We start from the raw sequence: 72,089 nt of genomic DNA, 5'->3' as shown, positions 1-72,089 counted from the left end.
ACAGATTACAAAGCCTAAGGAACAAAATGCAAAAGTCAGGGCAGAAGACAGAGAAAACATGTTATCTCAGACACTTAAAATTGCACATGCCAGCTTTGCAGGTGTGCAAGCAAACATGCATGACTTGAGAGAGGCAGGCTCAGAAAAGAAAATGAATATGTAAGTTTGGTTACAAATGTAATATTGAGAGGTAGAAGAATTAGACATGCAGCTGGAAAAGTAGGTAGTCATCATACTGTGAGGGACTTTTGATTCTCCAGTGAGAATATTTTATTTGGTAAAAAGTGAAAATCTTTGAAAATTTGTGAGCGGGAAACTTAATATGATCAGAATTGCACTTAGAAGATTCTAGTAATGGCGTGTGAAACAGATTGAAGCTGGAGGAAATGGAGGTTAAAAACTCATAAGCACACAGTTATGTTTAAGTGACAAATAATGGGAAACATACTTATAGTGATGAGAAAAAAAAGATAAAAGGGAAAATGCAGGATAGATTTGAATTTCTGGGTTTAGTGTACTTTCCCTGTTATCTAGTCTCCCTCCCTTCCTTCCTTCCTTCCTTTCTTCCTTCCTTCCTTCTTTCCTTCCTTCCTTCCTTCTTGTGTCCTTTTTTCTACTCTGTATTTTAATTCTTTTAACTGAATTTAATTGATGAAAATTTCATTTTTTTTAATGGTTATTTATTTTGAGGGAGAGAGCACAAACGGGGGTGAGGCAGAAAGAGAGAGGAGAGAGAGAATCCCAAGCAGACTCTGTGTTGTCAGCACGGAGTCTGACATGGGGCTCAATCTCATGAACTGTGAGACGATGAACTGAGCTGAAATCAAGAGTTTAATGTTTAACCAACTGCGCCACCCAGGCACCCCCAAATGTCACGTTAATCAAAGTAAATGAGGTTGGTGGGATTTGTTCAAAAGGTCTCCCAATTCTCAGAAACATTATTAAAGAATTCTCTAGGGCCACACCGAGTATTCAATATTGAGCAGGTGAGTTTAGTTCTTTCTTTGCCATAAAAAAAGGAAGCTGATATATGGGATCATCCTTCAACATTTTAGAACTTGAAAATGCTTTATGTACCTGAATAGCTTTTAGTATACAATAAGACTCTGGATCACTGGACAAAATACATCAAATTTATGTCTGCTGTCAGATATGTGCTCTTTAGGTTTACCTTTTATTTTGAATATTAATCATTTTATATGTTCCAGGAACTGTGTTAACTACTTAATTTCAATAATTTTTATGTAGAATTTAAAATATATGCAGTAGTAGACACAATGACAAAAAAGGAACCCCTATATACCCATCACCTGGCTTTAACAATATTATAGCAAATATATCTTTCTTTTCAAACAGAGCTAAATTCCTACCTTTTTTCACTTCCCTGATTTTTAAAAGATCAGATTTTTTTTGGTTTTTCCTTAAAGAAGATAAATAAAAATACATGTAACTTTCTCCTCTAGGTTATATTTGAAAACTTCCTCCAAGAGGGAACATTAAGATAGTAGTCTATCTTATTTAGTGGTGAAAACAAACTATTAGTTTCTTCTAAATATTTATATATATTTTTTATAGTTTTACTAGTGTAAAAGCAGACTGGAATTTCTCCTGGTATCACCCGCTGTGATGTTAACTATTATAGTACTTATGTGAATCAGGCAGTTTTGTCTTTTTAGAGAGTGGATAATTGTGTCATGAGCAAATTATTTGGACAAATGCCAAATGGAATTATCCAGTAAATTATAATCAATAGGTGCTTATTTAATAAATTATTTGTCCAGAGAGTAGAGCCCCATGTGAACCAATAGTCAAGGATTCTGTGTGACCTCCCTTTATGCCGTGACTTGCTTTGTGAATTGGAAAAATCAGTTAACCTCTCAGTGCTTCAGTTCACTCATCTATGAACTGAGAAGAGTAACACTTGCCATCTAACTCACCAGTATTTTGTGAAGGTTAATGAGCTTCAGAGTTTATAAAGTGCCTTTTCTTCTTGGCTCGAAAGCCTCTTGAAGAGTACTAAATATCACTGCTATTTTTTTTCTTATAGATCCAGTAAATTATCCTTTGAAAGACCCATTATATTATAAAATATGTGATAAGATACTTCTAGTAGCATTATCCCACATCTATCATGAGAGGTAAGAATAGTTTCAGCATCACTGCTGTTGAACTGGATTCACATAATTCATATTATTAGGGTCTGAAACATTTGTGGACCAATAACACATACCTGTTAGGCAGAGTTTTTCTAACTTCAACTTAAAATATTTTAGTTCTTAACAATTTTGTCAAAGGGTTATTATATCTTGATATAATTTTATGAATTGAATATCAAAAAGAAAAAAATTTATCCAGTGAACACATGTACCCGTTGTTCATTGCCACAATGAACAAATAATATTAAGGTCATGACTGAAATCCACAAAAGTGAGATAATTTCCTATAAGTGGAAAATCTGTACTGTCACTGTGCATTTTATGAAACAGTTTTGCCAAAGCTCTGTTTGAGATAAATAAGAATAACACAAATTTGTAGGATCCTGGACTCCAGATGCAATGCTGCAAATCCTATGTTCAGTGGATTTTAGTTAATTTTGTACTATTTTATGTATTAAACATTTTAGTGAGAAAAAAACATAATTTTCATACTGTTAAAGCATTTATCTTGGAATTTTAGAAAAGATGGCAATGCTAAACTATCTTTTAACATTTCTTAAATTATAGGTCATCATTTGACTTGAAATGTTAACTCCTATTGCACTTTATATTAGGGTAATATGTGTATGAAAAAAAATCTCATACATTTTTCTTACTTTATTTAAGAAGGATAATAAAGGAAAACTAAAAGGGAAAATACAAAATACATACATTTTGCTCTTTGTATTTCTCTTTCAGTAGGGGAAAGGAACCATACAAAAAGCCTAGAGGAATTCTTCAATTATAACTGTATTTTTTCTTGAATAAGGAAATCAGAGAAACTACATATTACATTTTAAGTTCTAGATAAACATAAGTATAAATCAACATCATTTGAGAGTTTACAGAAAAAAAATCCAAAATAATGTTAGAAGTTTCGGGACCTCACCCATCTCAAGACTGTTGCTAGTGGGGAATTCATTTTTTTGGCCTCCGAAAATGATGTGATATATGAAGATAAAATTGAGAAATTTTAAAGATTATCATCAATATATTCAAAATGTAATTCTTTCCTCTTTCCCAGAAATACAAGCCATTTTCCTAGCTGGCAGTCAGCCTACAGACCCAAGTCTGCATGGACATATATACACTTAACCTGAGCAGCTATATACATTGTCTTGCTCCTGCAAGAAAAGGTGTGAGCAGTTGGTCCCCTAAAACATATTCAGAGGATGCCTGTGTGGCTCTGTTAAACATCTAACTTTGGCTCAAGTCATGATCTCACAGTTCATGATCTCAAGCTCCACATAGGGCTCTGCACTGACAGCTCAGAGCCTGGAGCCTGCTTCGGATTCTGTCTCTCTCTCTCTCTGTCTCTACCCCTCCCCTGTTTGTACTCCCTCTCTTAAAAACAAATACATAAACTTAAAAAAACATATTCAGGTATTATAACTGTGACCAGATTGCCTGACAGCCAAATAGTTTATATAGTCATCCTTAATTTAGAGTAGTCCTTTTCAGAAATGCAGAATTAATGTTTAATATTCTTTCTCTTTTTAGAGAAATTTAATACAGTGCTTCCCATGTGCCAGTTCTCAGACAACCAGGGCTGGTTTTGAGCAAGTCCGTATAGTTCAGGACAAAATGAGAAACTGAAGGCAAGGTTTTTATGTATGTGAAGACAAAGTTATCAACAGTCCTATATTGTAAACATAAAACTTTTAGTCTAAGAATCCGCCCTTCTTAATTTTTTGTCATAAAGTGGCTCTCTTCTATCAAATAGTGGTAATGTAGGATAGGCTTTTTAAAAATAAGGTACTTACGGGGTGCCTGGTTGGCTCAGTCAGTTAAACATCCGGCTTCAGCTCAGGTCATGATCTTGCAGTTTGTGAGATCGAACCCCATGTCAGACTGTGTTGACAGCTCAGAGCCTGGAGCTTGCTTCGGATTCTGTGTCTCCCTCTCTTTCTCTGCCCCATCCCCTTCCTCTCTCTCTCTCTCTCCCTCTCTCACAAATAAACATTAAAATAAAGAAAAATGTCCTTGGTAAAATAACAAGTTAGAAACATTGTTCTGGTCCCCCCTTAGTCTCACTTTTTAGAAAACGTACTGACTTCTGGAATCAAAAGTCTAAGACTTTTTAGTCTTATTTTTATTGTTTATTTATTATTTTGAGAGAGAGAGAGAGAGAGAGTGAGCAGGAGAGGCAGAGAGAGAGAGAATTCCAAGCAGGCTCCACACTGAACCCAATGCAGGTCTCAAACTCACGAACCATGAGATCATGACCTGAGCCAAAATCAAGAGTCAGATGCTTAACCAACTGAGCTACCCAGGCACCCTTAAGACTTTTGTCTTCTTTTGTGTTTTTTGTTTTTAAGTTTATTTATTTATTTTAAGAGAGATAGAGATCGTGCAAGTGGGGGAGGGGCAGAGAGAGAGAGAGAGAGGAGAGAGAATCCCACGCAGGCTCCACACTGTCAGCACAGAGCCAGAAGCACGGCTCAAACTCCTGAAAAGGTGAGATCATGACCTGAGGGGAAACCAAGAGTGGGACCCTTAACTGACTCAGCAACCCTGGCACCCCAAGACATTTTTGGTTTTAAATGTCACTATAATTCTTTCAGACAACCAAAGAAAGCAATAACTTAGAAAAATGGTATCATTATCTAGAACATATTAATATCAAAAATATTAAAATTATATATATGTACATATACATATGTAAATAATCTGTAATATTCCTAAGAAGATTTTAAAATGTGCAGATTTGTTAGGTGATATGTAAACTCGGTGCCTCTTTTGTTTTTAAATAAATTACAATTGTTTTTAATCATATGTAATCTATGATTGCTAAGACAAGATTTCTTTGAAAATATGTCATATAAAAAAGATTCTTTGAAGAAAAATATGAATGCTATATTGTAAATTGATCAGAAATTACTTCCAAGAAGGCAGACCAACTCAGACAGTCCATTCATGTCATCTGACCACTGTCACTGAGGAACCCAAATCAAAGACCCTGGAATAGTCGACAAGAGTATTTGACAAATATCTAGATGCTCAATTTGGAATGAGTCATTTCAGAATGAAGCTTACCAGTTTTTATGACAACTCTATTTTGGTAAAGGAAGAGAAATTCTGGATTCTGGATACTTTCTACATGCTTAACAAAGACGTGCTGGAATTTGGACAACTCTAATTTTGTTGTGCATCCTGAATACAAGGTTGTTTTTTCTTTTTTTCCCCAGATTTCTTTTAGTTAGGAAGTGCCCATGTATCACATGAAATGTGGTATAGCATTCTGGCTATTTTCCTATGAAAAATAACCCACTGCAAAGTCATCACAACTTTCTGGCTAGTTACTGTGTTGACCAACATCTGCCCAGAGGAATTGCTAATGTCCACCACAAAGTAAACAAAGCAGAATCCTTGCTGATCACTGATTGACAGTTCTATGAGGCCATATGTTTTGAAATTTGCATTAAGTTTATGGGCTTGTTTTCTCCCTATACATGAAAAAACTTTGTTACATTGTGGAATCTTTGCTGGGACTAACTTTATCTGCATATTTTTGGTCTTTAGAGACCAAAAGTTAGCGCTGGAAAATTCCTGGACAGTGGTTTTAGAGGTACATGGCTATAAAAGAGAAGTATTTCCTTCTTTTTACTGCTTGACTTAGCAAAATAAACTGCTTTTAGTTTTAGAAAATGCAGGCAAGAATTCAATTCAATTATTTTTACTTTAAACAATTTAATCTTTTGCCTTTTCATAACCTTTTACTATTATCTTTTAATAAAGAGAATAGGCTACATAATGGTACTTTTGGCATTGCAAAGAGGTTTTGAAAATATCATTTTCAACCCAATATATATTGCACGCTAAGCACATGGACAGGAAGTTTGGTTTGGAGAATAATTATATCAGGCTACCAATCAGAATATTTGGTCTTCATTCTTTTGCTGACTTCATTGTTTTTCCAAGTTTATTGTGCTACCCATGGTTTCTCACCTATGAAAAAGGGGATCTTAGAAATAAAACAGGGAGAGAGAGAAATGGAGACACTTTAGAATTTTATTTACGTAACAGTAGACTTCCCATTTTCCCTAGAATTTAATGATGTACAAATTCATTGGGAGGTCTGATCTCAAAATAATAATCAAATATGAGAGAAATCGCCATATTAAATAAATCTGTGCTTATGTAATATTTTTATGATAAAATTGAAAAAACATTAACCTATGAGAAAATATTTCTTTCATCTAGAGAGTTCACTGTATATTTTTCTTTTTGTCAGTTTAATTTTAACTTGCATATTTAGTATTGGAGGAAAAATATTTTTTGGTGAGAAATAAATCAATTCCATCAAGGCATTGGCATTACATACTTAACAGTCAAATGGTCTGATTTTCATAGGCAAAAGTACCGTCATGTAGCTATCTTGTCTTCTAAAGTAATTCTGACTCAGATGACTCAGTTTCCTTGAAGGAGGGACTAATGCGGCCATATCTACCTCCTGTAGCCTATTTGACTCATTTAGCTTTGCCACTGCATTTTCGTGGGTATCTTTTTCTAGTTTGACTCTATTGACAAGGCAGCAAAGAAACATATTTCCAATGTTAAGTCTCAAGGAAGAGACTTTCTCTCTCTCTTCCCCCAAAAATACCAGTACGAAAAAAAAAATCCCAATAGTATGATATTGCCCAAGGATATGTAAAATTCTATTCAGTGCAAGACCTAGAATGTTCTGGAAGTTCCAGGAGTCATACTTTGTATGTCAGAGTCTCAAGTACACCTGAGGATACTCCATCACCCAGACACATGTTCAAGGAAAAGAAGCAATTTACAGGAGACTGGAAGGTCCTCAGAACATTTCATTCTTTGTTTTCTTTTGGAAATCTAAGGCTACAAAGTTGAAGTTTGATGATATGTATTGGTCTGTTCTTCCTAGTATATTACTTTGCTAGGGCTGCCACAACAAAGTACCCCAAACTGGGGGGCTTAAACAACAGAAATGTATCATCCCACACTTCTGGGGGAAGAAGTCTGAGCTCAAGGTGTCAGCAAGGTTGTTCGTTCTGGGGCTGTGAGGAAGGACCTGTTCCAGGCCTCTCTTCTAGCTTCTGGTGGTTGGCTGACAATCTCTGGTGCTCCTTGGGTTGTAGAGGCATCACCCTGACCTCTGCTTTTGTGCCTACATGGTATTCTCCTTGTGTGCATATCTGTGTCCAAATTTCTCCTTTCTATAAGGACACAGTCATATTGGATTAGACCGCACCCTAATGACTCATTTTAACTCGGTCAGTTGCAAAAACCCTATTTTGAAGATGATATTCACAAGAAGTAGGGGTTATGACTTTAACATCCTTTGAGGGGATCACAATTCAACTCATAATGTCGTGTCTCTCCAATTTGGCCTTTGCATTTCAATCCTATTAACTCTAAGAAGATGACACAGAATACAGTATTGGAAGTTTTCTATAAGGATTACATCATATAACAAAATAACAGAAGAGATAAAGGCTAGAGAAAGCATTGAAATAGAATCAACTTACCTGATTTTAAATATTTGGATATTTACCTTCTTTTATTTACTTATTTTTTTAATGTTTGTTTATTTTTGAGAGAAGGAGAGAGAGAGAGAGAGAGAGACAGAGTGTGAGCAGGGGAGGGGCAGGGAGAGAGGGAGACAAAGAACAGCCTCCAGGCTCTGAGCTGTCAGCACAGAGCCTGATGCAGGACTTTAGCCCACGAACCAGGAGATCATGACCTGAGCTGAAGTCGGATGCTTAACCAACTGAGCCACCCAGACACCCCATACGTTCTTTTAGATTAAATAAATACCTTTGGAATATGTCTCTACTATTATTATTCATTTATTACCCTTCTCACCTAACGAATCTTTCTATTAATGCACAATTCAAATTTTAAAAAGCTAAATTTTTGCAAAATTTTGGTGTTTTCTCAATCTGATCCGTATTAATAATCAAAGACAGCTTATTCAACAGGTATTTTTTTTCTCTACTAATCTTATGTGTACATTCACAACGACAAATGCAGAGTAGAGAAATATCTCAATTAAATAACACATCGGATATTTATTTCATAGATAAACAGGCCATGACTATACTGAATCCACTGGTTTTCTTTCCAATCACTCTTTGCCATATTAACCGATTTCTCCACTATTGATTGAATCAGCTGTGCAGACAATCCGATTTTGTTGTTAAGACAGCTGAAAACAGCAGATTGACTCCTTTTGATCTGTTTCATATAAACACAATTATTGTCAAAGTGTTCTCAAATCCTCCATCTGACTGCAGAACAGATGGATTTTTTTTTCAAATTTTACTAACAGCAAAAAATAAACTGGACTCTAGAATTGATTTGCCTAATAATAAAATTTTGACTTGGCAGTTTTAGGAATTAAATCTAAGAGCCAGAAAAACCTCAAGATAGTCTAACTTGACTGTGTCTGGAACTAAATTGATCTAGGATTAATGAGATAAAGTTTAGGAGATAGTTTTTGTTTTTGTTTTAAGAAGCAGCAACATTGGCCTTGGCATAAAGCAATATTAGGGAAATTTAAATCTCTGACATTCCAATGAGCCATGTGTTCCTTCCAATTTTTAGTATACCAAAGTGGTGAACAGGGTGTTCTTGTTCTATTGTGTTTACATTTATTCGGTTAAAGTATATCTCTGAGTGAAGACCAATGATAGTACTGGGTACTTAGCACCTTTCTTTGCTCTCCAAGTGCCCTGCAAATATCATCTCATTACTCTTCAAAACTATCCAGGCAAGAAATCATACACCTTGTCTCAAAGACAACTCTTGAAAACAAGACTTTATATCCTCCAATAAGACTGTTCACTATATATGTACTTAAAATTCTTCCTCCAGTTTTTATTTTGGAAATTTAGTCAGTGAGTGGGCAATTAAAAAACAAAAAAAAAAAAAACAAAAACAAAAAAAAAAAAAAAAAAAACATCTGAACAAGCCAGAAAGCAACGGAATGCCAAGAAGGTATTTGTGGACTACTCTCCAACATGTTTGTTTTAGAAATTAACACTAAACCTTCAAATAGCAATGGCTCGGTGTGATTTTCCATGAAGCAACATAAAGCTTTAAGTGTTTAACCATACTAAGGATTCCTTTTCTATTTACATAATGATATATCATGTTTATCTTACTAGCCCTGTAAAAATTTTAGTAGCCATCCATAGAGCTCAGATAAAAGGATACTTCATCTCAGAATCACTAATCTATGTTAATACCTTTTTGGTCAAGTTCCTATAACAGCTCTTAGGATTTCAACCCCAATAGGTCAGAGAACGAAGATGGGAAAATCCTTAATAAAATGTTGTTAGAAGTTACAGGTGGGAAATAAAGAAGCTCTTGTGACCTATAATCTTATTCTCTCATAAAGTCACCAAAAGAGCACAGCAGTTTCTGCAGTTGAAATTAGACAACACACTAGTGGCTTTTCAATCTCAACTTTTACAGTTCGATGTTATCATTTTCAGTGAAGAACAAATGAAGGATACGGCAGCTCTGCCCAAGATGTTCTCTCTGGGTTTAATCAGCCCACTCAACCACATGAGTGACTCTGCCTTAACAGTATTTTATTCCCATTTATAAACAGTGAGGGCATTTTGCTGGTTTCTTCATAAACAAACATCAGATTCTCAACATGATCTATTTGAGTTTTATCACTTTTATGCCAAATTTACCTGAAGAAAATTATTTCCTGTTAAATATTTAGTACGAAACCAGATCAATTTTATAATAGGAGTTGTCATGAGATCATAAAAACCTACCCTATGCATCAGCCTAGGTAGAGTGCTGAGTTCTTCCAATAAGTAGTCCCACCATATTGGCACTCTGTAAAACAAAAGCAAAAGCAGAACAAACAAAACAAGACAAACCCTCCCTGCCCCCCCACACAAAACACACACACACACACACACACACACACACACCTAGCAAAGGGCTATAGGCAAGTGCGTGACCAAATGAGAGTAGTTTGATGATTATGCTCCTTCAGTGGGTGCCCCTTGCCAAAAGGGTAGCAGGCTTTGACTTTGCCCTGTCATTATCACCACTGGCAATGGTGGAAAACTCTTACATTTCTACCACATATAACTGGACCTTGAGAGATAACTGGCTTGTTACTTTATTTTTCTTAGAAGAGTATGTGACTTGCATTTTCTTTGGCCCCAAAGAGAAAAAGAATACTTCCTGAAAGATCACTATTGATATTTTTTCTTGCTTTCATAAAACTCATGTATTATGTGTTTTTCCTCTTTGATTTAGGAAGAATATTTAGCAAAATATAAAATACTAGGGTTGAAAAGAAAAGAAAAAAAGTTCCTGAGGGAATATCTAAGGAAGAGTAGATAGCAATCGTCTATGTTTTGTTTTTCTCCCCATTTCTAAAAAGCATGTTATTACATCAAAACTATTTTTAAATGATTTGTTAATACTAAAATGCCTTTTTAAAAAATTTATTCAAACTATCACCTCTAAAATTACTGTCATGAATGAGATACAATGAGTTACTTGTGTTCTGGATAACACAGGCTTTTTTTATACAGATTTACTATTTTTACCTAAAAGTTCATTATGCCATGAAAAGAGAATATTGTTATTGGAAGAAGACAAAATTTTGTAGATTTAATTTGCTATCAATCATTTGCATAATACTAAGGTTTGGATTTACATAGGCGCGAGATTTGTCATCTGCAATTTCCATGCATTTACCATGTATAGGACAACTTGTTTAACAATAGTTGACTCTGTGAGCAGTTTACTTGACAAATTATGGCAAATATTTGCTTTCTGAAATCTTGAGAATGAGTTGAGTATCATCGTACTTCCTGGTGGCGAAAAAGTAAAATAAAATAAAATAAATAAATAGGGGTCTAAGGAAGTGCTATCATTAATTTGTCAGAAAAGCAAGTTGTCATTTCTGAAAATTTAATGTCATTGAAGCTCTATTTCCAATAGCAAAGGAGCACTATTGCTAATAGACTTCAGAGCTTGAAATAAATAAATCTTTGGAATCCTGTTGCATCTCTTGGGGTGTGACATTTGACAGTCTTTTATAGCACAGAACGAAACAAGTTTGTGAGCTGGAATTCAATTGTGGCGTATTGATTCCTTGCATCAGTCATTATTCCCTGCTGATTGACAGCTGAAAATTGGTTACGTTAAGTATTTCATATGTTATATTGGCTGACATTTGCTTGCCTGCTCCTGTGTCAATATTGTTGTAAAGATCTCCAGCTTTATGAGATAGCAATAGACACTGACTGTGGCTTTTGTGTGATGTTCCAGTGTTTTTCCTGACATAATTTAAGACATATTAAAAACCAGCAGCATCTTCCCTCTTGAGAAGCTTAATGCCAATATTATTGTCTTCCAGGGGAAGATCATGTATGCTCATAATCGGGTGCTAATTTCCACCCGTACGCTCATGTTTAGGCATTAGGCACTATAACTGTAAAATTGAGCCTTCTTGATTGATTCATGTCAAGCCTCATCTCGGCTCCTGCAGGGGAAGTCATCCAGCTGACCCTTTTTACACTAAAAGAAGAGATTTGTGTTCCTTTCTTTCACCTGGAACCATCAAATTGACTGAATAATCTGTAATACATTAGTGCTGACATTTGTTAGGGGAGAATTAAACAAGACACAGTAATCATCCCCTAGAATAAAAATTGTGTTTGATTTCCAGCAGAGTTCTATTAAAGCGATGACAGACTCAGTCTCTTCCAAGGTGGAAAATCGTGAATATTCTCTGCATTAATGAATCAAGTTAACACATTAATCGCTTATAAGCCCTTCTTCTCCGGTATGAGTGTTACAGGATAGGAAGGCCCTGGTGTATGGTGAGTAGGTGTTTGTAATCAAAGTGAGATTCTGGTGGAAAAAAAAATTTTTTTAATTCTTATTGTCTTTTTCTTTTTGGTAGTCTGAGATGTAAAAAGTTGTATTGTTCTCTGAAACATACAAAATTCATCCCAAAATGGCCTATTATCTCCTCTTCAACTCACTTGAGAAATATCACAAAAAGATGGAGTGAGTTAAGTACCCAAGGACTAAATGTGATTCCTGGTTTTCCTTATGTTGCTTAAGTTCACAGTGTCTTCGAATTTAGATCAAGAAATGTCCTTCCATCTCACTCTTCCTGTTCTAAAGCGCATAGGAATCATTGTCACTGAGCTTCATTTGAAGCTGTTCCTGAACAACTGGATTTCATATTCATTGGTCTTCATTCACAGCACCTGCTCATCAACCACGACTGTGAGCATGAAGCAGAATCATATTACACTCCTGAGAGCTCACATGTGTGTGCTCTGTAAAAACCAGTGTTTTATATCTAACTTGTGTAGGACTAATTTTCAAGATGATTCGTTCATAAGTGATTATGTGAGTGTGTTTTCCATTATGAGTTCACACTTCTCAGAAGTACCACTTAAAAACAGACCTTTTCCACTTTTGACTATATTTGTTGAAGCGGTTGTCAAGTTTGTTAATTGGGGTCATTTCAAAGTGCTAACACGCCTGTACTCCAGATACTCCATGCCACGTGTAGCAATTTTGGGAAGAGAACTGAGCAGCTTTCGCAAAGAAAACAGTACCTAGAAAACAGAATTCTCCTCTTCCTTCAATGATGGTAAAGGACTCTAGAAACTTGTGAAACTTAAATGGACAATCCATAAACTGGTAGGAATTTCTACAAAAAATAAACAGTTTACAGGGATAAAAGAAATTGGTTTCACTTCATTTAATTTGGGAGATTTAGAAGTTTGTTATCTGGCAGATGGAATATATCTAAGAACCTTCAGGAACAAATATAAAATGTACAGCCTATGCCAAGCACCTTGCTAGGCAACAAATCTACTAAGATAAAGACGTGAGGCTTGCTTTCATGGAGTCCACAGTCTTCTGGGGGGGAGAGAGAGAGAGAGAGAGAGAGATGCTCACAAAAGTTGGTTAAGTGCTAAAAGAAAACTCTGTACAAAATGTTATTTTAATACATGGTTGATGACCTCACTAGTCTGAACTCCAATTTTGTAAATAAAAGCACATGCATTCGTATTTTAGTATCATTTTTGCACCTTACAGAGGAAAACTATGATGTAAAAGAGAATGATATATAATTTATGGAATCATAATCAAACATTTGACAGTTTATCTGGTGTGCATGAACCAATTTGTTGACAAAGGCTCCTGCTGGAAATGGAGAACACCCCCTCCACATTACAAGTTTCCATAAAGGCACTTTTGAGGGAAATATGGGCAGTTCCCCAGTCACCAATTATCCTTTCACCTTGCAAAACACGGTGAAGAGCTTCAAAGACCATACATGTTCATGTTTTCACAGAAACTACAAACGATGTCATGATCAAGATAATCTATCCTCAGTCACTGAAGACCAACACAAAAGAACACTACACATGGGACAAGAAGCCAGATCCTTCTAACCTAAAATTCCTGACCCAGAAAAGAAGTTTGGACTACATAATTTCTGATAGGATTCCTAAGCTAAAATCCAATAATTTAATGTATCATGTTTAAAATGATAAAAATAAATCTAAATGGAAAAGAAAGGTATAATGTAGTTAAAAACATTTTGCAATAAGGAAATTTGTGATTTATTACTATATGAGTAATTAGAACATAGGTAACTGTAATCTGTCAAACACTGTCAAAAGTCTGAAACACAAAAGTAAGACCAAATCTCTGTCATGTGTGTTTGTATGAGCAACAGGCAGAGAGCAGGAAAAGAAACCAAATTACACAACCTGATAAAACCCTATTAAAAAAGCACATAGAGGGGCACCTGGGTGGCTCAGTTGGTAAGCGTCCGACTCTTGATATCGTCGGCTCAGGTCATGATCTCACAGTTCGTGGGTTTGAGCCCCACATCGAGCTCTGTGCTGACAGCTTGGAGCCTGTTTGGGATTCTCTCTCTCCTTCTCTCTCTGCCCCTCCACTGCTTGCACTCTCTCTCTTTCTCAAAATAAATAAACATAAAAAGAACAAAAGCATGTACAGATTGCTATGGCAGCTCAGCAGGGGTAATAATCAACCACATGGGTGACAAGAAAGGGGAGAGCCAGAGGTGACATTTTAGTTGGGTGGAAATTAAACAACGTGTGGGACTCCCAACATGGCCAAAGTAGGAACGAATGGGTATTCTAAGAAGATAGTTGTAATTGGCCAATATCCCTTTGCTGAGAAAATAATCTTTCTAAATAATTTAAGTAAAAAGGAAGTTAAAATAGGGACTTATTTAACTTCTAAATTTATAGGACTGAAGAAAGACTGAACTGAGCTTTCAGCAAGTTCTAGAATCATACCAGAGCCAGGCCACAAAGGAACTGATATATATATATATATATATATATATATATATATATATATTTAATTTCTATAGTCAGGAACTACTTGGTCAAGAATGCATTGTCACTGCCCCTATTAAGGAAAAAAAATGCACAAGCTACCAGACCAGGAAACCACTGTTGGCATGTAAACTCCAAAAGGGCAGGGATATGGTGAGCCCTGCCCACTGTTATATCCCATGGACCTGGAAGAGTGTCTGGCATGTGATAGGTGTTCAAGAAGTAAATGTTAAATGAATTGAATAAGTAGACTTGCCATGCCTAATATGTTTCACTCCAGCCAGTGAACTTCCAGAAGCCTGCTTCTCAATACCCACCACTTGAGGAGACACTAGGAGATCACCAATGCTGAGAAGACAAAATGCCTTCCCAATACTGCTTGTTAGTCAAGACAGTTGATATTTCAGAAGCATGGCCCCTGTCTTACCTTGGCTTTCAATCTCAGGTGACTACATTGGATTGCCAGAACCTAGTCCCATCTAGGACCTCCCGTAAAAGCAGCCTGACGGCTTTTAGCTCTTTAGCTCTTCAACATAGAACAGCATGACAAGAGAGGCGAACAGTCCATCACCTGGGCTCCTCACATCCATGCTTATCATACATAAACTTAATAGCAATAAGGAGAATAACAGCATTACCCCATCTATCATACACCCAAAATGAATAGAAACGTAAATGTTCCGCTCCCTATTAGAAAGTGGACGAGAGACAGTAAAGTATCCCCTGGAATAAGTCACTCTGAGACCAAAAAATGAAGCAAACCACTCTATACTGTTTACACGGAGTTTCATTCAGGGTAATTTACTGATGGGTGGGAGAGGATCTGGCAGACAAATGATCCTGACTCTATGCAGCTATTCTCAGCAGCTACTCTTCCCCCAGTCTGGACCTCAACTCACAGCTTTTATAGAGAAAGGGGCATTGTGGTAAGGTGGTTATCTAAAGTAGCACCATCTGTGTGCCAGTCATGTCTCCTAGTTACCTAAACAGGAGGCTTCTGTGTGTCACTTGAGGGAAGATGGGAGCAAACTCCTGAGGGAGGTCATTGCATGAGCATGAACAAAATAGAGGGTCAAGGATGGAGTCCATGCTGTAGCACTTCTACACCCCCTCTCCAAAGGGGGATACAGTTTTATCCATCACCGTATTTATCTCTGTTAATTTCATTTCTTTTTCTAGTTGAATTTGAATCCTGTCTTATATTGCAAACCAGGTACTAAACAAAGAATTTAACAACTGCAATCATTCACTATATAAAAGAGGGTGGGAAAAGAAGAGTAAGTGGGATTCAAAAACTCAGTCACTGTAAAAAAAAATGGGCTCAGGTGAAAGTAATGAACTGACCCTAGTGAGCCTATACCACAAGTTGGCCAGGGGTCAAGCTGTGTAAACCAACTATACTCTGGCCCCACTATGGTTAGGAACCACCTGGCAGTGGATGTCTACTCTGCCTTCACTATCAGTGGAGAGAATTTGTGTCCTGCCCCAACTGTTACTTTTGGGACTTCAGCAGTGGTTTCTGTCATCCTGATGTAGGGAAACAGGACCAGGGAAACACCAGGGATAGAGGGCCTCATCCCAACCCCAAGCTTCCTGAGATACGGCTGTTTGATGCTTCTTCACGAGGCCTCCCCTTTCCACCCCTTGTATCTCACCCTGCCACACACACACGGAAGAACTTCCACGCCATTTGAAGATAGGGATGGGTGGAAAATGAAAGCCAAAAGTTCACGTCACTATATCTGAAATCCTTTTATCGCAGGTACATTTTTCACGCGTACATTTCTTTTTCCATATAAATGCAGACACCATGCATAGTAACGATCGTCCTTCTTTCTACAAGTGACAATGAACTCAGAGTTGGAACATGGTAAGTTTCATCCTTCAATAGACACTGCATGTTCCCTTTGCTCCCAGCCATGACACACAGATGATTACTGTCATTTTATAAGGAAGAGTAACACAAACTTTAATGCCTGATGAATCCGCCTCCCTGGGTTGATATGTAGTATTCCCTGGGAAATGTTAACACAATATGGTCTCCCAGAGGCCTTTGCAATGCAGACATTTTCTTCCTTGTCTGTGATGTGTAGCAATAATCTGATTAAGAATGTCCTCAGACTGTTCTTGTTACTAGTCTCCCACCTGACCATCCGGCCAAACTATTATCCAGTGAAGCGTCCCTTCTCTGGCCATTTCTCCTTTTAGAAATCTGTTTCTAAAGGTCCTGCTGATGGGAAGATTTGCCCCCTTAAGATCCATTTCTGAATATGGCTATAATACTAGACTCATCCACCTCTGGCTGGGGAAGCATATATTTCACAATGATCTATAAACCAGTAGACTGAGTTTATCGGAATCCTCTATGAGGCCATAGGTAAAAGTGGAGGAAAGGAAAAGTCAGCAAGAGTAGGTACAATGTGACTAAAAGACACCTTTTCAAGCAATGAATTTGTGATTTTAGAAAGTGCTCAAGTTTGATCTCATTTGAACAATGTCAACCGCGGCATACTTCCAACTCCATGGCTCTCCAGTGAATGAGAAGCTGCCAGGATCCATGGTGTCGCTTGGTGTCTCCTAGCCAGGTGTTCAATACCTTCCCGAGGCAGGCCAGCAGAATAGTCATTATCACAGAAAGCTTTATTCCAAACTCTAAGAGGCCTGGTCTGTGATCTTGCTATTTGGCAACTCTTCACACATTTTTCTAATCTTCAAGCACCATTGTATCAGGTGGAAAAGTGCTTTCACCGCAGCCCAGACAAGCTCAAGAGTCTTCTCTTTCTCTGAGACCCACAAAAGTCAAAAGTTGCCAGCATTAAGAGGTATTAAGTAAATGGGTTTTAAAAATACAAGTATGATTTAAATTGCCTCTAAATCTAAAGAAGCCCAATAGGTATTATGCTTTGTTTCTCTTTTTTATTTTTATTCATTTATTTTGAGAGAGCATGCAAGTGGGGGAGGGACAGAGAGAGGGAGAAAGAAAATCTCAAGCAGACTCCACACCCAGAATGGAGCCTGACACAAGGCTTGATCCCACAACCGTGAGATCATGAGTCAGATGCTCAACCAACTGAGCCACCCAGGCATCCCCATTACGCCTCGTTTCTTAATGTTAGTTGATGTAAAGTCTTACTAGTGTTCTTTAATGCTTGAGAAGACTACCTTACATGGTGCACACTCTTGGATCTTCACAAGCTTCACCAATTTTTATGGCATGCCATTCTCACCTCTTTGCACGCAAGTGTCTTACCTACACATTGATCATAATTATGTCCTGCCCACCAGTTTCTAGCAGCACACAGACCTCCATGAATTGGGCAAGCACGATACCCTATATGATGGGCAGATGATCAGGGTCCCTGTAGAATAAATTATGATGAAGAACCAGAATGTGACATACTCGAGTAATGCGGTTATACTATGGTCACTGAGAGATGAAAACAAATTGCTTCTGGAATTCTCTACCTCTTGGGATAGAGGAACTGCATTTTCCAGCTAAGCTGTTGCTGGCCTGGTGTTAGAAGCTGGGTTAATGTTCTTCAATAAAGAGACAACTTCCGGAGCAACTACTGATATTGGAGTTAACAAATGAGTAAATTTGTAATAATCCACCAATTAGCAGAGGGGAGAAAATTATCTAATGACCCGATAGAATATGTAGGCCTGGGTAAGAACTAAAGAAACGGTGATATGTAGGAGTGGGAGAGGGACTTTGAGAGCTGACCCTCTGCTTCTGCCTCGCCCTTAAAATGTTCTATCACAGATGCAATCTCATCTAAATTAGAAACTGATATTGAAGGTCTGGAAAGAGATTTCTGAATAATTGGCATTTGTTATTGTGTGAGGTATTTATAAGGTATTCACACAAAGCATGTCCAGCACTGTAGCATGGGTTGCAGTATAAGATATTCGGGGTTATTTGAATCCCTGTAAAGTCCCTCTTCCAATTTGGGGGTCAAAGTATTTCCCAATAAATGCTCTAAAATTTACAAGGGTCTGGACAGGTTCAGGACATAACCTATGTTGTAATTCAACAATTCAGAGTCAGACTGGACAATCTATTTAGGCTATTTTAACTAGAGGTGATAAGTAATTATTCTTTTAGGGCATCCAAGGGTGATCATGGTCTTCAGATGTCATCTCAGTCTGAGAATTTACAAGCCTGAATTTGAATTTCTTGTTTAAACCTACCTGAATGTTTAGAAGCAGCTAAATTTCTTGTTTATGCTTCCAAGATCACTGGTACCCTAAACCATTTTTGCATTCCCCATTTTTTTCCATAATGGTCCAATGAAGCAGTCATGTAGTGTGTCAACGCCTTACCTTCGTGTGCACGTTTTCCAATCTGTCTCAGAGGATAATCTTAGTAATCACTTTATCTCTGTATGACATAGATAACCAGACTCTCGTCTTTTAATTAATGAGATTCAAACTCAACCTGCCATCGTTTTCAGTGTTTTATTTTAAAATTTTTCTTTCATTGAAAACATGTGTCTATTTTCAGCAAAAGAACAAATACATTAAATAACTTTAGACATTGGTGGGGTTTTTTAGTTACTATTATCTTTTAGTTGATGACATATTTGTTTGCCAAAGGGAGTTTATATTTGTGGTCACGAGGTCTGATCAATTAAATTACACTCCTTACTGAGGGCCTTATAAAAAGATTTCCTCAACATTCAGTGAGATGAAGAAAAGGAGCACAATTGGCAAAGAGATAAATTACATCGTTAAGGCCTTACCTTCATGGATAGCTTCTCATTCTACTTTTGTAGAGATGCTACTCCTCAAAGTAATCTTAGATCCCATATTGTCTAAACCTTTCGTTTACAGCAAAAGAAGCTACGGCTGCACCCCATCCCAATTAAACACTTCATTACATACTGTCTTATTTTCTAATTGCCTCTTGCACGTATTCCATTTCTAACAAGACTGTAAGCTCTTTGATAGCAGAGATAATTATCTTCTGTGTTTTTTATCTCCCTCACAGCTCTTAATACTTGTTGATTAAATGATTGATTTAATCAAGGATACTCTCTGTTTTATCCCTTATGCTTCCAAGATCACTGGTCGGGTCACAGATTGAAGCACTCATGGCAGAGGATATTGTTAGTATATAAAGAATTCTAGGTCCTCTGGATATAGCGTACTTGGTTAATAAGGTAACTAAATAATGGGAAATGACTTCAGTAATTAATGATTAAAAATCAAGAGGAAGGATTACAAAAAGAATTTGTAAATTCGAACATGTATTAGTTTTCCAAGACAGTGATCATGATACAAATGGCCTTTAATTCACTATAAAATTGCTAGAAAGTTATAAAATCCACTGTCCGCTTATTATCTAAAGAGACGATGTATGTGTCTATGTACATGTATATACAGCAACATATATAAGAAGTCCAGACTGCTTTGCATACTTTCTGCCAAGTACTGCACATAGGAAATCAATAGCTTAAGATTGGTCAGGGTACACATATATGCCTTAAGTATTTGACAAAAAGTTCATAGAAGTATAAAACGATAACCTCTTCCAAATTGTGAGATTTTGTATTTTACAAATGAAAACAGTGAAGCATAGTGTATCCAAATACTTTGATGCTTTGTCCAAGTACACACATTTATTAAATAAATTTAAAATCAGACTAATTGGTCATTTTAATGCTTTTCCTATTCATTATGAAGGCCATGCAGCTGTCATGTGTTTGAAGATGTTTTTAATAAACACTGAACCAAATTTAAAATAGTCACCCTCTATTCAATTATTGTTAATTACATAAATGTTAATTTCATTTGTCACTTTGTGAGTTGCTTGAAGACAGAGACTCTGCCTTATTCTTTTTAACTTATTGTGATGGTTATAAAGAATTACACATAGCAATTGGCCATTAAAAATTTGTTAGAGAAAAAAATATCTGATGTGTTTATGTTAGCAGAATTCCATCCTCCTCACTATAAACTTGTGCCATATAGCCACTGTAGTACTTAATCAAGGCTCTAAGTAAATGGGACAGTTTTACACGTGTATCTTTTTCCCGGGGTAAAAGAAAAGGCAGAAATAGTGCACAATTTCTATACAATGTATTTTATAGACTCATTCTAATTTTTCTCAAAAAACTTCTCTAAATTTTTAGACATTACAGCTAATTAGACACTTACCTGCTATTTATTATTTTTGTATATTACATTTGGGTCAATTTTTGGGGGGGGGGGTCAAATTTAAATGCCAGAGAATTAGATGTCTATGTGTTGGTAATAAACTTTTAGAACAATGGGATCTTTTGTACAAGCAATATATATTATTTTTAAATACTTGTTTTTGAAAAACAGCACATAATTTTCCAATTTAATGTTTGATGTGTAGATTATGGGAAGATGGTGGAGGTGACAGCAGTATAGTTTTTGGATCTTTCTGACTCTCACATAAAAACAAATATTAAATATAGAGCAAAGACAATAATACTTGGACAACATTTACAAAAAAACTGGGTGATGAGGTCGATCCCTCAAAACAAAATAGAAGGGAGAAGAAAAGAATCATCAATAGTTGCGAAGTCTGTTTGTTAGCAGCATCTGTGAAGGAGAAAGAAGGAAGCAAGAAGGTGTCTGGAAGACCTGGAACAAGAGAACCCCCAAATATCCAACAATTAATAAATGGAAATAAATGGAAAGCGTGGTGGACCAATAAAACTGAAACTGGGTGGGTTTTGCCTATTCTAGTCCACGTAATTGAAAGTGGTCCAGTCTTGGGGCGCCTGGGTGGCTCAGTCGGTTAAGCGTCCGACTTCGGCTCAGGTCATGATCTCACCCTCCCTGAGTTCAAGCCCCACGTGGGGCTCTGTGCTGACAGCTCAGAGCCTGGAGCCTATTTCGGATTCTGTGTCTCCCTTTCTCTCTGACCCTCCCCCATTCACACTCTCTCTCTGTCTCAAAAATAAATAAACATTAAAAAAAATTAAAAAAAAAAAAAGAAAGTGGTCCAGTCTGAAAGGAGCTGTAGGGGTTTGCCCTATAAACTTTTGAAACTAACTAACCAAACCTCCCTTACAAGAGAGGACATCAGCATTTCAGAGAAAGTGCTGTGAGTGGAACCAAAATCGAGCAAAAAGGACAGTAAAAGAAAAGGGAAAGAGAAGATAAGGAAAAAAAAAAGTAAAGTAAGGAAACAGACCTAGGATATCTCAAAAATAAACTGCCAAATATTTAAAACTGGCTGAGAATATCAGAAGAGGGGGCTCAGCAGAGTTAGAAAAGCCTTGAGAGACTGTCAGGAAAACTAAATTAATGCGAACAGGAAAAACAGGAGAGTATTGAAGTCAAATCCTACACAAAGACATTATTTTTAAAATGATGAGAATAAGGAGCAGAGTAACAGTCCAACAGTAAATGTAAGTGAACCATAGAGATGTTCATTTTTAAGAAGGTCAGAATTGCAATGTACTATTTCAAAGGAAGCTGAAAGACATTGTTTTGGCTATCTATTGTTGGGTAACAAACGATCTCAAAACGGGACTTAAAACAATCACTTTACCTTGCCCATAATTTCATGGATCAGGAACTTGACCAAAGCTAGTGAGGACAGTTCGTATCTTATCCACGTAGCATCAGCTATAGCAACTGGGGTTGGAGGATGAAATTTCAAAGTAGCTTCTTCATGCATATGCACGTGTGGTGTCACTGTAGACATACTGTATTGGTCAAAGCAGTCACCTGCCAGCCCAGAGTAAAGGGGAGGAAAAATCGACCCTACAATCATTCTTAGCATCAATGGGAAAGTGTCAAAAGTTACAGGGTAGTCATCTTTAATGCATCACAGACATTAAGAATATAATACAAACTAATAAAAGTAAAAGAAAATCCAACATAAAAATCAGTGGAGTCCCTGCAAAAGAACAACACAAAAAGCAAGAAAACAAAATATATTAAAAGAAATTATAATTCAAGAAAAATGTGCTAAAATTATATTTTAAATGGGACTGCTATTGAAAAAGCATATCTTTTGCCTAAGAATATAGACACAAACAGAATGGTCAACAAGTCATATTCTAGGAAACTTACTGGACATTAAAGGGTAAAAATATTAGGTATGAGGACAAAAAGAACATATGGTTAAAAAGGAAAGAATTAAAATATCATCAGACTTTTTTTTAACAAAGATTATTTTCTTAGAGCAGTTTTAACTTCACAGCAAAATTGAGAGAAAGATGCAGAGATTTCCCATATACTTCCTGCACCCCCACATGCATAGCCTCCCACATTGTCAATGCCCTTCACCAAAGTGATACATTGATTACACTTGATGAACCTACATTAAAACATCATAATCTTTCAAGTCCATAGTTTATCTTAATGTTCATTCTTGGTGCTGTATGTTCTATGGGTTTGAACAAATATATAATGACACGTATCCATCATTATAGTATCATATAGAATAGTTTCACTGCCCTAAAAACCCAAGGTACTCCACTTATTCATCACAATCCTCTCAAAAATCCTTGGCAGCCATTGGCTTTTTTACTGTCCCCATAGTTTTATCTTTTTCAGAATGTTATTTAGTTGGAATCTTATATAACCCTTCCAGATTGACTTCTTATACTTAATAATATGTATGCTTCTTATACTTAATAATATGATTTTCCTCTGTCTTTTCATAACTTTATAGTTCATTTGGTTTTAGTGCTAAATAATATTTTATTGCCTTGATGTACCATAGTTTATCCATTCACCTAATGAAGGGCATCTTGGTTTCTTCCAAGTTTGGGCAATTGTTAATAAAGCTGTTATAATCATCTGTGTGCATGTTTTTGTGTGAACATAAGTTTTAAATTCCTCTGGATGTAAACCAAGTAATGTGATTTTTGGATTTTATATATATATATATATATATATATATATATATATGGTAAGGGTATGTTAATTTTGTAAAAAATTTCTAAATAGTATTCCAAAATGGCAGTACTATTTTGCATTCCCACCAGCAATGAATAGAATTCCTTTTGTGCCATATCCTATCAGTATTTGATATTGTCAGTGTTCTATATTTTGGTCATTCTAATAAATATGCAGTGGTATGTCATTGTCATCTTAACTTGCATTTCCCTAATGGCATACAATGTAGAGCATTATCACACATTTTTAATAACAATGCTTTATGCCTGAGGAAAATAGAGTGATATATTAAAGATGCTCAAGGAAAGATAATGTGAGTCAAATATTTTATAGCCACCAAAAATGTCCTTCGGTTCAGAAGGTGTAGATAAACTACTATTAATATGTAAGATTTCATAGAATGATGTTCCCATGAGGTCTCATTCAGGAATCTACTAAACACAGTGGTGCAGACAACCAAAATGTCCAGATAGACATAGAGCTAAGTACTGATAGTGAGCCTTGATTTGTGTTAACGAACACTACACAAGAAGTAAAAGGCAGGAAATAATACAATATAATGGGTATAATCCAATAATGCAATTGCAAACAAACATACAAAATAATGAGGTAGAATATTTCATACCACTCCCTTTTGCCTGCCAAGTGGCTGTGGAGAGATCTGCAGCTAACCTTAACTACAGAGAACAAACTGAGGGTTGCTGGAGGGGAAGTGGGAGAAGGGTAGGCTAAATGGAGAGCACTTGTGATGAGCACTGGGTGTGGTATGTACGAGATAAATCACTAAACCCTATAGGTGAAACTAATATTACACTGTATGTTAACTAACTGGAAATTAAATAAAAACTTGAGACAAACAAATAAATAAATAGGTAGAAAAGGAAGAGCATATGTCAAATTTTAACTGTTAATGGTAGTCATAACTTGTGCTGGTATTGATATCATTATTCTGAAATTATTGTATGTGAATAATTATAGGATATTCTAATAATAGAAATCAGGACAGTAGCTGCTTTAGGAGGAAGAGAAGAGGCTACAATTGGAATGGGGCTCAGCTAGGGCAATCTTTAATAATTCATATTCTTTTCTAGAACTTTATCCTAAGAAACATTTTAAGAAGATCATCAGATAAGTGTACAAAGATATTCACTATATCACTAGTCACCATATCAATAATTATAAACAACGAAAATTGTTAATTGTTAGTTGGTTTAATAAGTGATAATTCATCAATACAATAAAATGTTATAACATTAATTATAAGCAAAAGGTCCATAGTATATTATTATTTTTTTAAGTTACAGATTTTTGTTTGATATCTTTAGACATGAATAAATACAACATCATGTATTTTCTTTGAGTGATAAAACATAAAAATTCTACATTTTTGGGTGCCTAGGTGGTTCAGTAGACTGAGTATCCATCTCTTGAGTTCAGCTCAGGTCATGATCCCAGGGTTTGTGAGATCAAGCCCATGTTGGGCTTTGTGATGACAGCATGAGTCCACTTGGAATTCTCTCTCTCTCTCCCCCTTTCTCCACCCCTCCTGCACTCTGCTCTCTGTCTCTTTCTCTCAAAATAAGTACATAAACATTTTTTTTAATCTACATTTTCAAAGGAAATTCTAAACTTGTGTATTATTCTAAATTATATTTTCTTACCACTTTATTCCATGTCATTTCATTCCATAAGAATTTTGAGTGGTTATTACACTAAAAGCTAGACTAAAACCATGCTAAAAAATATAACAAGAGATATGACCTGTTTTAATAGATTGAATTTAAACAATTCTAGCCAAATTATCAAATACTATGACCAAATATAAACAAGCTGCTAAAGGAGAACAAAAGGGAGATATTTGGGATATGTGAGCCTTGATAAAATTTTATTGCACGAAGATTACTTCACATGGGACTTGAAAGATGAAAGAAATTTGAAAAGATGGATGAAGGGTATAAGGGAAATCTAATAAACAAAAAGCTGCCTGGGCAGAGGCATTGAAACATTGGACCATCAGTTTAGCAGAGTAGATGGATCTCCAGTATGACTGGAGATTTAGAAGGAAGATGGAAAAATGCAGGGTTGGACCAGAATGTTGTGATCAAGAACACTATGTTGCAAGTTTTGTCTTCTAAAAATATGTGATGAAATAAACATAAAATTTACTACTTAACCATTTTTAAGTGTCCAGTTCAGGGACATTAAGTACATCCACATTGTTCTGCAACCATTACTGCCATCCATCTCCAGAACTTCTTCTTTCTTCTAAACTGAAACTCTGCACCCATGAAACAGTAACTCTCCAATCTTCCTCTAATCCCTGACAGCCAGAACTCTACTTTCTGTCTAATTTGGCTACTCTACGTACTTCATATAAGAATAATCATATAATATTTGTCTTTTGTGACTGGCTTGTTTTAATTAACATAAGGTCTTCAAGGCTTTTCCATGTCATAGTGTTTGTCAGAACTTCCTCCCTTTTTTTAGGGTGGAGTGATAGTCCATGGTGTGTGTATACCACATTTTGCTAATCGATTTCATCGGTGCACAGACACTTGAGTTGCTTTTACCTTTTGTCTCTAGTGAGTAATGCTGCTAGGGGCATGGTTGTACAAATAGTGTTTGAGTCCCTAATTTCAATTTTTTGAGGATACACCCAGAACTAGAATTGCTGGGTCTTCTGGTCATTCTGTGTTGAAGATGTTGAAGGTTTGGTCTTTCTTTTGGAAGAATATCTAGATGGCAAATACTTCTGAATAAAAAATTGGAATGGTTGTGTCTGTTCTAGGAAGATTACTGCAACTGCATGAAGGAGTGAGATAGAGGATGGTTGGAGGCAGACAACCTTCTAGAAGATCTCTGAATAAGAGAGGCTGAAAGCAAGAGAAGCAAAGACCCAGAAGTCCCTGAAGAGATTAAAAAAAATAATAATAAAATAAACATATCTTGATGATCAACTGGATGTGGGGTTAAAGATGAGAGAGGAGTTGACAGGCTGCTAAGATCTCTTCTTCCTAAAGTCAGGAGGATGAAGTCAAATTCTAACAGACAGTATTGTTACTTAAGTCATTGTATAATTATTCAAAAATCTAATTTGACAAATTAGATAGGTTCTGAAAATGTTTTCAATTCATTGGTAATGCTGTTTTCCCCATATTTAAAATGAGGTTGTTTTGCCAACGTTCTACTTAGCAAATACTGATCAGAATTGGTTTTACTACTACTGTTGGCAATTCCATTGAAAGTAGAATGCTTCAGGATAATGAAACATCTGCTTTTAAAATATCTAAATTTTAATCTCAGTATCTGTACACCATAGGATGAAGAGAAAACTCAATTTCTTATTGTTTCTATGGGCACAAATTTCTTGATATTGAATATTTCTCATTAATAAATATAGAATCTGTAATTCTGGACACAAGAACCTAGGACAATGACTGAAAATGCCTATCTAGTGATGCCTGGGTGTCTCAGTCAGTTAAGCATCCTACTTCGGCTCAGGTCATGATCTCACAGTTCATGAGTTCAAGCCCCGCATCAGGCTCTGTGCTAACAGCTCAGAGCCTGGAGCCTGCTTTGGATGCTGTGTCTCCCTCTTGCTTTGGATGCTGTGTCTTTGGATGCTGTGTCTCCCTCCTCCCTTCCTTGCACTCTGTCTCTCTCTCGGTCTCAAAAATAAATAAACATTAAAAAAAAGAAAATGCATATCTAGTAATAAACATTGTCTGACATATGGAACTCTTACATACGCCAAAGTGTGGGTAATCTAAAATAAAAGTTAATAAAAATTTGACTATATATTGTCATTTAAGTGTAAATCTCACAGATATTTGTGGAATTGTTAACATACTGAAAAGAGAACAGGTAAGTCCAATATGAAACTAAATTAGAGTTCAACTAGAAACATGCTCAAATTTCCATCCCAACCCCTTGCTAAGTATCATACAACACTCTCCAAAAAGTTTATGCACTATGGTGTTACAGTCTATTAACAGGCCATTGTTGCTGCCATGATTCTCTTATCTCTTTTTTCCTTTTTATTTTTCTTCTACTATAAAATAGGTTGCTATCTATAATAATGAAGTTTCAAAAAGTTTGAAAGCATATAGTTCCAAATTCTCAATAAAATCAAATATCAAAAATAGTAAAATTGTTAATTTAACTATTTAATTAAAATGTTAGTTTATAATTAATATTTTTTTAAATTTTATTTGTTTTTGAGAGAGAGAGAGAGACAGAGTGTGAGCAGGGGAGGGGCAGAGACAGAGGAAGACACAGAATCTGAAGCAGGCTCCAGACTCTGAGCTGTCAGCACAGAGCCCAATGAGGGGCTCGAACTCACGAGCCATGAGATCATGACCTAAGCTGAAGTCAAACACTTAACTGAGTGAGCCACCCAGGCACTCCTATAATTGTTTCTGAACAATGCCATTCATGTCTCCTATCCTTACTATAATTGGTTTAGAAGCATATCACAAGATTAGCATTTACTGCTCCAATTTCCAAAGAGAGGGATAATTTAACATTAATAATCAGCAAAGATCTACAATAGATGAGAAAACAATGGGTTTATAAGATCTTAGAGAAATAAGCAATGATCCCTGAGAACCAGTATTGGTTCACTAAAGCCGGGTATACCAAACTAATATTATGTCGTTTCCTGGAAGAGATATAAGACAAGAAGATCAGAGGATGACATAGATAAGTATATCTTAATTTCAACAAAAAATTGAATAGGGCCATTCACAATACACATGTAAACAGGGTACCAAATGTATGCAAGGATAGTGATGCTTATAGATGAGTTCATCTGTGGCAAATATTCAAATTTATGCAGTGTTTATTCAGGTCAATCTGAGATGGTGTCTGAGAACAGAATTGTTTTTTCCCTTCTGTGCTATTCAGTTTTTCTATTTCCATTAATATTCTCTATCAACACATAGAAGTTGTTTTCAAATTTTCAGAAGGCACAATTGAGAGGTTAATATTTATGACTCAAAATATGCAACAAGCAAAAATCATGAGGCAAAATAATAGAGATGAAATTTAATCCAGGTAAACTCAATTGTCTCCTTTTTGCCATATTACCTTAGACACACTCAAGTTTCACAGTTGATGAAATAAAAAAGAAGAAGGCACCATTGACCTTACAGTTCTTTGTATTCAGCAGTGACTTATTTGGAAAAGACCTGGAAGGTTTTATAATGGCAAGTTGAATAGTTCAATGTAAGTCAATAGTGTAATGTGGCTGCCAAAAATACTAATTTAATCTTAAATTGAATTAACAGAAGTAGAGAGAGCTGAGCAATAAATTGAAACTAATTCCCCTGTATCTTGCACTGGTCAGACCACATGTGGAGTCCAAGGCTATGGGGAAGAACAATATGAAACATTGAAAAAAAAGAAACTTACCAAATTATCAATATCTGAAAGGATTTTATACCAAAAATTATGGAAGAAAACTAAACTGTTTATTTTGTAGAACAATTAAGGAAAACATGATAATTGTTTTCAAATATGTGAGAGTCTAACATGAATGAGAAATTAGAGTTGCTTTAAGTAATTCCAAGGTCAGAGCCAAAATCAATGGATTGAATTGCAGGAAGACTGGCTATCTGATCCTCGGCAAATTGGTCTCTGACGCCCTCATGGCCTTTATTTTCACAGTTATAAAACATGTGGTTGATCTCAATGTGTATGAATAGCACAGTAGAAAAATGTGCAGTCTACAGACTGTTTGAATTTCTATGACTCTATGATTATAAGTATTTTCTACCCATTAAAACTGCATGTTATCTTGTGAGGTGGTAAGTTCCTCGACATTGGAAATATTAACCCAGTAATCATTATAGGGAGCTTATATTTGGTGGATGTTCAGACCAGACTGCCTCTGAGATATTCTCTGGGTCTAAAATATGACAATGAAAAAGGTTTCTGCTTCTATGAAATGATGAGGTGCCTGGGAAGGTGCTCATGAATATGTGCCACACTGACATGATGTGTGCTGAGCATGCTCTGAACCAAAGGACGATAGCATTGGTATCCCTGAGTCTCCGTTGTGCTTACAACAGGTGTCCAATTTGTGTTAGGAAAGTCATAAAAAATCGTTACCTGCTTTTGAAAGAAATTAATGGCGGAAGTTGGAAGAAGAGAAGGTGCCAATCAGCGTTTTGGTTTTGTTTTGTTTTTGGACCTATGTTTTTAGAGAACTAAGAAGTTAATGAGTAGCTTGCAGGATGGATAATATGTTTTCAGGCCATTTGTACATGTGCTGAAGACCAATCCAGAACAGAGATTTCCCATTATGTTACTGAATAGAAAGGCAGTTTAAGGTAATGGTAAAAGGGTGGTTGCTGGAGCCAGGATTTCAAATTATGGCTTTATAAGTTATGAACTGGGTGAATATGGTTTTACCTCAATTTCTTCCTGGAAAAAGTGGATAACATTAGTACCTATATCATATAGGCTGTTAAGAAGATAACACTAGCTAGTACATTAAAAGCACCTAGAATAGTGACAAATAGATAATAAGAGGTCAAAATCAATTAATATTAATATTATTGGGAATAACTGTATCCATTATAATTTTATAGCATATACTATAATTTTAAGAACTTGATTTTTGTTAAAATTTTTAAGTTAGAATTTTAAGTTGTGTTCATATTTACTGATGCAAATAATTAGTTTCTCTGAGCCTTGGTTTTTCTCTTCTGCAAAATAAGAATGATATCAGGTTCAAATTGCAAGCGTATAAAACTTATAATGAGTATAAAGTTCCCAGCGCCATATCTTAGCGCCCAAGACACATAGCTGTCTACTCAATTATCTGTAGTGTGAAATTGTCTCCGGGAGGCAGCTATCAGTCAGGGACTTTAATTTAGAGATGCCTTGCATCCAGTGAGATCTTGGCACTAGATCTTGCAACAGAATCAAAACAGAATAATGTGAGCTTTTAAGACTAGTGTCCTTCCGGGGCGCCTGGGTGGCGCAGTCGGTTAAGCGTCCGACTTCAGCCAGGTCACGATCTCGCGGTCCGGGAGTTCGAGCCCCGCGTCGGGCTCTGGGCTGATGGCTCAGAGCCTGGAGCCTGTTTCCGATTCTGTGTCTCCCTCTCTCTCTGCCCCTCCCCCGTTCATGCTCTGTCTCTCTCTGTCCCAAAAATAAATAAACGTTGAAAAAAAAAAAAAAATTTAATAAAAAAAAAAAAAAAAAAAGACTAGTGTCCTTCCTCACACTCTCTCTCCCCTTTCCCTGACTAGGTGCCAAGCACGAAGAGATCCTTGCCTAGAATATTATTGAAGCTATAAGTTATTAGGAATTTGAAAGCCTGGATAACTGCAAGTAAAAAAGCCACTCACTAAGCAGGTACATCTGCATTGAACTGTAATGTAAGAAAAAAATAACTTCCTATCGTGTTATGCCCCTGAAATCTTGAACTTCATTTGTTATAGCAGCAGAAAGTACTCTTGTTAATACTCCTCAATGATAGTAAGTGTTCAACACATTATAACATTTATTTTAATCAGTATGTCTGATAGAATGAAGATATTAGGTTTCTAGTGAGTAGTAGACTTTATTTTTTTAGCTCATGTCAGTGAAAGGATGACAGAGAGAAATAATAATGAGAAGATGTGATTTATGATCTACATTCTGTTCTAATATTAAAGCTAATAATATTAAAATGTATTTGTTTTTACTATTTATATTTTAACTTTTTTGAAAAAACTAATAATAAATCGATTCACATCTCTACTTTCTGTTTAATGTCTTCTAGATGTACTTTCCAAAGTCAAGGTGTAGTAACTTCTCAAATGATCAATTTTCTTTCTTTATTTCATACAATATCCTGTATAATACATATCCTATATAATACAAATGTAGGGCAAATAAATGAGTGTTTTGGTTTAAGTAACTAATTTTTCTTTATGATTAAAACCATTAAAATAATGCATAAAATATATTTATAAACTACAATTGGAAGAGGGGGAATTCTTTGTAAGCTGAGTGACATAAACTTAAAGCTCATAAAAAGAAAACTACGTATATGTAAACTGTATAAAACTAACAGTTCTAGAAAGCAACACAGGAAGAAAATACAAATGAATTCAGATTGTTTGTAGAAAGGCTTGAATGAAGGAATCACATCAAAGTCTAGAATATGCATCAAACTGAAATTTTAAGCTAGGCAATAGGCCATACCTTGTGCCCCCCAAATGCATTTTTGAGAGACATGTTTCTTACTCAGAAAACCAGTATATTCATCATAGATGTGACCACATATGTCAAAGCCTATCTTCTGTGACTGAAGTTATTCACAGTAATGCTGAGGCTAATTCATCTTAATTAAGCAAAGTAACATATCTTAGAATATAAGATTTTAATGGATTAAAATATTAGTAAATTCAGTTAATCAGATATTTATTACATTTATTTACCAAGTTAATAATCAGTTAAAGAAGTCATGAACTAGGGGATATACACTGAATTCCTAATTGTGTAAACATGTCTCATTAAATACTGAATTATATGACCCAAATCTAAATCATTTAATTGCCATTGGATGACTAACATATTACAGGTTTCTACACATTTTCACAACTAATTAAGGGTCATATAAGATACATTAACATGTTAGCCATGATAACAACCCATGATTGGGTTGTTTTGATGTCTCTCTTCCTTTTTTGAATTTTTAAAATTTGTTTTCATGAAATTTGCAGATAAAACACTGAGCAAGATCAAGCAACAACTTGATCTATTGGAAGACAATTGGCCCTCCCTTTTGTTAGTCACAATATGTAGACTAAGAATGAATTATTAATATGATTCTGGTAACTAAAAAAAAAAACATAGTGTGAAGATACTAACCTTGCATAGAAATATATTATAAAATTAATGCTTTGAAGCCATGTTAAAAATAATAGTAGTATCTCTGTTAATCCTTTTTAAAACCCACTTACTCTTTCACTTACTACTTATATTTGTCACCATATATTATACACTAAAGCAAATTTTTGAAATTAGCATTATTGTATGTGTCTGTTGATGAACATCCAGTCTTTTATCACCAAAGACTGGACTCAAAATTATAACTTAACCTCTTCACTGAGAATTGGTATTTGACAAAGCATTTTCCTTTGTACCTTACAAGAAAACTTTTCCTGGAAACCTGAAATAAAAATAAACATGCATTCTTGCATAAAGTTGCATGTATCCTAGAGACAATTTGTTATCTTATTAAAGAGCACAAATATACATTTTTTGGCCTTAAATTCAAAACACTTTTGCTATAAGATCTAGCTTTTTAAATAATTCATTTTAGCCAAGCAACTTAGAAATCCCTTCCTGATGTGTTGGTACTATTTGATAATGACAAAAGACATTCTATTTATATGCAATGTGATTCGTAAGCATAGAATGCTGAGAATTGATATTGATCAGAGATGATGAAGAAATAGAGCAGACTCAGGTCTTACCCTTTCAGATTTAAATTTTTACCAAGTTAACCTGTGTAGTAAGTAGATGTAAAAGAGAAAGCTCTCCTAATATCAGAGTGGAAGAAAGGCTCTTCCGTGTAATAGGTGTACATTTGTCGAGTGAATAAATCCATCAGCTAGGAAGCACAATTGTTCAGAAAGTAACCCAGTAAGCAACGCTCCAAGAAAAATAAGAAAGAATGATGATAAAATAGACAAAGTGGACTTTTCTAGGTAACTTTTATTAATCTTTATGGAAATCTTAACATGTAAATGGTGGATGCATTTATTCCTTAATTTCTCTTTTGTTTTTGTGGTTTGACACAGAGGGCTTGGAACCATTCATATAATTTCAACAAATGAATCTACAGCGTGGTATTTTCTTCATCAGCTCACAAAGCAAAGCATGTCATTTGACGTTTCATTCTTACTCCTGAGAAAAGCCCAGAAAATTGACACAACTGCGGGGTGCTGATCACACTTTGTTCTTACAAGAAGAGAAATATGCTATTTGTTTTTACGTTTTCTCAGTTGTCTTGGGAGCAAAACTGCCTCCAGCTACATATGGGCTTAGTCTCCGACGTCCATCTTATGGGTGTCACCTGCTAAGGTGAGGAGTCTGGAATAGCCCAGACACATTATGTATGGGTGGCCTTTTGTTTACGGCAGACAAAGCCAAAATCCTCGGGATTACTTGAAGATATCATATAACACACAAGATGGAGTTACTATTATTCTCCTCTAAGACATATAGTGTTTCCCCTGGGCAGAGAAAAGAACGCACAGCCAATCATATGAAGACAGAACCCATTAAAGATTTATGCAAGCCTGAATTACTTGGCTTTAAACTATTTTCTTCTCTCCTACTTTTTTTTTCCTCTTTTTCTCTTTAATAAGAGGGACATTTCTTCCCGAACAGCAAAGCTGATGTAGATAGTATCACTGGTAATCCTTGGCTTAAGCACAGAGCTTCTAAATGGCTTGAATTAGGCTGGAAGATAGGGCTGTTTGATTTCCCTTCCTTTTTGTTTCTGTTTTCAAGGCTCTGTCACCAAATGTCCCACTAAACTAGCATTTATGTGGGCTTGGGGCCTCTGTGTGGAAGTTTCCTTTTAAGCATAGTCAATGAAACAGCTTTGAAGCTGTTGAACTGTGTAAATGTTATATTAACATTTTCTCTCGCAATTATAGACATTTACATGGTCTTGTTGAAATAGCGCTTTCAGAGGGAGGAAAAAAATACCAGAAGTGAAGGTACACAATGAAATGAAAAAGCAGCAGTGTGCTCTATTTATTTAGTTTCTGAAATAAATCATTTCGACTTTTAATTTACACTTCTCTAAGATGGTGGTTAAGAATAGACAAACAAAGGATACTGTGAGAAATAATTTCATTTTGTTCCTTTGTTACATTAGATCATTTAATTTCCACTTGGTTTGCATATGGAGATTTGGCCAATGCACCCTGTTCTTTAAATTTGCTAACTAATAACAAGGACTCAGGAAGCTCATTCTAAAGACCTAAGACTCATGGGTGATGATTCGAAAATTATGAGACTACAAGTAGTTGTCCAGTTATAAGAAGAAAGGCAAATAGAGTAAATTAGACATTAATCCGAAGCATTCCCAACTATCCATGTCCCTATTTAACAGAAACCATAATGTGCTTTCAAATTGAAAAGATTTGAATCATTCCAATAACTACCACATCTGTGATCTTTTCACTGCACGCAGTCTGATGCACAGGTTAGAAAAAGGAAGGCATAATCACTTAGACTCTAAGGAAATATTTTAATAGTCTAATTTTGGTACCTTTGTGCATACAGAGCAATCATTTACGGATGCACAGGATCAGGAAAATTCAAAGTAAAATTATCTCTTTTCACATTGATTCTACCAAATTCATTTTCTATGAAGATCAATAATTTTAATATCAACATGATATCACAGGTTTCTTTGCTATTGATAGACTTGTTTTAGTGTGTGTGTGTGTGTGTGTGTGTGTGTGTGTTTATTTATTTATTTATTTATTTATTTATTTCTTGTCTTTGTGACAAATCAAAGCAAAGAGCATGTCCGAGATGGAACCGTTGCTCAGCAACTGAGCTCTCCACTGGTCTGACCGTTGCTTTCTCTCCAGCAGGGCAGATATGCAAGATGGACAGATGCACCGATCCTCAACACAGTATCAGATTGTGTTATACGTATTTCAGATTGTGATAGCAATAATCTTGTAGCAGTCTCTGTCTACACATCATTGAACTTTTATAGTCAAACTTTAAAAAGTACACCGTTTCATAAGGGTTTTCCATAGTTTAGTTATCTAATTGATTTTCAGTTTTTAAAATTATGTTCTAGAGAATCTAAATTGATTGGTCTTTATGTGATCTCTAAATACAGCTATGATTATGTTAAAATCTACATGAAAATATTGCTTTCGTCATACATTTTTCACATTGGCCTACTTGAGAATCCATGTGCTAGTTCCTAGCAGGGTAACATGCCTCCTCTCCACCAAGAAATGATTTTAATTGGATTAAAAACTCAGTGTTCAGAGATTATATGAAAAAAATTGAATCACAATTTTAGGGCAAAAGATATTCTTGAAATCTAATTCATTTAATATCAGATAAAAAAATGAGGGAGTGTAAATGAATGCTTGTAAAAAGAAGAGTCAAACTGGAATCATATATGTTAAAGATATTGAACATATAAAATATTCTTTTTGATGTGCATCTTAAAAGAAAATTTCAGGCTAAGCACATTTTTTTATTTAAACTTATTTCATAAAAGAGAAATATAAATTCCACTAATTGATGAATTATAATTTAATGTCTTACATCAACATATTTTTAAAATGTTCATATTCTTTTAAAAAAGAAGAGTTGAGGGGCGCCTGGGTGGCGCAGTCGGTTAAGCGTCCGACTTCAGCCAGGTCACGATCTCGCGGTCCGTGAGTTCGAGCCCCGCGTCAGGCTCTGGGCTGATGGCTCGGAGCCTGGAGCCTGTTTCCGATTCTGTGTCTCCCTCTCTCTCTGCCCCTCCCCCGTTCATGCTCTGTCTCTCTCTGTCCCCAAAATAAATAAAAAAACGTTGAAAAAAAAATTTAAAAAAAAAAAGAAGAATTGAGTGACTCAACTTCTTTTAATCTAATAAATTCATTTAATTCAGTTCTCATTTTCTCAGAATTTCCCTCTAGTTGACAGCTGACAACTTCCCAGGAAAAGCATTGCTTTGACCCCCAAAATAATTAATCTGTCTGAAGGTACATTAGATCCTTTCTTTTTTTCTTTTCCTTTTTTTTTTTTCATCGATACCTTCTTTTAAAATAAAAAGTCAAGAGACATTAGCAGGACCCAAATTCTTATTTATTTGCAAGAGTGGTTCCAAAGTTTCAGATTACTTTTTCTTTTAAAGGTATTGTGCCACTTAATATAAACTTAGATACCTTTCAAATACCTGAAATCGCCTAAAAAAGCAAACTCAAGAAACTAAAGGAAAAGTTGAGAGTATAAAACATGCTTAGGACATGGAATGGTGTTTTACTGAGGGACAATTCATAAAGTGAAAAAGATGAGAACTGCAGTGAAAATGTTTTCCAAGTTGCTGAACCATGAATAATTTGAGAAAAGACCAAAATTTAAGGATCAGTTTCCTTTGATCAATACAACTAATCTGAGAACACTGATCAGCTGAACATAAACAAACAACAGAAAGCAAAAACTTCTGCCAAGAACCCAAAAGAAATTCACAAATGCATCTGAATATAAAATCATTTTTTACATGTGAGACTCTCCTATGTTTCCCTTCAGAGTTCATTGATTGACATTTTATATTCAATCATAATAAGCTTTGTGATATCAGTTGCAAGAAACAAAAAGAGTAAAGAAGCTGCCCCTCATTATTATCCATATTAAACATCAACCAATAGCTTAATACCAGAAGATAAAAAAATTAAATAATAATTGATAGATAACTGAATTAATTAATTAATCAAAGTCAGTATACTAATTGATTAAACCAGACTGGTAACTATAAAGATAGTGAAGAGTAGTTGGATTCTGGATATTTAGAAGGTTGAGCCTTTGGGATTTCTTGACAAATTGGATCTGTGGCATGAGGGAAAAATAGAATCAGGCATGACTTCCCCAATTCTTTTGTCATGACCCTGGAAGGATAAAGTTAGAACCAACTAACATCAGGAGGGAAAAATTGTATGAGGTCACCAAAGAGAGATTTTGATAGAAGAGAGAGAGGGTCAAATTACAGGAGTCCCAAATTACAAAATATTCTTTTGTTCTTAAAACCATGATTTTGTCTGGATCATCAAGTATTAAATAATATTTTGTTATATTTGGTTTTTCATGATGTATGCCCTTACATGAATGTAACTAGTTTTGGGAGAGGGATAAAGATATATAGTGTTAAATAAGCCTATATCCAAGAATAAAGGCTGTGCAAAACAGACACACTTGCCCTTCCCTCAGTCAGTTATATCTGTCCTGTGTCTCTTCTAGTATGAGTGTATCATGATACGCTTTTGAGGTTTTGTTTTGTTTTTGTTTTTGTTTTGTTTTGTATAACATGAACCTTAAATATTGCCCAAGTACCCAAAAGCCACTTCAAATTGACTGACATTATAAAGGGATAATAAATTACTCTCCTGTAGGAATTCGTATTTGGCCGTGTATACTGTACTTTATCTTCAATTTAATGGGCTTTCAAGAATAATTTTGATTGTATTAATTTTTGCCTTATAAAAATTTACCCTAAAAACGGGTCCAATGTAAAATAAGACCCCGTGGTACACATTTATAAAAGCAAGGAAACATGTTCACATTTAAAATTTTTTAAGATATTTATTTATTTTTGAAGGAGAGTGGGACAGGGTGTGAGCGGAGGAGGGGCAGAGAGAGGGAGACATGGAATCCGAACAGGCTCCAGGCTCTGAGCTGTCAGCACAGAGCCTGCCGCCTGGCTGGAACCCACAAATCGTGAGATCATGACCCGAGCCGAGGTCAGAGGCTTAACTGACTGAGCCACCCAGGTGCCCCTAAATAAAATTATATAAATAAAATAAAATCAACATTTTGTTATTACAATGAGAAAAACCTCAGCTGTTCTGAATTTAAATGAGTTAATTCCTGAATTTCAAATTACGTAGTTTTACCTACATGTTTGTCATTATGATAAAAATGTATACGTTTTTGTAACCTTTAGAATATAAGTCATAAGTAGGTAGGATGATGCTATCAGAATTCTATTTTTCATTCATCAATATTTATTCAATATTGTGGTTTCTTTTTCCTAAAGTTTTATTTTTTTTAATGTTTATTTATATATTTTTTGAGAAGGGGGAGGGGCAGAGAGAGAAAGAGAGAGGCAGAGAGAGAATCTTAAGCAGGCTCTACACTCTGCATAGAGCCCAATGCGGGGCTCAAACTCATGAACTGTGAAATTGAGACCTGAGTGGAAATCAAGAGTCAGATGCTTAACTGACTGAGCCACCCAGGCACTCCCCTAAAGTTTTATTTTCTAATTTCTCCTGTGGCTACAAATTTGTGGAAGTGTTTTCTGCCATTTCTTTTTCTCTCTTTCTTACTCTATTGACCTGTTTTTTAAATTTAATTCCAGAGTAATTAACATACACTGTGATATTCATTTCAGGTGTACCATATAGTGATTCAACAGTTCTATACATTACTCAGTGTAATTCTATACATTCTATACATTACTCAGTGTACATTACTCTCTTTTTGAGAAAGAGAGAGACACAGAGTGTTAGTGGGGGAAGGGCAGAGAGAGAGGGAGACACAGAATCTGAAGTGGGCTCCAGGCTCTGAACTGTCAGCACAGAGCCTGATGCGAGGCTCAAACCAATGAACCATGAGATCATGATTAGAGCTGAAGTCAGACACTTAACCATCTGAGCCACCCAGAAGCCCCTAATATTCCATTATATGTCTATATAATATTATATATAATATATACACACAAATATATACACATACATATTTATATATATATATATATATTTGATATGTATATATCATATCTTCTTTATTCATCTATCATGGACACTTAAGTTGCTTCCATAATTTGGCTATTATACATAATGCTGTAATAAACATAGAGGTAAATGTATCCCTTTGAATTAGTATTTTTGTCTTCTTTGAGTAAATATCCAGTAGAAAATTACCAGATTGTAAGGTAATTCTATTTTTAATTTTTTGAAGAATCTCCATACTATCTTCCACAGTAGGTGCACCAGTTTGCATTCCCACCAACAGTGCATGAGGGTTCCTATTTCTTCACATCCTTGCCAACACTTGTTGTTTCTTGTGATTTTTAATTTAGCCACTCTGACAGGTGTGAGGTGATATTTTATTGTAGCTTTTATTTGTATTTCCCTGATGATGAGTTGAGCATCCTTTCATGTTTCTATTGGCTATCTGGATGTCTTTGAGAAATGCCCATTCATGTCTTCTGCCCATTTTTAAATTAGATTATTATTTTTTTGGTGTTGAGTTTTATCAGTTATATATATATATATATATATATATATATATATATATATGTAGGATATGTCATCTGAAAATATCTCTCCCATTCAGTAGGTTGTCTTTTAGCTTTGTTTGTTGTTTCCTTTGCTATGCAGAAGCTTTTTTATATAATCTCAATAGTTTATGTTTGCTTTTGTTTCCCTATGTCTGTCCCACAAGAGACATATCTAAAAAGATGCTGTGTGGCAGATATCAGAGAAATTACTGCCTGTGCTCTCTTCTAGGAATTTTTGGTCTCAGTTCTCACATTTAGGTCCTTAATCCATTTTTATTTTATTTTTGTGTATGGTGTAAGAAAGTGGTCCAGTGGTCCAGTTGCCCAACACCATTTATTGAAGAGACTGTCTTTTTCCCATTGCATATCTTGCTTCCTTTGTCAAAGATTAATTGACCATGTAATTGTGAGTTTATTTCTGAGCTTTTTATTCTGTTCCATTGATCTATGTGTCTATTTTTGTGACAATACCATACTGTTTTGATTATTTATTTACAGCTTTGTAATATAACTTGTAGTCTGGAATTGTAATACTTCCAGGTTCGTTTGTTCTTTTTCAAGATTGCTTTGACTATTTGGGGTCTTTTGTGATTCCATACAAAATTTAGGATTGGTTCCCAAAAATAAATAAACGTTGAAAAAAAAAATTAAAAAAAAAAAATTTAGGATTGCTTGTTTTAGTTCTGTGCAAAATGCTGTTAGTATTTTGATAGAAAGTGCATTAAATCTGTAGATTGCTTTGGGTAGTATAGACATTTTAACAATATTTGTTCTTCCAATCCATGAGCATGGACTGTCTTTCTGTTTCTTTGTGTTTTCTAATCTATCATTATTTTTGTCAGTCATCCTTCTCTTTAGTCCAGTATTGTGTGATCTCAAGTTTTCTTAAAGTATTTTAAAAATTAAGTAGACAGTTATATACAGATAAGAAAAAGAAGGAAAAACAGAGATACATTATTACTATAATGTGGAAGTTGGGCTAATATAACGTCAGCCTCATAATGACAATTTATTTCATAAAATTTTTGAAGGATATAATTCCATGTAAACCAATTCAAACAAAATTTATTGAGAACAGATTATGGCCAAGGAAATTACTAGCTTCTGCAAAAAGACACACAAAAAATTTGAAAAAGACATTTATCTTGTCCTCTTAAGGTTCAAGATCCAAGACAGAAATGTATGAGACATGACTGAATTACAAGGCAAAGAAAAACTAAACAAGAAAAATACTAAGAAAGGGATTGAAGATAATGAAGGCATTAGTCTGTGAATATGTATGTGGTATGCTATGTTTACAAATAACAGATGCAGGCAGTAACATATAATGTTTTTCCAAAAGCCAAACAGAGAAGGAAAACATTTGCAGACTATCTTTAAGTAACTAAAATACTTTCCTTTATGCTTTTTTTCTACAATGAAATCTATAGTGGGGAAGTTAAGATAAGTACTCCAATGTGTACTGAGAAAGGAGGTGCTTCTACTAAACAGTCCTCCTACCCTCTGCCACCGATTCATAATCTTTTCTGGAAACACTTTCAACTACTATTGTTCCCCCAAATTACTCAATTTCATATTTCCATGATTTTTGTATGCTGATTTATTTGCCTAGAATGTTCTTCCCATCTTCCTCCACAGTAATCTGCTTTCCTTTTTTGTTTTTACCCTGTCCAGCATCCATTCCTGTTTAAAAAGAAACTTTCATTTTCCTTTGGGAAAAATGCCTCCCTCTTTTCATCCATGTGGCTTAGCTGTGGTTAATCTAGTCCTCCAAATATGCCCCACTCAAATGCTAAGTGTGAGTGTGTGCTCCAAGCTTTATATCCCTTTCCCCTGGTGAGTGGGTGAGAAATGGATATTCATTGAATTCATATCAACAAGCATCAAGCCCAGGGATTTTGTTCAATGGATCAGAAGAAAACAGTCTTCTCTCTGAGGTTGGTGATCAGCTAGAATGGGAGGCTGAGCTGCTGGTGTCCCTCTTGTTCCACAGGAGAGAGCTGGCCTAAAAATTAAGCCAATGAAAGAAAGAAAGAAAGAAAGAAAGAAAGAAAGAAAGAAAGAAGAAAAGAAAAAAAGGGAAAACTAAGGGAAAGAAGACAAATGTACGGGAAAGGACAGGTTCTTGATATATTATTTAGATGAGAGTGAGTTTTACCCTTGGATTTATCATTCGTGCAAGCCAACATGGTCCACTTCTTAACCAGGTTTGCTTTGAGTTTCTGCCACTTGTAACCAATTCATCGGTCTGTTCAGACTTTAAATCTCATCATGAGCACAGGGTTTACTCTTCAATTTAGTTTAGGAGGCTGTACCCATACAGAACCCTCAGGTAGCTTTATTCTTTTGCTTATCAAATAATTCTGCCATTATCATTGATGTAATTCTTTGTCTTGCCAGCTATGTTGTAAGCTCCATGAGGGTGGGGAAATAGTCTTATTGGACTGTGTTTTCTTTATCCTAGAATACATCTTAGGAAATCTATAAATATTGATTGTGGGGTGCCTGGGTGTCTCAGTTAGTTGGGAGTCCCTTCGGCTCAGGTCATGATCTCACAGTCTGTGAGCTCAAGGCCCATGTCAGGCTCTGCGCTGACAGCTCAGAGCCTGGAGCCTACTTCAGATTCTGTCTCCCTCTCTCTCTACCCCTCCCCCACACACTCTGTCTCTCTCTCTCAAAATAAAATAAAATAAAATAAACATTAAAATTTTTTTAAAAAAAATTTTAAAAATATTGGTTGAGTAAATGAATAAAATGGAGTAATGGAAAGAGATATCAAAAATATTTTGGGTATGAGGTATTTAAGCAGAAATCCAACATGTGATCTTGAGAAGTATGTGGAGTTTCAGTAAGTTGGTGGGATGTGTAGTATAATAGCTAAGAAAGATAGTTAAGCCTGTAGAGTTCATTATCAGGGATAGTTTCATGGAGGCTATTGAGTAAGAAGTTAAAACTGGTCAGCTAGGGGACTCAGTTGGTTTAGTGTCCCAATGTGACTCAGCTCATGATCTCATGGTTTATGGGTTCAAACCCCATGTGGGGCTCTGCTCTGACAACTCGGAGCTTGGAGCCTGCTTCAGATTCTATGTATCTCTCTCTCTGCCCTTTCCCCACTTGTGCTCTCTCTCTCTCTCTGCAAAATAAATAATTGTTTAAAAAAAACTGGTCAGCTAAAAGAATATCAGCATTTAGAGAATACAAAGAAATAGTGTAATTTTTAAAAGACTACAAGTATTAATGAAAAAATCATGCATATAACAGTTTTGTAACTCCTCAACTTACAAAATAAATTTTTATTTATAGTCACTTTGTAAATGATACTCAGATTGGGGGGGTGGGGTCTTGTGGCCACATGAACTCTTCTTTTCCCTTTTTGCTATTTCAATGACTCAGGATTGCTTTCCTTCATTCTTCCTTAATTTCTCATTTCTCCTGAAATAGTACTTAAGGGCCTCCAGTCCCAAGTTCATACCTGTCTGGGTTGATTTCTTCTGTGGCAGAATTTGTGATCAAACAAACAAGCAAAAAAAAAAAATCAACTCTCAGGCAATTTCTCTCTCCATTTTCATCCTCACTGTCCTGACATTAATGAATGAGCATGTGCTCAACTGTTCATGAGCTACTCATATTTTCTTTCCTGTAAAACCCTCAATAATTTATTTTGCCTCTTTTTCTAATTGTTTATATTTAATATTCTAATCGATTTACAACATTCTTTAAGTTTGCAAGATACTAATCCTGATTGGATTTGAGTGTTGCAAATATCTTCTCTCAATTTGTGATTTGTAGATCAGCCCCCTCCTCTGACCACCACCACTGCTCTCTTTATGTATCTTTTACTGAAGAGAAGTTCTTAAATTTCATAAAGTTGAATTTATCATTCTTTTATCGTTTATTATTTTTTGTGTCTTGTTTAAAAAGTCCTCTATTCTCAGGGCGCCTGGGTGGCTCAGTCGGTTGGGCGACCGACTTCAGCTCAGGTCATGATCTCGCAGTCTGTGAGTTCGAGCCCCGCATCGGGCTCTGTGCTGACAGCTCAGAGCCTGGAGCCTGTTTCAGATTCTGTGTCTCCCTCTCTCTCTGACCCTCCCCTGTTCATGCTCTGTCTCTCTCTGTCTCAAAAATAAATAAACGTAAAAAAAAAATTTTTAAAGTCCTCTATTCTCAAGATCACAAAAATATTTTCCTCTGTTGTTTTTGTTTTTTTTTTAAAGTTATATGGCTTAGTTTTTCATCTGGCATTGATCTATGTATAAGGTGTTGAGTACAGTCCATTTTTTCATAAAAATAAAGGCTATGTATGGCTAATCAACTCTTCCATCATTATTTATTTAAATGTCTTCCTTTCTCCAGTATTTTACAATGCCAGTCCTAGTATTTATCATGTAGTAAGTTTTCTATCTAATTCTCTTTATATATTTGTTTTTCCAGGCACCAATATTCTATTCCTTTGTTACTGGAGCTTTATAAAAATTTTTGATATTCACTAAGGCAGTTTCCATCCCACCCAAACTTATTCTCCAGCAGCACCTTGTCTATTATTCTTCCTCTATTTTTCCATGAAGGACTTGACTTGCCAATTCTATAAACAAATATAGAAATAATTAAATACACCTACTGAGGTTGTTATACTTATTGAACTTATGCTGTAACTTAGGAAAGACCTGATAATTGCAACACTGTGACTGACAGTTTAAGAACATGGAATCTCTACTCATTCACTTAGATGTCATGACTTTCAATAAGCTTTTATGACTTTTTCCAAAAGGTTTCCAGGAGCACCTGGGTGGCTCAGTTGGTTAAGTGTCCAATTCTTGATTTCAGCTCAGGTCATGATCTCAAGGTCAATCATGAGATTTGAGCCCTCTTCAGGCTCTGTGCTCACAGCATGGGGGATCCTTAAGATTCTCTCTCTCTCTCTCTCTCTCTCTCTGCCCCCTCCCTGATCATGTGCATGAATGCTATCTCTCTCAAAATAAATAAATAGACCTTTTTTGTAAAGGCTTCCATATTTTATTAGATTTTTTCTTTAAGTATTCTATTCTTTTTGGTGTCATTATCAACAGTATTTTAATATTTTATAATCCCTTGTGGTTTCTTCATTAAGATGGCTTTTTGTATATTGCTTTTTAATTGATATTCTTTGAGTTTTTAATATAGACAGTTTTGTTTTTGCCTATACAGTTTTTAACTCTTTTTTTTTGCCTTCTTAAACTTAGACGTTTATTAAAATACTGAATTGAAGGGCCAATAGCAGTCATTCTTGTCTTGTTGCCCTATTAAGAGGAAAATATTCCATCTTTGTAATTGATCTTTCTGCTTGTTACAGAATTTCTTTTGTATATCCTATTTCTGAGGGTCAGGACATTTCCTTGTGTTGTTTGTTGCTAAGTTTCTTTTTTTAATAATAGATGTTTGGGGTGCCTAGGTGGCTCACTCAAGCATTTGACTTGATTTTGGCTCAGGTCATGATCTCATGATCGTGAGATTGAGCCCTGGGTAAAGCCCCATGTTGGGCTCATACTGGGTGTGAAGCCTGCTTAAGATTCTCTCCCTCTCTCCCACTCTGTCCCTTCCCCACTCTCTTTCTCTCTCTCAAAAAAAAAAACAAAAAAACAAAAAAACAAAAAAAACACAAAAAAACAAAAAACAAAAAACAAAAAAACTGTTTAATCATAGATGTTCAGTTTTATCAAACCACTGATCTTCATTGAGAAAATGAGATTTTTTTTATTTTAAACTGTTGTCATGGTGCATTATGTTAGGAAACTTTTCTGTTGTTAAACTACACTTGTATCCCTAGGGTAACTCCACCTTGGTTATGGTGTATTGTAATTTTTATACAATGCTTGACTCTGGATTTTTATTTGGAATTTTTATCATCTATTTCCAAGTGACTATAGTCTCTAACTTTTCTTGTTTGTAACCCTTGTAGTATCAGGGTTAGGCTAAATTTATAAAAAGATTATGCGGTGTTTCTATGATTTCTTTAATCTGTAATATTTTGTGTGAAAATAACTGTATTTGATTATTGATTATTTGGTAGATTTTATTGGTGAATTCATCTGGATTTGTGTGTTTTTTATGGGAATGTTTTTACTATTGATGATTTTATTTTTTTTTTTTTTTAATTTTTTTTTCCAACGTTTATTTATTTTTGGGACAGAGAAAGACAGAGGATGAACGGGGGAGGGGCAGAGAGAGAGGGAGACACAGAATCGGAAACAGGCTCCAGGCTCCGAGCCATCAGCCCAGAGCCTGACGCGGGGCTCGAACCCACGGACGGCGAGATCGTGACCTGGCTGAAGTCGGACGCTTAACCGACTGCGCCACCCAGGCGCCCCAACTATTGATGATTTTAATCAGCGGTTATTGGATTCCACAGGCTTTCTATTTCTTCTTAAGTGAGTTTTGATAAATTATATTTTTTCTAGAAATTTAATGATTTTATTTTACATTTTATTTTCACAAAGCTATTCTAATCATCATCATCATCTCATATTATACGTAATAAAATAATACAAGGCTTATACAACATTTACTAAATACTGTGTTGCTGTTTACCATATATTTCCTGTTTAATCCAGATGCCATTCATTGAGATAAATCTTATTATTGTCCCTTCTTGCTACCGGCAATGAAACTGAAAAAAATTGTTTAACTTGACCATGATCACACATGGATAAGTTGTGGAGCTTGTAAATAAACATACCCAATCTGGTTATGAAATTTGGATTTGTAACCATATAAACTACATTGGCTTTTACTCACTACATCCACAGATATGGTCATGTCCTCTTTTCCTTTCCTAACATAATTTATTTGTACATTTATCCTTTATGTCTTGATCAATCTTACCGGAAATTTGTCCATATTATTAGTTTTTTTTTTTTTTTAGCTTCTATATTTGCTTTTCTGCATCCTTTTCATTGTATATTAGCTTCAATTAATTTTATTCACTTGTTTTATCTTTATAATTTACTTCTTCCTCTCCCAATTGATACAGATTTTACATTTTTAATTCAGGAGTTCGACAGTGGAAGGGGATGAAGAGCCTTTCCATCTAATTTCAAAAATACAAGCTCACTATAGATATGGAAAGTCCAATTGGTCTTAATTTTGCTCTACTCCACGGTTTCTTAATCCTGGCACTATTGACATTTTGCCTCAGATAATTGTTGAAGAATGTCTCTGCAGTGCAGGATGTTCAGCAACATTTCTAGTCTCTGCTCACTAGATGCCACCCCCCAAGTATGTGACAGTGTCTCCAAACATTGCCAAATGTGAAGATGGAGGGGTGCAGCAAAATTGCCCTTAGTTGAGAACTGCTGCACAGAAAAAATATAAAAATTACCGATTTTGTAAATTAGAGTGGAATATATACTCAATGTGAACATGTAGAATCGTCCCTAAATACAAGATCTTTTGGTTTAAAGTAGCAATTTTCAACTAGGCATTTCAGAGAAAAATAAGGAATGGTTGTATCAAATAAAGAGTGAGTGCTTATTTTAAACAAAAAGTACCAAAAATATTTTAAATGACTTCTAAATTTAAAAAGTTACTGATGTTGTCATTAAACTTTGTACCTAAATGTTTTAAGGCTGATCTAGAAAACAGGAAATAAGATATAGCAAGGTAGTTACACCTTTTTTTTTTTTTTTCCTGGTATACTTCTGTCACTACAAAAACTATAGTAGTTCATGGGATTTTTGTATACAAATAGTTAAATATTCTTCTTTCCATTTTAGAGTACTCTAATACTGGCACAGAAAGGTGATTTTGAGAATATGCATCACGCATTTATCAACCACACAGAACAATAAAGTGGAAAAGATATTCAGCAACTTGGTTCTGAAAACTGTTCCATTAATTTCACAAGTTGAGCAGGAAAGAAACTAGTGCACTCCAGCAAAGGGAGCTGCTAAAGAAAATACAGTTTATTGGATTGTATACTCTCCTCTGAATCACAATTTTAGGTCCCATATACAATGCTAGGACATACATCCTAGTGTTTCATGGCCCATTCTTTTTTTCTTTTCTTTTTTTTTTTTTAATTTTTTTTTCAACGTTTATTTATTTTTGGGACAGAGAGAGACAGAGCATGAACGGGGGAGGGGCAGAGAGAGAGGGAGACACAGAATCGGAAACAGGCTCCAGGCTCTGAGCCATCAGCCCAGAGCCCGACGCGGGGCTCGAACTCACGCACCGCGAGATCGTGACCTGGCTGAAGTCGGACGCTTAACCGACTGCGCCACCCAGGCGCCCCTCTTTTTTTCTAATAAATATAAGACTAAAGTCTTGCCTCCCTAAAAAACATTGGGTGATTTTATGGCATTTTTCTCAACTCTGAGTGTTTTACACCCTAGTAAATGTTACCTTCACTTTAAGAAGACCATGAAATAACAGTAATATGCACTAGCAAGAAGAGATTCAGTATAAATAATGGCTACTGTGAATCACAGTGAATTCCTTAGACAAATGCAGTGATTTACTCTGAAAAACTGTTAACTGGATATGAGCTAATAAATTGGCTACTTCCCATTGGCTTTGAGAGATGAAGGGCTAAAATGGTGTCTAAATGACATATTCTTCATAAATGAATAATTGGTATTTCTGAAACCCTTAAAATGCTTAAAGAAAATACCTTCTCTTACAAAACTTACACATTTCTCTAAAATCTTAGACTCAAACCAATTTGGAAGAATTTATACGCACAAACACACACACACAAGATGCCATCTTACAAACAAAGGAACTAAAGTCCTTTATTGAGCAGTAGAAATTATATTAGAACATATGTTCTTAGGTTCTCACTACTTGTCTACCTCACCATGTCTTTCTTTGCAGTATTCATTCGCTTAGCAAAAGTTTTGCAGAAATACAAGAAAAGTATACATTTCATTATCATTTCTCTCCATGTCATCTTACATTCCTTTTTAGCATTGACTGAAATTAAAATATAGTTTATCATATTATATGCCCAGATTTGTAAAGGCTAACCGAAAATATATTCAGTATAAGCCACACGTTTACTACGATTAATAAGTAATTAATGAATAGCCCACAGTTTTCTAAAAGATTGAGCCCCCTAAATCTGTTTAAAAATTTGACAACTTCTCACATGTAAGGGTTTTTTTTTTCAACCAGCTTTTAAGTTCACTAATATATATCTCCAATGTACCTTCTGAATCTTCCCTCTTAATGTTCACTTGAGACATCCTCGTAAAAGCAAAGAGCTCTCTACTTCTGGTATGGTCCCCTTGCCTTTGTTTAGCCATTTCTGCCAACTGAGATGTATTTTCCCTATGTCTGAATTTCTACCTTCTACTCATCATTCAAGGCTAAACTCAAATACTATCTCAGTCTTAATGCTTTTCCTAATCCTTCTACATAGAAAAAAATCCCTTTGCTCATCTGAACTCTGATAATACTTTATATGCCATCTCATTTTGCATAGTTATTTACAGATGTTTTTCCTCACTTGCAAGATTGTGAAGTGTTGAAGGATAGGGGCTATGTTTAATTAAATTTTCTATCATCTGAAGGGCTACTGGTAAGTCTATAATAAATACTCATTTTTGATGGAATAAGAACAGAGAGATAGATACATAAACAGTTTACCTTAATGATAACGTGACACAAAACAAAACTCCAAGAGAGATGCAAAAGAGCTACTAACTCCACAGTTTATTGCAACAGGAATTTTTTAGATTCTGAGCAGCAATAATTCCACATTCAGTAATTTGCAAGACATGTGAATTTGCAATCACAGCCGTTGACTGAAGCTCACAAACAAAATTATGAGTTTTGCGGTTAGGAGATACTCTTTTTTTATTTTTTCCCAACAGTGAGTGCACTCTCACCAGCTGTTCCGCCTGATCCTGCCACCATTTCTGCCAAAAACAACATCTTCCACTAGTCCTCTGCCTCTCAGCTGCGCCACTCCAAAACAATGTTTGCTCCTCATTAAAAATCTGCAAAACCAACTGAGAGTCAACCCACCACACAGGCAGCCCAAACCAAACTGGGGAGGAGAGACGGGAAATCTGATCTGGGTTCCTCACTCCACTGAGAGGGTATGCTACTATATTCCACACAAGCTGCTAGCAATGGAGCAGCCCTGCGGGGAGCCCTTTGGGGAGGCCCTGATGGCAATCGAACCCTGTGGTCGTGAGGGCACGTGCTGCTGTTACAAGGTCGCTGCAAAGCAAATAAACCACAAAATTAATCAGTTGCAGCTTGTGGAGACCATGCTACTGGAGAGGCACTTGTGCCACCTCGCCCATGTAAATTGGACCCATGGTTCTGGTCCATCTCCAAGAAATAAGAAAGATTTTTATAACCAGATGGGGCTCTAAACAAAGAAACTGGCCATGGATGCTGGGTTATTGGCCTTCATGGTGGTCTGCTGTGACATGGAAAGACCCAGGACATGAAGTTAAAGCAATTCAGATTGAGAAGCGAAGATGTTTTCATATTATTAGAACCCTGGGCAAACTCACCAAATTTTGTGATTCTGTATCTCTTCCACCTGTACCCTTGGGATCTGGTTATTACTGAGGCCCTTGCACACTCTGAGCTAGCTGCTATTGAAAAAGAGAGGTATCAGCAATTTCAAGGTGCCTTGTGATTCTAAAACTTCTCTGCCTAAAGGATACATTTCCCTAACAATATATATTTCTTTAACTATATCATTCACCATATGATTCACCATATGATATGTCTTGTCACCATATCATTCGGGCAACGCTCAGAAATTACCAGGCCCTTCAAGGTTCAAACACTGCAGGTGTAATTACTTCTTGGCATGAACACGATGGATCTGACCTTCTTCATTAAAAATACAAGAGAATAAATCAGACATTTTTTTTTCTACAAAATCTTTTGACTATGGGAAATTTACACACATTTGCAAAAACCTTCCCTGCGGTAAAATGGCAAAGATGAGAAATTCAACTGCAGACGTTTATTTTTTGAGATTAGGAGTTACACTGAAGGAAACAAAAGCCTGACTAAGGCCGAGAAAAAATGAAATCTTTTGTTATAACAGCCATCTAAACATTTGTATTATATGTCAGATTGGAAATGTATCTTGGCCTCATACACCTGAGTCTGGTTCATGCACAAGGTTCTCAGGGACAATTAAGAGCCATCCAAAGGATGCTCAGACTGTTAAACGTCAGGATCATTTTATCTGGCTGATCAACAGGCTCTACATGTGCCATTAACCAGCAGGGTAAGAATAAAATGGGAAATAAGGACACACTATACATGTCTGGTCATTCTGGACCGTTAGCTCCCAGGACACGCTCAGGACTGCTAAACTGTCATTTTAGGACAACACCTTCCTTCTGCACTATAATGAGTCTGGAAAGAACACTACTTACCAGAGTAAAAAGTAAGAAAATAGAATTTGTAGGTTTCAAATGAATATATCTCCAGAAATACAGAAGAGAAACAGGGCAAATATAAGTGGAGGGAAATATAACTCATATATGACATATTCTCGCAGGAGCTGAAAGTAATGTCATCTGATGGTAACTTTATTTTAAGAACATGCAGAGCATGGAAAGCTTTAATATACATAAAAATAAGTTGAAACCAGCAGGTATCTAACCATTTGATTAAAAATACTGAAAATGGAGACTTAAGGAAGCTAAAAGGGTTTTATTCATTTGTATACCTTACCTATTTATAATTTTAAAAACATATCTTCAGATGGTAATTTCTGAGATGAGTAACTTGCAAAAACTATTAGCTTATTTCTGTGGCTATATGTCTATAGTATTATTAAATGATATTTACTATATAAGTAATATTTTTAAAATATAAGTAAAATGTGTATTTTTCCTTCATAATATAGCTACAACTGTAGATGATTATGATTGCCCTTCATGAGACTTGTCTTTTACCTTTGAATACTACACACATACATGCACAATATAAAATACATATGAACAGAATTATTTAAATTACACAATATTAATTGTCATATTAGAGAAAATAATTTGAATTTGAATTACTTATACTTGTGTTAAAGTATGAATTTTATATACAGCATATATTAACATTTTTAAGTAAAATATTGTCACATATGTTATATAATAACTTATATAACAATCATAACCATCAATGTACTTATGCTATCCTGACAAAATAGAACAATGCAAATATTCCCTAGTAATCATGCTAACTTGGTTAAAAAGAACTGTTCTCAGATGTTGTTTTTAGAGAAATCGCAAGGTTTTTCCACCAATGACCAACTGTTTTAACAAGATTTAGAAAAACTTTCAAGTGTTTTCTTTCACAAAGAGATTCTGTATTCTAGAAGATAAACTAAATAATAACATAGTCATTAATATGAAGAATTAATATTTTGGTTCAGTATTTTGCAACAACGCAAAATGAAACACTATTTTGTAATGAAGGGAAAATTAAAAAAAAAACATTAGGAGTACAATCTGTATTTACAACGATATTATAGTCATGTCACTGTTAAACATGATAACATAATTTTAAATTCAATGGAGTTAAATTTTCTTATTAATTAAAAAGGCCTTAAGAATCTTTTAAAACCAATGAGAAAAAAGGGAGTCACTGCCTCTCTCAAATGAAAATGAATTATGTAAACATAGATTACATAGTGTGGGGGGAAATATAGGAAGGCCATCTCTGCCTTTTCTCAGCTTGCCGGGTCTGCATCTTCTCTATCATCAGCTATATACACAAAGCACCTTACAAATCATAATAAGAGAACAGAAAAAATGTCATTTATAATTCATAGTTAAGTGTTTCACTTTTTATCTGATATCAACCTTTCTCAGACATATATATGTATATACATGCATATATACAGGCATATACACTGCAAATATATATTATGTGTATACATAACATGTGACAGAAAGCTAGTTGTATTTCACCAAGCTAATATTAATGCACGTTGCTATATGTGTACATATGCACATTGTACATTGTGCATATTCCCAATATGCGTGTGTGTGTATGTGTCAGTGCGCGTGTGTGTGTGTGCATGCCTGTGGGGAGAGTAGCAGGTGAGAGCATAGTTTTTGATTTGATCTGCATAGTGAAAGGCTTTTGTTGGAAAATTTTTGCATGTAAAATCACACCTAGCATCTTAGTCTGATGCTAGGTGTCATGAATAACAAAAATAAGATTTTTGGCTAGCTGTTTAAATCCTATATTCATATACACATGCACACACACATACATACACACACACACACACACACACACACACACACACACACGCATTTGCTAATTTAAGGAAGAAAGAAGTTAAAATGAGTCTGAACTAGTTCCACCATCTGCAAGTCACTAGTGAGGAACAGAATGTTTTCATCAGTCATTATGGGTCAGATCTCAATGATTAAAAACCCCAGAGCTTCTCAAGGGTATAATTTCCTCGTTCTCCACCTGCACACTTCCCAGTAGACCTCATCACCCTTGACTCTAACCAAATTCTGGAAAGGCAAGTTAATTCCAATTGAGAAGTAGAGTTCAACAACACAAACAATACAATACAAAAAGGAAATTAGTTATGTTGATAACCATATAAAATTAGTACAAGGTTTTGATAAAAATATTAGCAGGGAATGTTTTCTTGACTTTGTCTTATATCATCTATTATTACCTGATGGCAAAAAAATTAATGTTACAGTAAAAGAAATAGAAATGTGTTCTTGAGGTTTTACATCAAATATCATCAGTAGACCAATGGCCACATTCCAGTGGCCTGAAATCTCAGTTTGACTTTTGAATACTTTGGAGTCCATAAACCCCCAAATGATTTGGACAAATCACACATCCCTAGTTATTTAAACCCTTGTGCATTTCAAAGGAGGTTTAATCTATATGATCTGATTCATTTACACTGTACTTATCAAAATGGTGTCCGTAGAAGCCATTTGATATTACAAAAGACTTCTTTATAAAAATACTTGAATCTGTACTTTTCGGAAAGAATGCCATTTCAAGATTAAGCAGCTCCCCTATGTCTCTAAATTTTTACAGTTAGTTAAAAATTAGAATCTTTCTAGTTTCTAAAGGTACTGAGTTTTCATTGAAGCATTCTATCTTTCTCAATCACAGCCGATCCCAGAGCTTTCTTCCTCAGTGCTTGCAATTCCAAGATGCCTCCATAATTACAAACAGTTCACTGCAGTTGTTCTGAGATAAAACAGCCCTCTCTGATTAAGGAACTTACAAAACAATGGGTTGAAACAATCTTCTTGGGCTTGATTTCCTCTTCAGTAAATGGTGCTAACATTAGAAATAAATGGAATAAAATGTAGTCATGCTGGAAATTTTCAAAACAAATATGGAAAAAGAACTACAACTTTTGCTGAAAACCAGTCCAGAAACAGACACCAGCAATGGATTTCTATTCAAGATTCTATTGTAGGGCTTTATTTTGTTGGCATTGTTTAATTAGAATTTGGTATTATTGTCTACTGTATGTACATTCATAACATGAAATGACAAACATAAATCTGTAGTTTTTTTATATATTTAAATTTTTTTTAATGTTTATTTATTTTTGAGAAAGATGGAGACAGAGCATGAATGGGGGAAGGGCAGAGAAAGAGGGAGACACAGAATCTGAAGCAGTGTCCAGGCTCTGAGATTGTCAGCACAGAGCCCCACTCAGGGCTTGAGTTCACAGACCATGAGATCATGACCTGGGCCGAAGTTGGACGGCCAACCGACTGAGCCACCCAGGCGCCCCTGTAGTTTTTTTTGAAAAACTTAATTTAAAACAGGATCTGGGCTCCTGGGTGGCTCAATCCTTTGAGCATCTGACTTCGGCTCAGGTCATGATCTCACCTTGGTGAATTCAAGCCCCATATCAGGTGATGCAGAGCCCGCTTGAGATTCTCTCTCTCTCTCTCTCTCTCTCTGCACCTTCCCCACTAGCACTCACTCTCTCAAAGTAAATAAATAACCTTAAAAAATAAGAAAAAAATGAAGTTTTTTAAAAAAGGAACAGGATCTGATTGCAAAATAATATTTATTTTATTTAAAAATTTTTTTTAATTATTTATTTTTGAGAGAGAGAGACAGAGCACAAGTGGGGCAAAGGGCAGGGAGAGAGGGAGACACAGAATCTGAAGCAGGCTCCAGGCTCTGAGCTGTCAGCACAGAGCCTGATGTGGGGCTTGAACTCTGGTACGAGATCATGACCTGAGCTAAAGTCGATCACCTAACTGACTGAGCCACCCAGGTGCCCCCAAAATAATATTTATTTGATGATCATTTGGGAGTGCTGCTTTTTACATAAATGAAGTTATATAATATTCTGGAATAAATAAGTCATTGTAGGGAGCATTTGTGGCCTAAAACGAATGGAATTGAGAAGAGAAATACTCTGGAGTTTTTGTTACAATTAGACAAGATTCTAAATCTTGGCTAGTTGAGAACTTAATGATTAGTCTTTCTATGTCTTGATACAACTAAGGTAACATTAATATGTAAGAAATGACATAAAATTTCACAGCTAACAATCATTGTGCCAGAAAAAGTATAGTGGGGATAGTAAGACAGTAAAATGGTGCCAGACTACTTGGGTTTGAATCTTAGCTCTGCCATTTAATTTGGTGGATGACTTTGAGCAAGCCATTTAAACTCTTTGAGCATCTGTTTCCATATCTATAAAAATAAAGATAACAATATTTATGTCTTAGGACTGTTGGGAGAACTGCATAAGTCTGTGAAGTACTTAGAACTCCAGCAATATAAATGTTAGCTCTTTTAATATTTACTAAAAAGATTACTTTGACATTTGAGACTTTTCTTTCCCTGTGCCTTCTTTTTTTTTTCCCCCCCCTTCTGTGCATTCTTGTGTGCATATCCCCATAGTAATACGGAATGGATTTTTTTTCCTTCAAAAAATATACTGTTTGCTTACTGCGCGTTAATAATTTGAGTTTTATCATCTAAAATTGAATATAAAAAATAAATAAATAAAGCCAGTTTTATGGCATCATCTATCTAAGTCTTGTTAAATTGGCTGTGGAATCTCTAATTCCATCACTGGCCACATATCTCCACTTTAAATCGTGATTTCCATTTTTTTTCTTTTGAGGTGTTCAGCAGGTACCTCCAGGATTGCATAATCCCAGAACACCTCATTTTATCTTCTCCGGTTTTGATCCACCATACAGTCATCAGAGTTCTCTTCATGTTGACGTGACTCTTTTCATCCTTCGGGCTTCTTGATTTTTTCCCTTTGTTTCTTCCAAAATATCTTTGTATTTCTCTTATTCCTCTGTGGTCTAGACATTCTCTTTTCCTGGATTAAATAAATATCTTCTTAATTCTCTCCTTGCCATCCAATTCTCTCTTTCAAATTACTCTGCCTACCACAACCAGGTTCACCTCCTTCTAACACCGTCTTCCTTATGCTACCACAACTCTCTCTTGGCTGCAATATCAGGCCCAAAATCTTTTGACTGATTTTTCAGTCTGCATCTTCCAACTCCAATGGACTCAGTCTCTTTCTGCCTTTTGCATTTAAGGAGGATTCTTCTGACAGTGGAACCCATCCTGACCATTCCTTGTACCTATTTCTGTTTGTTTGAGAATCCTTCTCCTCTTCTTCCACACATTTGTATCTTAAATATTTGTTAAGGTCATAATATCAAGTTATACTCTCTCCAGAAATTGTTTTTGTCTATTCTTTAAAAAAAAAAAAAAATTAGGGGCGCCTGGGTGGCGCAGTCGGTTAAGCGTCCGACTTCAGCCAGGTCACGATCTCGCGGTCTGTGAGTTCGAGCCCCGCATCAGGCTCTGGGCTGATGGCTCAGAGCCTGGAGCCTGTTTCCGATTCTGTGTCTCCCTCTCTCTCTGCCCCTCCCCTGTTCATGCTCTGTCTCTCTCTGTCCCAAAAATAAATAAACGTTGAAAAAAAAATTAAAAAAAAAATTTAAATGTTTATTTCTGAGACAGAGAGAGACAGAGCATGAGCGGGGGAGGAGCAGAGAGAGAGGAAGACACAGAATCAGAAGCAGGCTGCAGGCTCTGAGCTGTCAGCACAGAGCCCGACGCGGGGCTCAAACTCACGAACCACGAAATCATGACCTGAGCCGAAGTCGGCCGCTCAACTGACTGAGCCGCCCAGGTGCCCTTGTTTTTGTCTATTCTGACAGCACTGATCATTCCCTTATAGGAGTTATAGCACATAGCATAAGTACCTAAGAATTCAACATTTCGCTTTGTGTTATTATTTCATCCACAAATGCCAAGCTGATTACATACCTGTTGACATCTGAGACAATCTATATATATGTTGTCCATTAAAGCTCTAGGCAGGTTAATACACAAGCAAAAAGGCTTTATTATAGAATTAATTGATTAGTAATTAAAATGTTGCAGAATTTTAGAAATAAGTTTATAAATGCTAGGTCTTAAATTTCACACGTGTGAACTAAAATCAGTAAACTACCCTCTACAGGTCCTTTACTCAGTCTTATTAAGTCCCTCTCATCTACCCACGACTGTCTCCTATTTCTTTTTAAGTTTTTCTTTATTTTATTTATTTATTTTGAGACACAGAGACACAGAGACAGAGAGACAGAGAGACAGAGAGTGAGTGCAAGTGGGGAAGGGGCAGAGAGAGAGAAAAATCCCAAGCAGGCTCTGCACTGTCAAAGCAGAGCCCGATGCAGGGCTCAACCCCAAGAACCGTGAGATCATCATCTGAGCTGAAGTTGGACACACAGGCACCCCTGAAACATTTTAAATCTTGTTATCTGAAAAGAGCGATAGAGTGGGTATAGTGGAAAATTTTTGCAGAACATTTTTATAATTAGCCTATGTTTTATTATTTGTGTACTTACATCAACTGCCTCAATTCTCCACTCTAACCTACATCCGTACTCTTTGCTCCGTGGCTTTTCAGATTCTCCCCCTGATGGACAGAATATATTTTCCTGCTTCTTGGCTTCAGGTTGGGCTTCGAGACTTGCTTGCTTTGGCCAATGGAATGAGACAGAGTTGAACACATGCCAGCTATGCAAGCAGGCCTCGAGAGCCCTCACATGCTTCATGTCTCTTTCTGAGACCTCTGCCATCAACTTACAAAGAATATGCTGGGGCCAGTTTGATGGTTCCAGAAGTAGCATGAGAAACACATGGAGCCTATCCAAACTGTTCACAGCAAGACTAGTCTAGACCATCTGAGCTCCAGCTGACCCCCAGAGCACTTGAGAAAGGCCAGCTGAGATGATCAGAAACACCTAGCTGGGGCAGGTTTCGGTCAGCTGACTGCCAACTGTCTGGATAAGCACCTCAATAAATGTTGAATATTGTAGATAGCTGAGATTTTGTGATATTTGCTGCACAGCATTATATGGTCAATGATACTGTTTTGTTGGAAATTACAAGCGGAGTATGGATGTAGACCAAACCTTTTCATTGGTTAGAGCTAAGTGAAATCACAATCTGACGCTTTAGGATGGTGGATCAGATTGGTCACCAGTGTAAAACTGGAAACTTTTTCTGAATCTGTTTGTGTGTATGTTTTATTTTGTTTATGTTTGTTTTATTTGGAGGAGAAAAAGATAAATTAGATAAGACTGCATTGAGATAAGGATGGATGGATGTGACAGGCATTATTTTGAGTGTCATCTGTCTTCCTATGTAGCCTTTAGCTTCTTGTCTCCACTTGTCTAAACTACTATGTCTGTGAGGAAAGGGAACACATTTTCATTGTTTACTATTGCATCTCCAACACTATGTATAGTTCTGGTCACATACACAGCTACCAATAAGCATTTTTTAATATGAAGTAACATTGATTTTTATTTTAAAAATGCTTACTCTCATTTGCCCTTTGCTAATAAATATTCCCTGATTTTAAATATTTTAATTTCAGGTTATGACAAAAATCGCGCTTTTTTTGTTTCTAAAGTGGTTGGCTTGTATGATTATTATAACTGTAAATAGACTGAGGGTAAGAAAGTTCCAAAATCTAGACAATTAGACAATGAAAAAGTAAAAGCCTCTCTTATACTTTTAGACTTTTCCCTAGACAAAACCATGTTCAATCATTTCTATTTTTTTCTTCTTTGATGGTTATTTAAGTAACTCAAAAAGTATGCCATACTTTAATTTCAAAAAATATCAATTTAAATATTTACAAGTTTCACCTTCATAGAAAAATGAATTTTAATTACTTAACCACTGCATCCCTTCTCCTAAAAAATGTAGAAAGATAATTTCTATTTTTCAATTTTTTTAGTATTTATTACCTTAAATAATGTATTCAAACCTCTATTTTGTAATTTATCTTCTCAGATAATATTTATCGACTCTCTAGTATGTAAGATGTAAATGTTAGGTTGCAGCAGGTCTAGAAAGTAAAAGTTTCATTGATATTAAAGCAGAAAATCAGAGATTCTGAAATAAAGGCCCTCAGAAGAAAGTGGATTTGAATTAGCAACTGTGTAATTAAGGAGTTGTGTGTTCACAATGATAAGGTATAGCTAAATGCTGCCAGTTACAAACAAGATAAGAGAATAACAATTAAAATTACCAGGGGAAAAAAACTGTATAATAACATCAAGGGCCAAATGTAAGCTGAACTAAGATGTCATATGACTTAGCAATCAATTATTACAGTTTCTATTTAATAAGCCTACTCAAATAAACTTAGTTTGACATAAATAACATTTTTGTACTATTATATTTTAAACTCTTTATTTTTAATTATCAGAACCATAGATATTTTTTTGTTTTTAGTGAAATTCCAGTTAACTTACTGTGTAATATTAGTTTCAGGTGTACAATATAGCGATTTGAAACTTCCCTACAACACCAGGTGCTCATCACAAGTGTACCCCTTAATCCCTATCACCTATTTCACCCATCCTCACACCCGTACTTCCCCTCTGGTAACTGTCAGTTCTCTATATTTAAGAGTCTAGGGGCACCTGGGTGGCTCAGTAGGTTAAGTGTCCGACTTCCGCTAGGGTCATGATCTCGCAGTTTGTTGGTTCCAGCCCCGCGTTATACTCTGTGTTGTCTGTTCAGAGGCTGGAGCCTGCTTCGGATTCTGTGTCTCTCTCTCTCTGTTCCTCCCCCACTCATGCTCTGTCTCTCAAAAAATGAATAAACGTTAAAAAAAATTATAGTTAAGAGTCTCTTACAGAATCAAAGATTTTTGAGGTAACAAAAGTGACTCTAGTTTCAACAAAATATATAATTACAATAAAAGATAATGCTATGACAGAAAGAGAAGGAAGTAAAAAGGAAAGGTACAGGAGGGCCTATGATAAAAATAATTATTTTAGTAAAGAGAAGTTCTAGAAGAGGGTATTGAAATAAAATTGATGTAATAACTATGCTGTAACACTTCTGAATAAAATTTCATCAAACATTATTTAATTTGATTAGCAACAGTTGACTTCCAAATTTTGAAATTATTTCCAATTATGAAAATTATGAAAATTGCATATCCAGAAGAATTTTCATAGTTTTATGCTATTGTGAAGCAAATGAATTTTTCCAGGGAAATTGGATTCCTTATGTTACTTTAGGAATTCCAACTTAAGGAGACCCTACATGTCACAAAACCAATACTACTGGTATTATTCATATATCCATTCTATATTTATTCAAATATATGTGTGCACTTATTCAAGTATATGTGTAAATATTACCACATAGTCTCAATTCAACAAAATATGGCAGAGAATAAACAACTACAATTTGAAACAAATTGAGGTATTTCCACTCAACCATTATTTTAAAAATAAATTAGCTAAGATCTCATTTTCAACTGTATAATTAGAAAATTTTAATAATTTCCAATAACTGATATTTGGTAACTGGTATTACAAATGAGATGAGTGTAAATAATCAAAGATTTCATAAAACTATCATTGTGCACTGATGTTCACATTTGTCCTGAGTATCATGAGATTGGACGGCTGGGACCACCCAACTACATATTACATGCATGCTATTTGTGAGACAGGAACAGGTGCCTGCAGACCAGATACGGTTTCAGTGTATTCCAAACTTTGTAAACTTTTTTTTGTAAAAATTGAATTTTTTAGTAGTACCATTTTCAAGAGCATACATTCCTTTCATGAAGATTGAAGTTTGGAAATTAGTACATGTCATGAGTCAATCCATAAAAATTAGTTCTAAATTTGTATCTTAAACAGCACAGTATACTGGAGAGTATAATAGCTGATGTGAGAGCCCTAGATTTCTGCACTTTATGATTTGTAGACTTCAGTAATCTTATCTCCAAAACAAACCATCGATTAGATAGTCTCTAAGATCCCTTGAAAAATCAAACACCGCATTGTTTTTAAAGAATGGGAAGGCAGATCAAGGGTGTCATCTGGTCTTACTTCTCTTTGAAGGTCCAAGGAAGATAATTCCTTCCTTAATATTTTCTTTATTCCCTTTGACCTTAAAGGAATTAAAAAGTAACTTCTCTCAAAAAAAAAATCTGAACACTTTAATATTAAATGAATTTCAAACATTATTTCAAAAAATAAATCATATGGAGTAATAACAGTTAAGAAACTATAATTTTAGGAAATTATTCCCTAAGATACAGATTTTATATATTCTACTTTGCTTTGTAGCAATCATTCACAAATTTATAGTTTCTTTTTGTTTTTAAGGGTCCTGTTGACTTTAATATTGGCTTGATCATATTTATGAGTATTTATCGTCATTCTTTTAGGCAAGTATCTCTCAAGCAATGTAAATTCAAATAGAGAACTGATAAGAATCAAATAATGCTTTATGAAAAAAATCTTCCCTTGTTGCAATTTAAAGAACCAAATCTCAAAAGATGAAATGATTTTCAGGCACACAGCATGTATCTAGAATTGTTTTCTTCAGATCCTAACATTAGTACATGTAATGTTAGAAGACCCATTGAAATTCCATGGTCCGAGAAACTGTTTTCAGGAATCCTTCAATAATCTTTTCCTTTTCATGCTGGAAAACAAATGACATATGTCGTTAAAAAGCCCAAACTTTTAGAGCTCCAATGCAATAGAAATTTTTGTAGAATTTTTTTTCAGTTGTAAATATTCTATCTTATATGTATTGACTACTGCAATAAGAATAGATTTGAAATACGAAGAAAGTCCATTGGATTTTTTTTAATGAAAGCTTCATTGGGAGATATAATTCATACACCATAAAATTCACTGTTTTAAAGTATACAATTTGGTGGTCTGACTGGATTTTAACAGTTTCTGATAAACTACAATATTGCACCCAGACTTTAAAATGCTGCAAGTATAAACAAAAACAAAAGGGAAAATAGAAGTCTGGATGATAAATATGTGCAGTAAGGAGATTCTTAGGTATTGATAAATTATATATTCTTCAGAAAGTGGGCTGCTTGAGATAAAGGAGTTAAATATCTCAACGCAATAAAGAAAATGAAGAAGATACTCATGACATAATAGTAGAGACAAAGAAAAATCCCAATTTTATAAATTGTTTTTAAAAATCTGAAACACGTTTTTAATAACAAGATCTATTTCTAAGCTCTAAAAATATAAATTGTTTTATATCTTTCTTTCTTCTTCCTAAATTTTCTATATTAATCTAGTTTGTTTTAGTAATGAAGAAAAACCATTTAAAATGCGCACAGATATTTTCACTTTCATAAGAGAACAAAACAAAGCAAACAAAATAGTTGCTTGGCTTTCTTTTTTCCTTCTCCTCTTGAGAGCTAAATTTTTCCAAAAAGGAATTACATCTCACAATAAGATTTTGTTTTGCTCTGAGAGGTACCGTGGCTACTGTTGCTTTTGTTAAGAAATCCAGGGTGCCTGGTGGCTCAGTTGGTCAAGCGTGTGACTTCAGCTCAAGTCACAATCTCACAGTTCATGAGTTCCAGCCCCGCATTGAGCTTTGTGCTGACATATCAGAGCCTGGAGCCTGCTTTGGATTCTGTGTCCCCCTCTCTGTCTGCCCCTCTCCCACTCATGCTCTGTCTCTCTCAAAAATAAATAAATGTTAAAAAAAATGTTTTTAGAAAGAAATCCAAAGGACACAGACTTCACAATCTGAGGACACTTTCTGTTAGCACATTTATCTCCCAATTGTTCTTCCAGTGACTCAGCTCTTGGTTCTAATCATTTTATGATCATCCTCTGAACAAGCCAAATAAATTCCTTAATGTAAATGCTTGTTCAGGAAGCCCTCCCAACTACCCTCTCCAAACAATTTATTCAGGTTCTATCCTCACTTTAGCCTCAATATCAAATCTCATCTCTTCCCTCCCTCTCTGAGTACACCCATATAACATACTTTCTTTTCTGAACCTCCGTAGCATTTATGTCTGTAACGCTTATGTTGACATTAAATTGTGTATAACTTTGCACTTTTGTAGTCTCTGTGTTTAGTGTGTATGTTATTTCTTCCACTAGACAATTACAAGGCTTGAACTCATCTTTTTAATTACTAAAAGGTGTATGTCAATATAGAAATATCTAATAAGGACTTGTTGATTTAACTAGTGAATACATAAAAGAAAGCATGAGTTGATAACTTTTAGAAGTATCATAATTGGTATTCAGGGAGACAAGAGAAAGTCATACTAGGAAAGGAAAGAACCAAGGGGGCCAGGAGGCTTGTTTCAAGAGACTAGTCAAGCCTTGGACAATCAAATGGTTCCATTGGACAAACAAACAACCAAACAACAAACTAACAATAACACATATCTGACCGTGAGAAGTAGATGTAAGAAAAACATTGTCACTGAGAGTCCAAGGTCTGAATTTCAAATCAATTATTTTTTCCTTGAAATGGGTAGGAGTTGGGGGGACCAGGAGAGGGGACAGGGACAGTTAGTACTATTAACCAGAGTTGAAGCAGAGCTTAGCTCCAGGCTGTCCTTCAAGCAAAAGTAAGATAATCAATTAGCAAACATCATTTAAACCATTAATAGAGGTGCTACAAGAAGGCTGTGACAGTGAAGGAGGTTTGACACCAATGGTCAGGTCCCTAGTCACTGGGAGATATGGGGCCAGAGTGGAAGACTCTACCATGGAAAATGCAGATATGCTACAGAAATCCAATTATGGGGACTGTCGCAGCAAGTCGAAACTACCGAGCAAGAAAGCCAATAGTCTCCCAAACTAGAGACCAGATTTAGTCTAAAGGTCAGGTTGAAGATCAACCTGCAGTTGGGGAACAAGTAGAGCTGGTTGCCAGAACAGGAATACACAAGTATGAAACCTATTCGAGGAACCCTCCATCTGCCAAATTTTAAATGGACAAATCTATCTTGTTTCTGAATTCTGCAGTGAATATTTCTCTCTCTTTTGCTCTCTCTTGTCTTGCTCCCTGATATCTGAATCTTGATTAGAATGATGCAGTGACAGAAACAGTTGGAATGGAGAGACGTATAATGAAAGATTTTACTATCTAGTCTTTCCCTAGATCCTCGTTTTTTTCCACATACCTGTTCTTCCTAAGATAGACTATTTGTTATCGCTGATTCCGTAAGCTATTCACATCCTTTTTGTATGTGTGAGCTGAGAGTATCTCATTTTATTTTATTATTACTTTTGAATTTCTATTTTTATTTTGGCTATGACTGACATAAAATGTTACATTAGTTTCATGTGTACAGCATAGTGGCTCAACAATTCTACATGTTACGGGACGGTCACCCCAAGTGTACCTACCCTCTGTAACCATGCAACACTATTACAATATCATTGACTATATTCCTTATGTTGTGGCTTTTATTCTCATGACTTATTTATTCCACATTGGAAGTCCATATCTCCCACTGCCCTTCACCCATTTTGCCCATCCTCCCACCTTCCCTTCCCTCTGGCAACCATCATTTTGTTCCCTGTTATTTATATGTCTGATTCAGCTTTTTGTTGTTTATTCATTTGTTTTTAGATTCCACGTCTAAAATGTGAAATCATATGGCATTTGTCTTTCTCAGTCCAACTTATTTCACTTAGCATAGCACCCTCTAGATCCATCCATATTGTCACAAAATTTGGCAAAATTTCACTCTTTTTTCTATGGCTGCATAATATTCTGGTGTGTGTGTATGTGTGCGTGTGACATCTTATTTGTCCATTCATCTATTCATATCCTTTTAATGTATTCCTTTTTGTAAAAGTAACTAGAATTGGATAGATTTGAACCACTATCACTAACTCTTGTGCGGTATTTTAAAATTTTTTTTTTAATTTTATTTTTTGAGAGAGAGAGGAAGAAAGAGAGAGCATGAGCGGTGTGGGGGGGGGGGTGGGCAGAGAGAGAGGAAGACACAGGATCTGAAGCAGACTCCAGGCTCTGAGCTGTCAACACAGAGCCCAATGAGGGGCTTGAACCCATGAGCTGTGAGACCATGACCTGAGCCAAAGTTGGACACTTAACCAACTGAGCCACCCAGACGCCCCAACTCTTGTGCAGCCTTAATACACAGTGTCAAATAATGCCCATTAATATCAGTGTTTAGACTTGTGTGCACTAAAGTATTTTGTCTAAAAAACATCATTAATTTTGTCAAATACAATTTATGATTATGTATACAAGGAAAGCAGCAAACACTATGTACCAATTATTCTTTTTTTTTTAAATGTTTATTTATGTTGAGAGAGAGAGAGAGACAGAGAGAGTGCAAGCAGGGAGAGGGACAAAAGGAGAGAAAAAGAAAATCCCAAGCATGCTCCATAAAGTCAGCACAGACCCTGACATGGGGCTTGAATACACAAACTATAAGATCATGACCTGACCCAAAACCAAGAGCCAGTCACTAAACCTAGTGAGCCACCCAGGCGCCCTTGTGTAGCAGTTATTCTTTAAACAACACTATATTTTTTCATCCTTTTTTTACGTCTGAAAAAAAGTACTTGCTACATAGTGAGACTTTGATAAATGTTTATTGAATGAGTATGTTTCTTCAGGAATACTTCAGTTTTCCGCTGAATCCAATAATGATTTATATCTCTGAGAATGTGAGTAACACAGATGGCTTTTACTTTAAAAAGCACCACCCATCCACTGAAGTGTTAAGGATATTATAATCAAAGCAAATGTTAACAATTTTTTTAAAAATTCTTTTTAATAATGCATATTTTTGTATAGAGATATACAGCCTTCCAGTTATGGAATGACTAAGTCATAAGAATGAAATGTAATGCATAGGGAACATAGTAAAGGTTAACCATTTTTTCCAAAGGAAATTTATAAGTGCTGAAAATAATTTAAACACTAAGTATTAAACAGATTAGATCGCCAATTAGAAAGGTTAACCCCAAAGTGTGTGTGTGTGTGTGTGTGTGTGTGTACATCCACAGAAGTTGTATATATATGCCAGAAGTGTGCACCCCAGTGTGTAAGATCCATGTCACTTGTGTATATATATATATATATATATATATATATATGTATGTATGCTCACCTGAAAAGTGCTAGAAAGTATCAGCGATATGGGTCTTACACCCTGGGGAGCACACTTCCTGCAAACACACTCCTGCCTTCAGTTCCTCAGTTTCAGAACGGGGAACCGCTATTGGCGCCACTCTGATGATATTAATTGCCATGCCCAGGGAAAAAGGCAATTTAGCAGATAACTGGGTCCCAAGCCATACAGGGCCTTAGAGATTAAAATGATCACCTTGAATTGCACTCAGAAGCTAAAAGGCAATCAGCACAGATGGCAGAGCACAGGTGTAACATGCTTCATGTAACCAATCTAGTTAAGCAAGCAGACCACAGCATTTTCAGGGTCTGAAGCTTCCGAGTGGTCTCTTAAGTGGTGTTCCACACAAAGCTTGGAGCTTGAATTGAATACAAATTTTTCATGTGTTTGAGGATTTCTCCTGGAAGAAATGATTTTTAAAGAGAAAACAAATGAAAAGCCCTATGAAATAGGCTCCAGAGAATTTGCTAAAATCAAAGGGTACCAATAAAATAAAATGTGCTATTAAAATGGTGAGTAAGAGAGAGTTTTAAAATGCTATGTCCAACACATCTGTAAGTTCTTATAACGTTCACACTCCCTTCCCAAACTGGAAAACCACTGGAGACATTAAGCGTGCTGGCTATGTCCACCTGGAGTTCATCCCCATGTTTTAATGTAGGAAATACTATTTACTATCACAATTGAAGTCAGAGCTAAACAAACTCATTTAATAATGGAAGCATGTGGAAAGGCTTCCACAGGGCATAGGGTCCTTCTAATATCCAGGGGTCAGTGTAAGAAGCACATTGGATAAACACAAGAGAATGGCTCGTGGTTTAAGTATCAGGTTCGACATTTTGAGACTCCTTTGGACATTTGGTTTAAATCCCCTTGTGGTTAACACAGTCTTTCAGTAGTAGATAAACTCAATTTGTGCAAGGAACTGTGCTTTTCCTTTTATGATCTGCTGTTATCTGCCTCTCTGTTCTGCTTTGGTGGTACAAGAAGGTCCCATACGTATCTGTATCTGCAGGTTAATAACAGCAGTAGGAGGAGAAGCCAGGGTCCTTACCCATCTACCTTCAATTTGAAACTCTTAAAAAAGAGAAAGTGTGCCACGGGGAAGTTCTATCTCTAGAAGATAGAAGTAAAACGTTTTATCTTAAATGCTCAAAACCATCAACACAAGTGATCTTAATGAACTATGACAAATTTCACAAGTGCTGCTTAATTTTAAAGGCATATAGATGTTAAAGAGAAACTCCTGAACATTTCTATAAAATTGAAACCACAATTTAATATAGAATTAATGAAAGCAAGGGCAGGCAATAGCAAAGTATCTAGTATTAAAAGGAACTTCATACAGTCATTAGTTGATGAAAAGGCTCATCAAAAGTTGCAAAATACAGGAGAAAGATACAAAACAAACAGGCTAACAAAGTGCTAGAAGCGAGTATGTAAATCTTTGCCAAGAAAAGTGTTTAAAGGGGCACCCGGGTGGCTCAGTGTGTTAAGCGTTCGATTTCGGCTCAGGTCATGATCTCACGGTTTGTGAGTTCAAGTCCAGCATCGGGCTCTGTGCTGACAGCTCAGAGCCTGGAGCCTGCTTCAGATTCTGTGTCTCCCTCTCTCTCTGCCCCTCCCCCATTCATGCTCTGTCTCTCTCTGTCCCAAAAATAAAAAACGTTGAAAAAAAAGTTAAAAAAAAATAAATAACTAAGGAAACGTAATTTTTTTGCATCACCTTTCTCAGCATTGTTCTTCATTGTTTTCAACTTTTACAACTTGATTAATTGAACCTAATTATTAGAATCTTGTAGTTTAAATCAAAACAATGTCATCTAATGCTTGTTCACTTTCATTGCACTATTAGAATTGGTCTTTGATTTCTTACCAGCTTTAGAGCCAAGTGTACTCTTTCCTTAACTTATATTTATCTAGAAGATTTATGTATTTGTCCAGAAGACTTGAACTATTTTTTAATGCTTTCTCAACAAATGCTTGAAGTTAGAAAATAAATTCACATAGGCTTTGTCTCATTAATAAAAGCCAGTGGAAATAAATGAAAACATTACAGTCTCTCACTGTTTCAATAATCTTTAGTGAGGAAAAAATCTTATATACACTAAGAAACTACATTTTTAGTGGGATACATAGTTTTATAGTATTTGTAGCTACTCAGTCACTTGATGTCAATTTTTATTAATGTAATCCTATATGGGTTTAATACACTAAAGTTGATAAGAGTGTAAGTATTCTAACACACTGATTCTCAGTATATTAACTTCTTAAAACTTCCTAGTCACACTTTGCTCTATTTTTCTTGAGAGTTTCAGGAAGATCAAGCCCATTCACCTCTTCCTTATCTTCCCGTATCTAGGATAAATAGGTGCTATAAGAAAGTCTAGAGCAGTGCTGTCCAATAGTACTTGATGAAATGCCAAAAACATTCTATAATTTGTGCCATTCAAAATGGCAGCCATAAGTCACGTGTGGCTATCAAGCACTTGAAATATGGCTAGTGGGACTGAGGAACTGAATTTTATCTAATTTCAGTTTGCTTCAATTTTTAAAGTCTCATCTGACTCACAGCTTTTTTATGTAAATAACTTTTTATTAAGACACATGTATTCTCCCTTGTTTACATACCGTTTATGGCTGCATTTTTGCAGTGCATTTAGCTGTGCCAAACCACAGAGTTAAAAAAATTTCTACAGAAATTGTATGACCCATAAAGTAATATATATATATATATGTGTGTGTGTGTGTATATATATTAGCTAGACCTTTACAGAAAAAGTTTTCAGATATTGCTCTAGAGGATTCCTCTTGGTTTTGGACTTGACAGAGGTTTCTTGATACCTGATTGAGTTTTACGAGCTTTCTGAAATGGTGGAGAGCCTCTAGCACAATCTTACCTGACTTCATAGTTTAATTACCATTGCCGAGATTTCTTGATGTCCCATAGATTCTGTAGAAATATGTTCCAGGCCGGGGGCGCCTGGGTGGCGCAGTCGGTTAAGCGTCCGACTTCAGCCAGGTCGCGATCTCGCGGTCCGTGAGTTCGAGCCCCGCGTCGGGCTCTGGGCTGATGGCTCGGAGCCTGGAGCCTGTTTCCGATTCTGTGTCTCCCTCTCTCTGACCCTCCCCCGTTCATGCTCTGTCTCTCTCTGTCCCAAAAATAAAAATAAACGTTGAAAAAAAAAATTAAAAAAAAAAAAAAAAAAAGAAATATGTTCCAGGCCTATTTTCTTCTTATAACCTTGATTCACAACAACCCTGAGGTTTTCCAGAGGGAAAGGTAAAGACTTGGGTAATTAGAGAGCACTGACTTAGAAAATAATAGACATCTATTTATTTATGCATCTCTATTGAGCACATACAAGGTGATATGTAACTATTTGCTGAATGAATAAATGAATGAATGAATGAATAAATAAATGATGTACATGGATGAATCAAAGAAATGAATCTCCGTACACTCAAAAATATTAGCAGGTCTATACTTATGGTTTATTCTACTACTAAAATATTTTAGTAGTTATATTTACTACTGAGAGGAAAGAAATCATGACAAGGCTTATGTGTAACCACTGCGTTGTCAAAACTAGATTCAAATTATTTTCTTCTTTAAAATAATTTGTAATCAGGTGCCTGGATGGCTCAGTCAATTAAGAGTCTAAGTCTTGGTTTGAGCTCAGGTCATGATCTCACTATTTCATGGGTTTGAGCCCCCCATTGGATTCTGTGCTGGCAGCATGGAGCCTGCTTGAGATTTTCTCCCTCTCACTGCCCCTCCCCCACTCATGCTGTCTCTATCTCTCTCAAAATGGATAAATAAACTTTAAAATAATAATAATTTGTAATCAGAAAATTTAAAACTCTAGGGGTGCCTAGCTGGCTCAGTCAGCTGAAAATCTGACTTGATTTACGATCGGGTCATGATCTCATGGTCCTTGAGTTTGAGCCCCACATCAGGCTCTGCAATGATAGCACAGAGCCTGCTTGGGATTCTCTCTCTCTCTCTCTCTCTCTCTCAAAAAAAAAATAAATAAACTTTAAAAAAAAAGTATTAAAAAAAGAGAATGTAAAACTCTCGAAAAAGTTTATAGAGCTAACATCTATAATCAATGTTCTACATGAAGTAATTATTTTCCTGGTTAAACACATTTGGGCAACAGATAGATGCCCAAAAGTTTTCTTTTTCTCTGTTGAATTTTGATTGGTTTATCCTCCCCTGATTCATACACAACCATTTCATACAATTTACCATCTTTGTTCCTTCCAGAAGTTAGTAAATAATATACTTGAAATATGATTTTAAATCATATACAGGATTTTCTTTTTTAAATGACACCTAATTAAAAAAAAAGAGGCACTGACAGCTTTGGTAATAATCAATTTTCTTCCTATATATGCATTTTCAAATCCCAACTGTAGGATTCATTGGTTAAAAATGCAAACCAAATGTTCTACTTGGCAAAAAGTTTCTGTCAGTCAAGCTTTTGGTCATCATCACCTGATAACCAGAAAATATATTTTAGATGGGCCTTTACTCTTGTTTCCCTGCACAATGTAACTCTTCTGTGCTTTTGAGACTTGACTTATTCTCTCAACGTACTGACAAGACTCCCCCTGTCTTCACCCGGGAAATTTTTAAGCATCCCTTAAAATTGAAGTAGGCATCGTTTTCTTTAAGAAATCTGAGACCAGACTGCACCTTCTAGGTCCATCCACAGCACCCAGCACATCTGTCAATCACTAAACTTCTTTACTGCATTGAAATCTCTTCCTATGTCTCTCTCCAACTAGATTTCAAGCTTCTCAGAAGCTCCTCAAAAGCAAAGATTTAATTCTAGTGGGTACATATTCAATATTAAACAGCATCTGTTCAACAGAGAGGCAAAAATTTGTTAAAAATCACTGATGATGTAAATCGGTTTTCAGTAGGCAGATCTCCAAACTTGTCTTCATGATAACTGGAACTCATGTGAATGATAATAGACAGGCAGGTGTGATATATTTCTGAAACTGAAATTTTTAGTTAATTTTTGAAAAGAGGCCCTAAAGTCATGATCTAATGTTTTAAACCACATGTTTTCTGCCTCCTTGTACTTCTTAAGATGTATTACTTAGAAAACTTTGGAAACTGAGTTTGCTAACTTGATAAATTAGACTGCAAACTTACTTGACATAGTTTGGGTATATTTAAATTTTATTCCCAATTTTTGAACTTTATGCAACATTTGTCTAATGACTATTTCTTCTTTTAATATTTCCTTTCTCTTTATTTTTGCCACTATCTTTTTACACTTATCTTCTCTAAAACATTTTTTCATCCTTTTCAATTAATTCTGTCCTTAGACATGTTTTCTGATAGCTCTGTAAATTTCCTAAAAATATAATGTTCTATGTAGTTTCTCAAGTTCAGTCCCAATCACATTTATAATTGTTTCCAAGGAATCTCCACTGGGCTCTCCTGCCAATATCTAAAAAGCAGCGTCTACCTCCCCCCCAGCCATACTCTAAAGTGCCTCTGTTCCTAAATTCCATTTTTATGTTAATTGTACAACCTAAGTTTGAGATTTTAAATATTCACTGGCGTGTGTTTTCTCCCTCTCCCTCTCTGTCTCTCTCTCTCTCACTCATAGAACACACACATGACTAAACTTACTGAGCATTTAATATGCATTAGGCAATGTGTTAATAGGTTTACATGTATGGTTTTAAGTATTACAACAGTCCCATATAATAAGTAATCATACGGTCTTCATCTTACACATAAGATAATTAAGGTTTGCCAAGGTCACACCGCAGAGAAACTACCCAGTATTTTGTACTTCCAACATTTATAGGTCATATCCCTGACTATTCAGAGGTGGTGAGAGATGAGCCCACTTCTCTTACACTCACCAACTCATGACAGAATGGTGAGGGGGTGAATGGTAACACAGGAAGGAGCAATGCAATTATAAGCTACAGGGTGTTAACTTTTTAATGGGGGGCAAGGCGGAACCTAGAAAAGGCTAAGCGTTCAGGAGGCTGGCTGGTTACTTTTCTTTGGTGCAAGCCTTGAAGAGAAGCTGAAAAGCCAGAATGCTAGGGCAGCTTGTGTCTTGACTGCTTCCTTTAGGTGGTGAGGCCTTTTGGCTCATCCTCTGGTAGAGAAAACCAGAGACATC

The sequence above is a fragment of the Lynx canadensis genome, chromosome B1, assembly GCF_007474595.2.
Source record: "Lynx canadensis isolate LIC74 chromosome B1, mLynCan4.pri.v2, whole genome shotgun sequence".
NCBI classification, from domain to species: domain Eukaryota; kingdom Metazoa; phylum Chordata; class Mammalia; order Carnivora; family Felidae; genus Lynx; species Lynx canadensis.
Note: the sequence above shows the minus strand (reverse complement) of the source record.